Below are 72,089 nucleotides of genomic sequence, written 5' to 3' on the forward strand. Positions count from 1 at the left end.
CCGACTGTAATGGCTCGGGATCTATCAGGTAAATTATATGAATTCTTAGAATTGATATGCGCGCCCTACCGCCTGGGTGCCTGTCCCAACGTACCGCTGTGTAAAACAGGCACGCTGTATAGACCAAAATGCAGATTCTTGTCCAATCTCTGATAAGAATGATGTACTGCAGCTCGGGCAGTGGAGGTGTTTGTTACCATTCAGAAGTCTGATGGCACGATTTATCTTTCACCTTTAATTGACTACACGTTGATAAATATTCTGTATTACTTGCATCAACATAAACTCTGTTTTCCCTAAAAAGAAGTTATTTTTGACCCAAACTATATTTAAAATATCCTGATTACACAATTTCGTGGTAGGTTGATGCATAATAATTGATTTATGCGTGATGTTTATCAGCAAACATCTACTGTACATATTTACAATTTCTGTTCTCCTCGGTGATCTGAAAATAGACTCCCCGAAAGCAGGGCCTCCGCTGGGCGTAACAAAGATGCTCGAATCTCTCCAGCAGGTGGAGGTAGACCGCAAGAAGCTCCGGGAGAAACAACCAAAAAATATTTTTTCCCCCAGCAAGCACTGACGCTTAGGGGAAAACAAAATACCTACAAAAGAGGGAAATTAAATGAACAGTTTCCGACAGGAATGGTGGTGTGACATAGTTTTACCTAATAAAGAATCCAGAGCAAAGCTATTTCAGAGACCCTCCCTGCTATAAACATTCTTCTCTCTTGGCTTTGCTTTCTGTTACAGTTGGAAATTTTTCCAGGAGAAAAGCCTAGTGAATTATTTAATAAACAGAATCCTCTAAGACAACCACATTCAAAGATATCTTCTCAAATTTCCTCCAAATTAGTGCAGCAGTGAAGTGTGCCACAGGCAGGGGGCGCACACACGCGTGTGTACACGTGCTGGCACACGTGCTCACGATGAGAAACTCTAGGCTCGCTCTTACCTTGTTTCATTCACTGCAAGCGTGGATAGTCTATTCTTTTGGCTAAAACAGCGATCTCGCTGGTTCTTTTGTGTTGGTGCGCGTGTGCCTGCCTGTGCACGGAAACAGTAAAAAAAAATTTTTAAGCACAGACTAACTAGAAATTCTCTGCCTGAACATTGGGCTTTTCTTAAGGTAGACAGATTTCTTTCAAAGAGCACTCAGTGTGTGTCATCCATTATGGACACATGACAAGGCCCAAAAGGTACATGCACGTATTAGAGTGGTCTACCCGGAAGGATCAGGGCATTTTGGGTCCATGGTATGAGGACACAGTACGGAAGTTGTAGGTTTCACCTCACTTAGCCCAGAGCCGAGAGCAAGTGGAAATGTCTCGGTCCCCACCCCCACTCCTTTCCCAGTGTCTGTTTCCTGTGAGTATCTCGCATCTGCAATATTGACTGGTTTATCAGCAAGAAGGTACCCCTATCAGTTTATCTTGAATTGTCATCCAACAGAAGGTTAAAAGCCGCCTGCCTCCTTCTTGTGATTCTCGGTGTTCGTGTCACAAAGTTTTCAATCAAATTTCAGCAGTGTGCATTTAGCTTACAGAACCCCAAACACTTACCTTCCCAAAGCAGGGGATTTAGACCCTGTGTACCTCGCACAGTTTCAAGATATCTCCCTGCAAACCTGTCCACAGTTAGGGTGTCGGATGGTTCCCAAGTCTGGCACGTGCTGTCTCTCTCTCTCTCTCTCATTCCCATACTACTAGGCTCCTGGCTGAACGATGACCAATGAAAAACACAAATGGTGGACGAGTGCCAATTTCCCAAGGAGTGATTCCAGCGCAGCAACCCTGTGTTTTAGTTCTCAAGATGAAAGAACCATAACTGTGGGCAGCATTGTTCTAAACGGCTGTCTCATGAACGGTCTCCAGGAGGCCCCGATCTCCTTGGCTTTCAGCTTACGCACCAGCCGGAACCGAAGGGGGATGTCAGCTGCGCGCCAGCGGAGGCCTGCGAGGAACTGTGGTCTGGGAGGGATCCTCAGACATCAACGTTGTCCCCATTGATGAGGAACTGGGCACAAACAAGTCGACACCAGACCAACATTGATCTGCCGTGGAGCCACACTGATGGTTTGGATTCCTGAGAAACAGACCGAGGAGATGTTGGATAAACAACAGCCGAAGTGAGGGACACGTGCCTTCTCCCCAGGACGCCCGCAAGGAGATGTGTCCACGGTGAAGTGATGGGAGCTGGGGAGCCAGCCCTCCCGCTCTGCACAGGCCCAGTCCCGCTGATGAAGGCCATTGACAATCATCCCACCCCTACTGATTTTTGTCATTCAATATTGGCGAATGACACCTGTACAGTGGGGACGGGCGTGTGTGCCGAAGAACTGAGGTTCCGGAACGCGACACTTGTTCAAGAGGGCACTGGGAACACACGCCCTGGACGGTACTTTCCAGCTTCTGACGTGCTCTCTCTCCTCGTGTGTGACTCTCATTCAGTGTCTTATAGACGTGGGCAGAGGAACTCGCGTGCCTGAAAAGCCAAACGTCCTCCCCTGCCAACCCGTTGGAATTTTAAAAACCTACATTATTGCTCAGACATGTGCCGGTGGAATCCTGAGTTGAGGCCGGAGGCCTAGCGCCATCGCTCTGTCGGTGACCTGGAGATCGGGCTGCGGTTTTCCCTGTTACCTGCAGCCTGTCATCCGTCTGCTGCTGTGCTCCCCCCTTGGAAATGGGCTCCGTTCTTTCAGGGGCGCTGGGGCTGGGGCTGCGCCCAGGCGCTCACAGCTCACTCGAAGCACATGGGTTACGGGTTGAAGATGAGGAGATGAGGTGAGGACCTTTTACTCTCTAGCTGGGGATCATGACTCTTCGCTGGCTCACATTTTTTCCTTCCGTGCATCAGAACGTAGTAGGGGAGAGCCTGAGACTGGGGGAGTCCCATCCATGCCTGGGCCTTGGGTGCCCTGGGCCAGAACTAGGACTTTTGTTGACAATGTGATACACAATGTCCCCAGGGCAAGCGTGACATCCTCTAAAGAGCAACCTTCCCACCGTGTGTCCATGAAAACGCAGAGTTTTGCAAAAGTTTCTAGGTGCTTTCTGAACCCCCAAATCCATTGCCTACACAAATCATCTCACTGGGATTAAGTTGCCTGACCTGTGATACTCAGTGACTGAAACAGCTTGTTTTTAATATTCACCGCCCACAAAAGCCTAGCACTTAAAGGGAAAAAAAATCATCAATCTTCAGCCCCTTGCTGTTTATGGCAAACTTTGGGAAGGCTGAACCATATACAGTCACCAGAATAACATCATTAATTCCATCGAGTTTACACCCTTTAAAATTACCAGAGGTGTGAGGAATTAACAGCTCGGCGGAACAAATAGACCCGTATGGGGTTGCGCACAGAGTGAAGGAAAACTCCCCCCGCGCGTTCTCCTGTGAGTGTTAACGCCTTCAACTCCAGGAAACGCCGCTCGTGCAGCCACGGGAGGAAACTGAGTTTGAAGAGTGGATTCACGTCTCACTTCCAGATTCTGTGCAGAATTTCTTGCGTCTAAATTGCAGAAGCTCCCGTATGAACTGGTTTTCTAGAGGTAAATATCTTAATACAGTCTCTCAATTGCAGGAAAGGGACCCTATTACGAGGAACAGGGTGGCGGTAAACGGCAGGCCCGTGCGTCCCAGTGCCTCTCTCAACTAGATGCGAAAATCAATATTTGTTGAATTGATTTGAATATATATCGATTTAATAATTTTTCTACCTGCATGGTGCATAGCTAGGGAGGTCATTTGCAAGGGGGGCGTGGGTAATATTTTGTTTTGGAAGGCTGCTGTAATATTTGTTCACTTAATAAGTTTTCGTGTGCTAATAACTGGAGATTTGAAAATTATAGCACACCATCCCTGCCCGGTAGGATTTTACAGACTGAATTTTGGGAGTGGAGAGGCTGGGAAATTGGCATGAACACAGGAATGAGTTAATTGAATTAAGTGTCATAGTTTAATGTGTTTGGTGAAAATGGATGCATAAAAAAGTTAATAATTATAAGTTTTATCTGGAAGAGCTAATACAACAGACGGCATTTGGCTAACGTCTCACAGGATGAGTCGAAGTGTTGGCGGTGGCTGAGGAGAAAGTGGAAATTAGGCATTTTAGACAGAAGAGCACTTGTTTCAAATTTGTTAAATGTGCGTTTTTGTACTGGCAAACGGAAGAACTATGCCTGCCATTTTCCACTGATGAGAACAATTTTGTTATGTTTGCTGTACATTTTTCTCTATCAGCAAACCAGAGAGGTTTCCTGGCCAACACACACAGGGCAGCACAGTTTGAGACTTGACTTAAAAAATCCTTCCCACCGCATCCTAACGCACAGAGACAGTATATGACACAAAGCTCTCTGGTGTGGGCCTTTCTAAGTGTTCAGTTACTTGCTCGTAGCCCGCACACTGATGGTTCAGGTTAGCTAGTTCTCGGACCAAAAAATAAAGCAAAGCCTCGAGGATCTAGAAATTCATTTTAGCAACAATTGCCAAGAGTAGCGTGCAAAGTCCGTAAGAACTGTCTTCTCTACAGCGTGCTTTTTGACACGATGGGGTTTTTAACTTGTAATTTTGTATTAGTCATACATGTACATGAAGAGCCAACTAGTCCCGCAGCATCAAGACAAACGGCAGCCCCTCCCATTAACGACGCTTGCCTTCAACACACATGCAGTGTCCCCGAGCGTTTCCTTCCCGTAAATTTAAGCCAATAATAAACTGATCATCCTGGAGTTTTTTGTGCCATACGTGGTATCAATAATGATTACTATTATTTGAAATTTCAGGAATGTCAATCAGAAGTATTTCTTAATTACGCATGCCAAAACAGGGGAGATCTCCTCTTCTGTCAAAGTCCTAGATTGGATTTACTTTATAAAAGTTATCCATTTACCCATGTATGAATGCAGCTACGCCTTTACACGTTGTAAATAGAGAGACTGTAAAATCAAATATGCATATTTTAGACTTTTAAATTTGCAGGGTGTTAGATTTCGAATTTCTCTCTCCAAAGCGGCATATGGGGAGGAGATGTTTCGATATGAAAAATAACCTGCGGTCTTGAGAATGTTTGGTGTAACAACGCTAATTCCCTACTCAGTTGATCGGGATGCAATGATTTCATGAAAATGTCAGAGCAGGTGTATGGAAAAGACATTACGGTGTCAAAATGAGATGAAACAATGTTAATTTGTCTGCGGAAAGTCCGCGCCTCTGCCAAGACGGGACCGAACGCGTACTCAGCCATGTTGAATCTTGGCACTCCAGTGCCCAGAGACCTTGAGAGGAAGGCCCCAGCACGCCGGGCTATGTGACAACCCACAGGGAGCAAGATTTATCTCCCTCTTCCTGCCCCGGGGCTGAACATAAAGAAGGCGGCAGTGTCGGAGGGCTTGGAGTACTGTAGGAAGGCGTCCAGCCCTCCAGCAGCCCTAATGCAGAGCGTAGGGCAAGCACAAGGAATGCCCAAGCCTGGGAGAGAGGGGAGGGGGCGGGAGGGAAATCCCTTCCTAGCAGCCAACATGGATTAGGGTTTAAGAGCTCGAGGGTCCCACCTTTTGGTAAATTGGGGTGTTTTTCTGGTGTGAAATGTTCTTGAGTGTTAAAATGTGCTCAACACCTCAGTGACGTCCGGGAGTCTGCGTGTGCCGAACAAAGGTGAGCATTAATTCCACTTTGGACGTTAATTTGGCCTCCATAAAGCATCCCAGTAAAACTAACATTTGAACAGGACCCAGAATTCAAGAAGCAGACAAGGATATGAAAGGAAAATAATAATTCTAAGTGCTTTGAAATCTGTAGCAGCTTGTTGATTTTTTTTTTCAAAAAAGGCCCCTTTTCCCCTCTACCCGTAGATTTTTCGCAGCCCTGTTCCCACGTCATCATTTAATACGGCTTGTCTGGAGTTGACCAGCACTCTTAAAGAATGTCAAGTGTTCACTTTCCATTCAAGAAATAAGGCCCTCCCAGGACCTTCTAAACATTTCTGTTTTCCATCGAACGAGAATTACCATCTGGTCTAGTAGAACAAGGACCTGGCTGGCTTAGGAGACCTTGGCTGATGGGCTGGCTTTGACAGAGGCTGCCGTGAGAAGTCCTTTCTCTGGATCTTGGCTTGTCACCTACAGATTTGAGGCAGACTGGGTGTTGGTGTAGACGACCCCTAAGGATGTCTCCTATGATACTCGTCAGTTTTATAGGACTTTTCCAAGGCCGGGCATCCACAGGTGATGTGTGAAGGGATGGTTGTGTCATTAGTGAATTTGTGATAAGCAACATGGCTGGATTATTCATGCCAAAAGAAAGAGAGAGAGAGAGAGAGAATGAATTACTGAAAAAAAGGTGTTCGTTTGTGGAGTTTGTTCCCAATTGTCAGGGTGTGTACCAAACGTGCTTCTCGGGGCTGGGCTTCCATTATGGGAGAGGTGGTTACCAAGCGGACTGCCAGACTGCCTGTTTTCACGCACTGTTGGAGGGGCTGCTTGGCGCCTCGCATGTGGGACCGTGACAGTAGTCTTTCCACCCAGCACTGTGGGTCTCTAATTTCCCTGTTTACCTGTGGTGTGTTTTCTGGGGGGAGAGCTTTCTCATCCATGTGTTGAGACATATTTATTCTGGTACCCCTACTACATCTCATCTTCTCCCTCCAGCTTGAGTTTTAAATGTGCTCCCAAGAGACTTGGGTCCAATGGATTTCCTTCTTATGGTCTCATTCTCCTTTCCTCTGCAGGTGGAGAGAGTTGATGTGGTGGAGAAATGCCTTTCCATATTTTTAAGTGCAATATTAACTCACGTCGGATATAACAAGTAACAGTGCAATGAAATGAAGTCAGGAACAGCAACGCCATTAAGAAAACGTGCCATTAGGGAGAGGCCGCGTGTTTCCTATGGAAGAGATGCACCAGGTACACACCGCTCACATTCAAGGAGATGATTAAAATGTTTATAGCCCTTCTACTTTTGCTCCTTGTAGGAAGTAGAGACTCTTGGAGCCAGAAACATTTTCTTAATTCACTTTATTGGTAATGAGATCTGTTTTTTTTTTTTTTTTCATTTTGACGTGACGGAATCTCAGTTCATATATACGTATGTCACACGTGGACATAACTCTAATCTATACAGAGGGAAAAGCTTCTGAGGGAGCCATTGGCCTGATGGGATGTTGGTTCTGTTTTATTCATTCTTCTTTTTTTGGGATTGATGAAAGCTCAAGCTTTAGGTTTTATTCAAACCTGGAAAGCACATATCAAATATTTCCTTGTTTCTTTTTATGCTATCATGGGACAGGGTGCTTTATCCCTTTTTCCTGAAACTCAACATAAATGGAAGTCGTCAGTCTACGACTGACAGGTATTTGTTCATCAGCAATGAGGTGCACGCATCGTAGGTCATCTGCCAACGTGGGCAGTGTCACAACGGCCGGGAAACTTGCTAAACTGTAGTGAGAAATACGGTCCCTTGGAGGGTGTGAGTAGGATGTGAAAGGCATCTGGTGTTTGCTGAAGGACAGCCTCTGCCACCAGACTCCGCCCCTCCTGCGGGAGGGCCCCATGGTCCGAGGCACAGGGGTCCGGACACTGGTCTACAGGCAGTGACAATCCTCAGCCATCCCTGGGACAGGGTGTGGGGTTTCCTCATGAGCTTTACCACCATGCTGTCAGGTAGGGCTTACGACCGACAGGACGGGTCATTGAGGAGATCTCCTTTGCTCGACAAAGACACGGGATATGAGATCGAGGGACTCGCTTGCCCACCGAGGCAGGCTGTGTGCTGGACCTTTACTTGAAGTCTGCAGTGCGTGTACTAGAGGCCGCCACCGTGGCTGGGGTTCCTGCGTGAACACACCTTTCCTTCAGCGTCCCTCTTGGCCATAGTACTGAGCACCTGTACTGCTGTATGGAGTTTCTTTTTTTTTTTTTTTTAAAGATTTTATTTATTTATTCGACAGAGATAGAGACAGCCAGTGAGAGAGGGAACACAGGCAGGGGGAGTGGGAGAGAAAGAAGCAGGCTCCCAGCAGAGGAGCCTGATGTGGGGCTCAATCCCATAACACCGAGATCACGCCCTGAGCCGAAGGCAGACGCTTAACCGCTGTGCCACCCAGGCACCCCTGCTGTTTGGAGTTTCTTAAAAGGTATTTCCCTTTCTCATTACAAAGTAAACAGATACCAATAAAAATACCAACTACAATCTGCAGAAAATATTTGCAACATATTTGACAGTCCAAGGGTTAATTTCTTAATATATAACAATGCTTCAACATATCAAGAGAAAAATGGTCAGTCCATAGGAAAAAAAGAAATAAAAATGGTGCTCTGTAAATGTCGGAAAAAAGGATCAAGCTCATTATAACAAAAAAAAATGCGAACAAAAAGTGACATTTTATTTTCATTCACTTCTTTGTCTTACAACTCCATACCTCCCCTGTGCTAGTTGTCAGGCACGTGAATGTTAATAAAACAGACATTATACATCCTGGTTGAGAGCTGAGATTCTAGAGCCCTCCTGTCCAGAACACAAGAGCCATTAGCCATAGGTGGCTATTTAAATTTAAACTGAAATTTAAAATAATATAAATTGAATAAAGTGAAACAGTTCCTCAGTGGCACTAGACACGTCTTAAAAAGCGCAGTGGCCTCCTATGGCGTGGGGGCCGTGTTGGAGGGCACAGTTCCGGAGCGTGTCCGTCCTCACAGACAGGTCTCATGGTCAGTGCTGCTCCAGACAGAGCTAGACTTAGGTCAGTACCAAAGCCACATCATAACCTCGCGGTAGAATCAGGTCCAGGTCAGAAACCAACAGGAGGCAGGGACAGAACATAGCAGGGGAGGCTTCTTTGCTTAGCACAGGCAAGGGGACACGGGAAAGAAGAGAAGGAGCTAGCCACCCGGAGATGGGGAGTTCCAGAAGGACAGAGGATCTTTAAAGAGGCTGCATGGACAGGGCTGGGTGCCTTATTTAAGGACTTTGGGACTTGCCTGCCTCAGGGTGGGTTTGACTTCCTTGGAAGCTGATGCAATGGCGCTCTGCAAGGAGCTGTGTGGAGAGGAAGGAGGACCCAGGACTCAGCCCCTGCGAATCTCAAGTGTTCGCATCAGAGTCAAGTAGCGGGAGCTACATTGCACAGGGGTGCAGAGACCAGCACAGGAGAGCCGGGAAAAAGCAGCGGGGTGTGGTGGAAGTCAAAGATGAGACTCTGTCAAGAAAGACAAAGAAATTTTTCAAATATCCTAATGTCAAACATTTTTAAAGTTTGATAAAAACCAGTGTTGGCTAGACTCCTGTGAAATGGGTCTCATACCACTGCTAGGCAGAGCTCCTGTGTGTGGTGCTCGTTTATTCATGGTAGCATTGTTGATAATGCTAAAATGCAACAAAGAAAAATTCTTCGGGAAGCTGGAGCAGCTCTGACACCCACGGGGAAGGGATCGGAGAAGTCAAGCCTGATCTCCCCACGATGAAGTAAGATGCAGCCTTGAAAGAAAAGGCTGAGGGGATTAAAAGGAAAGGTCTTTGAGAAAGATCGGTATGAAAACAACAACAAGGTGTAAACAATATGCATAGTACGCTCTCATTTGTATTAGCAAGTGTGTATTTCACGTGCGTACAATTTCTCTGGGAGAAAGTGGAAGAGACGTGGTGGAAAAGGACATTTTCGTTTTATACCTTCACGTCCTATTTAATCATGACAGGTGCATGGGAATTTGCAAAGATGGAGCAGAGACGTCCCATGAACCCTTCACCCAGGTTCCTCCCGTGGTTACCTTGGACATAACTGTAACACAAAATCAAAATTATCAAGCGGACACTGGTAGAATGCGTGTGTGTGGTTTTATACCATTTTATCACACGCATACATTCATGCAACCATCACTCCAGCCAAGCAACAGAACTATTCTCTCCACAAAGACAGTCCTCATGTTTCCTCTTTTCAGGGTATCTGTCCTCCTGCCCTCACCATCCCTGAGCCCTGGTAACCACTCATCTCTTTTGTGTCTCTATAATTTTGTCATTTGGGGAATGTTACAAACGTGGCACCATACAGCATGTGACCTTTAGGAATTGGTTTTTGTTCACTCAGCATAATGCCCTTGAGAGCCGTCAAGGTGGTTGTGTGTGTCCACTGTCTGTTCCTGGTTATTGCTGAGTTGGCTGCCATGGTGTGGCTCTCTGACAATTTGTTCACCTGCTGAGACATTCACCTGCTGAGACATTCTGCTTGTTTCCAGTTCCTGGTTAGGGCCAATAAAGCTGCTGTCCCCGGTCGGGTGCGGGTTTTGTGTGGATACAAGTTTTCATTTCTCTGGGATAAATGCCCAGGAGTGCAATGGACTACAGGTTAAGTATATGTTTAGCTTTTTAAGAAACTGCCAAACCCTTTTCCAGAGTATCGGCACCATTTTTCATTCCCCTCAATGTATGAGGGGTCCAGTTTCTCCCCATCCTCCCCAGCGTTCAGTGTTGTCACTAATTTTCATGTTGGCTATTGTAACAGGTACACAGTAACATCTCAGTATGGTCTTGGTTTGCACTTGTTATTAGTTATTGATGTGGGACAGATTTCATGTGCTGGTTCCCATCTGTATATCCTATTTGGGGTCATGCCTCTTATTATCTTCTGCTTATTTTCTATTTGAATTTTTCTTTCTAGTGTTGAGTTTTCAGAGCTTTTTTTTTTTTTTTAATAATTCTAGATGTGTGTCCCTTCTCAGATATGTGGTCCACAAGTATTTTCTCCCAGTCTGTAGCTTGTCTTTTCATCCTCTTAACAGAGTCGTTTGCAGAGAAAAGTTTTTAATTTTGATGAAGTTCAACTCGTAGAAAATTTTCTTTTATGGTGAGGGTATCATGTCTAAGAACTTGTGAAACCCTAAATCCTGAAGATTTTGTCCTGTTTTCTTCCAAAAGTTTTATAGCTTCACATTTACCTTTCTTTCTTTCTTTCTTTCTTTCTTTCTTTCTTTCTTTCTTTCTTTCTTTCTTTCTTTCTTTCTTTTTTGAAGATCATTTATTTTTTTATTTGAGAGAGAGAGAGAGAGCAGGAGCTGGGGAGAGGGAGAAGCAGACTCCTTGCTGAGGAGGGAGCTGAGACACAGGGTTGATCCCAGGACCCTGAGGTCATGGCTTGAGCCTAGGGCAGAAGTTCAACTGACTGAGCCACCCGGGGCCCCTCCATTTACATTTCAATCAATTATTTACTTGAATGAATTTTTGCCTAAGAAGTGAAGTTTAGGTTGAATTGCTTTTTCCTTTTTTGCCTGTGGATGTCAAATTGCACCTTTTGCTGTAAAGACTATTCCTCCACTAAACTGCTTTTGCACCTTTGTTAAAAATCAGTTTGCATACTTGTGATGGGTAATTCTGGGTTCTCTATTCTGTTTGATTGATCTGTATGTCTGTCCCTCTACCAATACCACCCAGTCTTGATTACTGTAGCTAGATAGTAGGTCTTGGTACCATGTAGTATGATTTATCCTACTTTATTTTTCAAGATTGCTTTACTTATTATGCGGCCTTTAGACTTTTCACATAAAGCACTGGGTGTTATACACAACTGATAAATTATTGAACACTACATCTGAAACTAATGATGTACTATATGTTGGCTAATTGAATTTAAATAAAAAAAGTCTTAAAAAGAAAGAAAATATATAAAAATTAAAGTTTAGAATAATCTTAAATATTTGCAAAAAATGTTGCTAGGATTTTGATAAGAATGGTGTTAAATGTGTATATCAATAAGAGGAGAACTGATATCTTTACTGCTGAGTCTTCCAATCCATGAATATGGTATGTCTCTCTTTCATTTAAATGTTTTTTGAATTCTTACATCCGTGTTTCCTAGTTTTCAGCACACGAGTTCTATATGTGTTTTGTTAGACTTACATCTAAATATTTTTTGAAAGACTATAAATGTTATTTCATTTTTAATTTGCTCCTCCGTGCTGATTGGTACTACATAGAAATATAGTTGATTTTTGTATGCTGTTCTCCTATGTTGAGAACTTGCTGAACTTACTTGTTAGTTTCAGCAGTTCTTTTTGTAAATTCCAGGAGATTTCTACATAGAAAATCTGCAAATAGGGATAGTGTTATTTCTTATTTTCCAGTCGGCATGCCTGTTATTTATTTTTTTTCTTGCCTTACTGTGTAGCTAGAATTTATAGTACTCTGTTGAACAGCAATGGTATGAGCAGACATCCTTGCCCTGTTTCCAATCTTATGTGAGAAAGCATTCAGTAGCATCTCGCTGTTAAATATGAGGTTAGCCGTAGGGTAATCTAAATTCTCCATTGACTGGCAGGGATGAGGTGGGCCATAGTTCTTTCTGTAGTGTATGGCTGGAGTAGAATGAGTTTTGTCCAAACTTTTCACTCTTATTAAACTCTTATTAAACTTTGTTTACTGAGAACAGGCTTTTTCTGTCACTCATTTTTTGTCTGTGCCAATACTCTGGTTTCTTTTCAGATTGCATAAATCTTTCACCTTTTACTAATTTTTTGTCTGTGCCAATTGGTATTGCTGGGTTCCTGGCTTCTCTAGTCTAATACCCAGTCTAGTAGATATGAGACAAAAGATGATGATGATGATGATGATGATGATGATGACTATGATGATACCACCTGTGTTTCCTTGGGTCCCAAGGTCCTGCTGGTCTGCTTGCTCCTCTCCAGCCTTTACTCTCCTTGTGTTTATTGTATAGGTAATGTGCAGTTTGTTTTATGGGTGATTAGCTGTCCTTAGTGAGAGAAACAAGGAAAAGCATGTCTACTACATTTTTCTGAAAGTGTATGTCTCTAGACTAAAGTTTAAGAGTGATATATGGCATCGTATTATCTGCTGGACTTATCAGTGCTTCTAGGTCCGCTCAATGCTGTCCTTACAGCTCTAGAAGAAAATCCCTTCCTCCCTTTTGTCCTCACCTTTGTTACTTCTCCCTTACTGTCCCTCAATTTCCTTTGAGTTTTTTCTTCAAAAAGAATTTAAAATAAGCAATAACAAAAGACACTAATACAACTGTTAAAACATTTTTTGGAAGTTAAAGATGTTTGCATTTTTCTAAATTCTGTGAAAGTTCTCATCCCAGGTACTTCCCTTGTTTTGGAAGAAATCCGGATCTACAATACACTTTTTTTTTTTTTTTTAAAGATTTTATTTATTTATGTGACAGAGAGACAGCCAGCGAGAGAGGGAACACAGCAGGGGGAGTGGGAGAGGAAGAAGCAGGCTCATAGCAGAAGAGCCTGATGTGGGACTCGATCCCAGATCGCCAGGATCACGCCCTGAGCCAAAGGCAGACGCTTTAACGACTGCGCTACCCAGGCGCCCCTACAATACACTTTCTTGATGTGAGGCAGAGAGCTTTAAATAAAAGAAGAGAGAAAAGGTGTGACAAAATGATCACCTTCTAACTCAGAGAGACTTTCATTGCTGTTTTTGATGATGGTTGATGGCCTGTGACTATTTTTGTGTTCACAGTCTTGGCAGCTTTCCTGCTCAGTATTTTCTCGATCATCTCCCCATTCTTGGTAAAGTATAGAGTTGCCCTCTGTGTCACGTTTTCCTTCTTATGAGGCAATGAGCTGCTTTTAGATGTAGAATTCACACTTGTTTTGTCCCTGGGATAAGATCAGCTGAGTGCGAAAGGAAGTTATGCTGGTACTGGGTTTATCCCCGGTCATCAGGAAGGCTAGGCAAGGGGGATTTTGAGAGGTGTGCTCTGTGTTTCCTTCTCCATTCCACAGATTTTCATTCCTTCGATTGCCTGGTCACTTTATCATTGCTTTCTTGGGTTTTTGTTCAAGCTATGTCAGCGTATCCTCTCTGCCTATGTGTGTTCCCCTTGCAAGGTGTACGAGCAGGTGGGGAGATGCCCACGTTCTTTTCGAATATAAATTCCTTCCTCACTCTGGTCGTGCCATGTCACAACCATGACCTGGGGACAGCTTGTCCTCCGCCTGTGCATGGGACCTGTCCTGCATACACAGTGAAGGCCATGTATTTAGGGACTATTGTGTATCGTGAACTAACTCATACTCTGAACGGAGCACCTTGTCACCTGCATCCCAGTTTAAGGGATAGTGCTACAACAAGGCCGTGACCGAGGACAAAGAGCTGCATGCGAGTGCTTGTCCTCAGAGAAACTGCCCTTGAATTCAACCCAAACAGAAGCACACGTGTGGGATCAGTCTGCTTCAGAACGGAGTGTTCTCTTTCAGGCCACCATCCACGGATCCATCGTCCACCCAGTTCACAATCGCAAGCCACGTGAAAGTGAGAGGACCAAGACCGTCCCCGTTGCAGAAATGTTTGTCAACACAAGGAAAACAATCCTTTTCCAGGTTGTTTTCATATTAAGTCAGGAGCTGCATGATTTTTCATAAATCACAAAAAAGGGGACAAAACGTAGACCTACTGATTCCTACTGATGGGCCTTCGGGTGTTCAAGGTGAATGAAGTGCATGTTCTGGGTCCGGGGCAGCCCCATGCTGGGAAGAGACCCTTCTGAAGAGGACGGGGGACATCGTGGAGATGGGACGCCGGCCACCTGCATGAGGCGAGCCTGGCGCACAAAGCTGGCTCGGGGAGAACGCATCGTCCATGAAAGGAGCCAGCCATGGAGCGCAGAAAGCCGCAAGCGAGGCAGATGCAACCCATCTCCCGTAAATGGCAAGGCCTCAGCAAAATAGTCAATGAGCCCGGTCCCTTTTTGTTTGGCTTTGCTGCCATTGACTGGTTGTCTCAAAGTACCCGATTGTGTGGAGCGGAGGGGTGGGAAGCAGGCCAACGCCCCGAGCCAAGAGCTCCCGGCAACTTATCAAGCAAAGCTTTTCTTTTCTTCTCCGCCCTCCCCCTTTGGTTCTTTTTCTTCTCTTTTAAATTCAAGAACATTTTATTTAAAATGAAATTCCCCGTTAAGTTGTACATTGCCTTTTATTTAAAGATGTGGTATCTCTGAGAATAAAGGAAGGAAGAGAGGAAATTAAAAAAGCAATGAGGGAAGACGTCTGGCGGCTTGGCCTCTCACCAAGTGACCCTTTGATAGACCACATGGGACTCAGAACTGTATGAGCTGACCAGGGAAGTGAGCGATTTATGGGCCTTGTTTGGGCATTTGATAAGTATCTCTGTAAAGTGATGCAGGAAAAGCAACCCTCGGCCCACTATCATCGCAGGATTCCTGTAAATTATTTTAAGATGAGAGAGGCCATCAAGATTAGAGAGAAATAACCCCCAGGCTCAGGATATTTATGTGTGTTTCATTTTAAAAATCGGTGCCACAATGTCCCAACGATCATTAAGCAACCTGTCTGGGTGTCCTTCGAAAGCCAGAGGATTTGTTCCCTGGGGAGGATGAAACAGTTCGTCATAAGGCGGAAGGTGAGCACCACTGGGCCACATCCCATGCATGAAACATGAGAAACCCAGGGACCGTTGGGATCACCTGGTTCATCCGGAAGAGCGGAAGGGATTATCCTTCCCATCCCCAAAGCTGAAGTGTAATAGCGGTGAACGTGCTGGTTCATTTAGTCAGCGGACAGGCAATGAGTGGACTCTGATGTCACAAACGAAGGAGACCTTCTTGTTAACTTAGGGCAGGGGTTCGCAACAGAAGGCACATTTTGTCCCCCCGCCCTCCACCCCGAGGACATTGGGCAATCACGATGGACAGTTTTGATTGTCACAACCAGGGGGCGCTACCCGTGTGTAACGGGCAGAAACCTGGGACGCTGACAAGCCTCCTACCACGCACTGGACAGCCATCACAACCAGGAGTTATCCCCTCAAAACGTCAATAGTGCCAAGGTTGAGAAATCCTGATTTAGGGGCTCCTTTGCAGGTCATTGATCTTACTGTCAAGGACTTAATCTTCCAGGACCACTGAGAACATTCTGTCTTCAGAATATCTGTGTTGGCTCTTTTGAAAGGTCCTGGTTAGCTCTGGTGGTTAAGGAGAACTCCCATGAGTTGTTTTAGCATAAAATTACTTTTGCTCCATGGCTAAAGGCTTTTCCCGCAGAAAGCTACATCACAAGTTGATACTGTTTTCCCTGATGGGGCTTCAGAAAATCCATCACCACTTTTTATCTCAAGTACGATGGGATATTACTACAATTGACCACCTATTGTGAGCCGTGTCATTGCTGGGAAGAAAATTTCTTCCTATTTTAAAATATTAATGCTTCCGACTTCTGGAGATCATTATAAAATAACGATGTCATAATCCGGGAAGAGCTGCCAAAAATCCTACCCAAACGGCGTCACGCCTAAAGCGGCCTTTCTCCTGCCATAACCCTGGAGCTCACCTGCGTGCTCCCCTCCCTCGTTGTCTTCGCGGTGTCGCTGCGTGGACGGCCCGGGACACCGGTGGCTCCTTCCATTTTGTGCTGCAGCTTTACAAGTGATTTCTGGCTGCTTCTGGAAAATATCAGTGCCGGGGGTTTTCTGCTAAAGCAGAACTGAGGTCGAGGAGCTGCCTGTTCTTGTTCAACTTGTATCGACGGAGAACTCTGGGCGCTGTCTTGTCAATCTCGGCACAGGCTCGGCTCATTAGAAGCGCTCTGTGGCTGGTTCCCGTGTTCCTGCGGGTTTGATCTTCTGAGATAAGTAGAACCAGTCTTGCTGACTGGCTCTGGGGTGCGGCGTTCTTCCTGGCAACGGTGTCTTCTGAGGCTGATGTAATTCTTTCAAGATTGATGTTTCCATTATGACACGGGAGCGCGGCGTGCTGGGGGTGCGCTGAACTCCGTGAACTGCTCCCACCCTCGCTCTCTGGTCTCTCTCCCTCTTTTTCACTTTCAGGTACGTTGTATGTTGAGACGGGTCGTTATTGGCAAACAACGCGGTGTTCACTGATTAGAGGTGGTAAACAGGACTATCACGCAGGATTTAAACTGTAAGTTCCCCTAACTTTCTTAGAATAGTAAGTGGATCGAGCAGCCAAGGGGACCCCCTACTCAGGTGTGCTCTGCCGTGAGCATGTGAGCAGCCCCGGGGAGCGCACGTATCAAGGCCTATTGAGCGTTTTCGGAATGTCTGGGTCCCCAGAGCTGGCTGCCCACAGCTTACCTGACATGCCCTCTTCTGGGCACACTGGGATGCTCGGCATCCCTCCGGGGGTTTCCAGCGTTCATAACTCCAGCTGCTCAGTGGTAGACGAAGCGTCATGGCAGGTACCGTGGTGCTTACGAAGAAATGCAGCATGGGGTGCCCTCGGTAATCCCGTTAGAGGGATGGCCTCACACGTTAGGTACCCTAAGAATGCCATAAATGGTATTGGAAGAGCGTATGTGTTTGTGTCTCAAACAAGAGGAGCATACAGTTGATGCTGTAAGTTCCTAAGAGAGGGAGATTACCATGGATGGCATTTGTCATGGAAGACTTCCTGGAGGTCATGGATGTGGGCTGGTGTTTGAAGGAAGTAAAAATGAGATCATAATACTAACAGTAAAGCTATCATTGATCCAGGCACTGTTTTAAATGCTCAATATGAATAGTTTTATTCGAGCTTTGTCATTTTCAAGGTGGGTGCTATGATGATACCCATTTCACAGGTGAGGAAGCTGAGGCAGAGCACCCGCAGGGCAACACTGAGGTGGGGACTACGCAGAAGCAGGGGGAGGGTGCACAGCTCTGGAAGGAAAGAGGTCCTAGAAAACATCTGGTCTTAATGGTACCGAGGCCCGTCGGGGATACGCACTTGCCTCAAGCCACGAGGCATCCCAGGAGAGCTACAGGGCAGGTGTTGTTCAGCCCCCGGCTTTCTCGGTGTGCGAGAGGAGAGCGTGGTGACCAGTCAGGTTGGAGCAGAGAATTTATGAAGGAACAGAGGAGCTCTCTCTATAGACAGTGTGATCTGAGTGACAGGATGCAGGCAGCGACTTGAGAAGATGGACCTGGTGGTTGACCGCAGAGCAGGAGGTGCTGAGGTGGGGCTGGAGCACAGGTCTGAGACAGTGGCCACCTCGCTTCTTCAGGCAGCGCTGGGCATGGGGGGTGTAAGCAGGTGTAGGAAGACCACTCACCGGTCCCTGATGGGCCAACCAGAAGGAAACGAGTCTTCACTTCTGATCAATTCGATGCAGCTAATTATCATTGCGGGAGGAAATGAACAGGAAATGAACCTGAAGGATAGCAGTGAACATGAAAACAAGAATACAGCATCCACCAAATCAATCCGAGTGCGCTGGCTTCGTGACTAGTCTGAGTCATTTTCTGGAGAACGCGCTGGTGAGGACCGGTGGCTCTGTGCTGAGTTTTGGCATGACTTCCTGGAGGTTTCCATGATATCGTGCTTCCCCCACCCAGCGCTTGGGGGATACCTCGTGTGCTGCTCTCTGAAGGCAGCATGAGAGGGTCTCAGTGTACAGATTAAGAGATCACACCGGCCTGGAGCTCCCAATCCCTACCTGGGGGTGGCCCCACCATCCATCACCCGGGAAGCCCATCCTCAGGAAGGCTCTGCTTCCCAGCTGGAACAGACTGGTGCCTTTGGAGGAGACAAAAGCTGCCCTTTCTGGCTCCAAGAATTCTTGGCTTGGAAAGGAGATCTTTGGGAAGCTGTCCTTCCCCGGAGATCTCTCGGTGACATTGTTTAATCCTCCAGTTAAGTCCCAGAGGTAACTATTAATAAAACCATTTGTGAGGGGAAAATGAACACTAAAGAGGATTAAAGCAGGCCTCGGAGGGAAGCCAGTGCTCTGACGCAGGTGTGACCCCTGCCCTCCGTGGCTGCACTTCCTGCTCTGGCGACTCCCCCCACAATATGCATGAGTAACAAATAACGGCTGTCGGTCGGCAGCAGGACATTCTGGTCCGCGAGCACTGGCGCTGTCAGCCAAGGCGTACTTTAATGTGGGGATTGTTGTGTCCAGAGATGAAAAGGTGAGGCTCATTTGTGACAGTGAGAGGCAGCAGCTTGAATACTGTTGAGTGCCATTTAGGGGAGGTACAACTCTTGGTTCTCAAACTCTTGTGCAAGAAGTATAAGAATATTTAGTTTTTGGTAACCTGATTTAATTTTCAATTCAAGTCACCCTGTGTCTGAGAGTGGCAGAAACTTAATAAGAGTCAATCAGCCCCTCGAATGCCCCATCCCCATCCCATCCAGCAGTGTGGGGATGCTGAGGAAAGCCTGTGGTCCTCACTGCCCTCTTGTCTCGGGCCACCTGCCCAGTCCAGAGAAGCTGCTCTCGCCATTGTCCCGTCTGATGCTCACACTGGTCTCTATGGGGAGCTTAGAAGCATCTAGCACATGCTTCCTGTTGGCTCTGTTGTTACTTCCATGCACTCTATGGTTCACTTTGCCATATGCGAGAGGATGGAAGTCTCTGGAGGCCTGTCATGGGGTTGCTGACCCAGACTGCAGATCTCCATCTACAGACACCCTCTTGCCCGGCACCCCATCCCAGGCTCTGGGGAGCTCCGGCTCTCACAAATGCCTTCCTGGCCATGCGGGCTCCCAGGAGCCAACCTGAACTGTGCTCTCGACACTTTTCTCCTCCACCTTTCTTTCTTCTCTCTCCCTGCAAGCTATGAGGTTTTTACCTAGTGTGAGGATATGTTAGGGCAGACGGCTGGGGAGAGAAGCCCACCTAGCCTCCAAACCTCCTACACGTCTTGGCTTACTGGTTTGTTCCTTCAAGGGAATACAGTTCTGGAACACATGGACAAGAAGACACTCACAGATTCTGTCTTTCGAGAATTCTTTCCCTGAGAACGTGGTAAACACAGAACAGCACAGGTGCTTGAATGGGGTAAGAACAAAGGAAGGAAAGGAATTACCAGAAAAAAGAAGAAGGACAATATTTAAAAAAATACTATCCTGCAATTGCCAAATATGATATTTGGGCCTATGATGTATGAGCGAGTGAAAGATGCGTGAAGGCAATGTGAAGTCGAGCTCTTTGGCCTTCCGGTCCATATGAAATTGATGCAGCGCATTGATTAGCTCAATTCCAAAAGAAATAGTTTCAGAAGGTGTACCAACCGCGAATTTGTCCTTCCCTAGAGCTCTTGTTTCAAAGCAATACCCACAGGGAGGGCCAGATTTTATTTTGTATTTTTAGTAAAATATTTGTTTATCTGAAATCTTTGAGGTTTGTGTATCCATGAAACTCTGGGCCTGTACTAATTTGCATGCATTTCTATGTGGAAGGTGAGCTGAGTCTTTGGTTAGAATTATAAATTAGGTTTTGTATATATTTAAGTTTTATATATATATTACATGTGGTGGTTCTTTTATTTTAAGAAGAATAATTAAGGGCATGCCAAAGTCAGAGACAAAGTACAGAAGTCATTCTGGTGGGACAGGAGATCTCTGCTGTTTGGGCGGACTTCCCTTACACAGCTTTACAAACTCTTTTTAAGAAACTTGGTCATTTTCACAGAGAGGAGACGGAGCTCTGGTCTAGCACTATAATAATCGAGTCCAGAAGAACCACAGGCTCTTTTTGGAAAATCGTATGCATCAACCTATCAGAACTGAGCCAGATTTAACAAAATCCTAACACAAACTTGTCTTCCTTTTCGGATCCTCTTTCTGCAAACTTTCTGCAGCTTGCTGTATCTGCTCAGTTTATTGTTAATTGTGGATGAAATACACCCAACCTAAAATTTACCATTTCGCCCTTTTAGAGTGAACGATCCAATGGCATTTACTTTCTTGGTTGTGCTGGACCCATTTCAACTGCTCGAGAGCCACCTGTGGCCGGGGTCTGCTGTGCCCGACGGGGCGGACGGGGGCTCTGTGCGCAGTGCTGCGCTGGGCGACTCTGGGAGGACTTCTCCTTCTTAGAATTGACGGAAGCCCTGGGCAGGTGGTTGATACTGGAGAGAGACAGGGTGAAGGGTTTGGCAACACCCCTTCTTCTAATTTTCTAGGCTCATTGAGAAGCAAAGTCTCGATGACAGTATCTTTAATGAGCTTAAACAAAATTCTGTCTTCGAAAAGAACTACTTTTTATTCACTTCTGCGGTATAAGAATCTTTTACAATAACGTATTAATTTTGCAATTTACAAAAACAATGAAATTAGGCCTTTGATTTTAGCTTAAAGGAGATGCTCAAATAATCCACATTTTTCTTATGTTCTAATATACGTTGTTAAAGACTATTAATGATGTTATTCAATGTCTTTTATGTTTAAGTATTTGCTTCATAAATTAAGTGTAGAACTTCACATTAGGAAAAATGTTTGCTTTTTTGATGACTCTAATGTCCTTAGAAAATAATAGGTTTCATTTTTTGCCGGGAAGCTCATATTCAGAATTCAGTTACGTATCCAACCCCTGGCTGCTTGTATAATTAATTTACTCACTTTACATTTTTCAGTTACCTGACTTCTTTCTTAAATGCTTTTTTCAAAATTTTTCATGTGTGGGGCACCTGGGTGACTCAGTCAGTGAAGCATCTATCTGCCTTTGGCTTAGGTCATGATTTTGGGGTTCTGGGATGGGGCCTTGCATCGGGCTTCCTGCTCAGCGGGGAGTCTGCTTCTCCCTCTGCCCCCAACTCGTGTTATCTCTCTCTCTCTCTAATAAATAAATAAAATCTTCAAAAAATTCACATGTATACATATTTTGCGATTGTAAGCTCCCTGAAAATATTTTTGGAAGTAGACAAATTATGTTTAATAATGATGCATTAGTATTATTCCAGAATTATCTGTGCATTCTCAGAATTTTATCATCTATGTGATGAGCTTGCTGTGATTCATTAAAAGGAATCATTTGCATAGTTTTTGTATCATTTGGAAACTCAACACGTATGAACTTCTAGGATGTGATACAGTCTTGGTCCAAGACGCAAATGCAGTTACCATCAACCTTTCCTACCTTCGTCCCACCTGTCGGGGGCGCTGGCATTGAGGCTACATGGCTGTGCTAGAGCGGCCAGGGACCGTACTAAGCTCGCGGGCTTTATTTCTCCATAGGCAAGTCTTCTGTTATCTTCTGTGCTTCTGTGGCTTTGGTTATCTTGAAATACTTTTCCTAAAAGTTTATGCGAGCCCCGCAGAGCTCCCTGTAACTTCGGGTTAGCCGGGAGTGTGTGCGTATGAGGTCCCATGCGGGGGCAAGGCAAACACGCGGCACCTGGGTGTGAAAAACAGTAACAGCGATTTCGTGACGCTGGACATACACGAGCCAACAAAATACATCAGTAAAGTCCACCCTTTTTTGGGTGTCTATTAAACCCAAGAACTATGACAAAAATGCTCTTCGGTACAGTAAGATCCCTGTCCTCAAAAACTTGCTTTGCTGGAGGAAACAGACCTTGTAATCTAATTCAATCATTGATTCATGTGAGCAATGTTTAGGGAACACCTATTAGGTGCCAGGTGCTGTGACGGACCCTGAGAAAACACACACTTTGACCCTCAGGGAGGCCGGCGTAGACCGGGGAGCCACACGGAGTCCTGCCCCATGCACGGTGTGCACAGTGCCCTGCAGGGTCACCCAGGGATAGGTACCAGCCTCGCCATCACCCACCCGTTGATTGGGATGCTGCCACTTGGGGCTTGTTTTCTTCCATTTCCTGGTCCTGATACGAGCTGTTTTCTGAAGATGTCCTTTGTGATGAGGTTTCCAGACAAATGGAGATGGGGGAAAGTTGGCGGCCACCACGGCTCTGGGGACCTCAGGTTGGAACCCAGCTCCTCCTGTGGGCTGGGATTCTAGGAAATCTTTCCAGGTTGGGACTGCAGCAGTATTTTCACACTAACAGAAGATAAATCTGTTTGAGGAAAGGAAATCTTTCGTTCAACAGAACCCACGAAGCCAACCCCTGTTCAGTGTGGTGCTGGGCTGCGTGTTGATGGAGCCAAGCCAGTGCCCAGACTGGTCACCTTGAAGAAATGGCTGGAACTTGTTTGCAGCTGACCCACCATATTCACAGTCCCCCCCGCCCTTATAATGGGGTGCTCCCGGTGCTGTGGACTCCTGGGGGAGACTCGTCAGAGCCTGAGTGTTTCTGCGGTTTCCTCCACCAACTTCTCTTAACACTGCTGATTTGAAGAGAGGGTCGCCCTGCCTCGCTGGGTAGGGGCAGAGTCCATGGCGTGGGGGCCTGCGCCCCCTACCCCCACCCCAGGATGGGCCTGTGGGGCGGGCTGCTGGGCTTGGCCACCGCTTGAGCAGCTCGAGGACCGGCCAGCTGGGCGGTGTCAGGGGTCCTGAAGGAGATATGAACACCCGTCTGCTGCTTTTACGAGTTCTGCCGCTGCTATTTGTGTTTGGTGAAAATATTGTAATATTGGGCTTTTTATGCAATGTATGCTGAGGCTTTTATAATTATTTTGCAAAGAACGTCTGTAGCTGCAAACATGAAACAAAGGCAGCAAAGGCGGGCTGACTGCTCAGCATGGGCGCGGCTGCCCTTCTTCCTGCACCTGGACCTGCACCTGCGGGGCTCCTGTCCCGCAGCTGGCGGGAAGCTCCTGGAAACCCGAGTGCCCCTGTGCCCGGGTTCCCGAGGCTTCCAGCCACTTGTCTCTGGATTTTTGTTGGTTGCAGAGCAATTTTCTTAGCAGATGGAGTTAAAGAAGAGAAGCAATATGTCCGTGGCTGCTCCCGCTAGAAACGACCGGCACAAGGTGCGGTCGGTGCTCGCTGGGGCAAGCGGGCCGTGTTCCCACTGACTTAGCTGGAAACATCTCATTTAAACCCCTTCAGAGCCTGGCTTGATTCTTCCACCTGACTCTGTCTCCTTCCTTGGGAGGTCAGAACTCGGGTGAGTGGACGCATGTTTTATAAGTTGTTAACACTGTTGAGCCACCGGCTTGGGCGTTTGGAAGGGAATATTTGGTTCTCTCCCCATCTGCTCCTCCTCCACTGCTCGGCCTCCTAGAAGCCCCTGCCCATGAAAGAACCAGCAGTCTCCCCTCCTCAAAGTGTCTGCCTTGCACCTCTCTGGGAATGAGACGGTGAGATCTGGAAATCCTGGCCTCTCTGCATGCTGGGGCGCTGCGTTCTGTGATTTGCACACGGGTCCTGAAACACCAAACCCGTATGAGGACCACATTGCATTTGCACTCAACTGTGCGGAAATTGGGCTGCACTGGGCAAGAGGCAGGGCAACTTGCTTACTTCCTGCCAAGGTGAGAACACTGACCTTGAGTTAGGTTTATTGGTTATTATTTCCAAAACTTTTCTGTCGAGAAGAATCGCCCGGGTGCCCGTGAGACCTACAGAGTCCTGCTCCCTGGCTAGGACAACAACCTCCAGGGATGGCACCTGATGATCTGGGGTTTGGCGAGCAGCCCCGGAATTCCTGTCATCAGGGAAGCTTGGGAAGCCTGGGGCAAGCTTGCGGGGGACCCAAGCGAGCTTCTCTGACCCTTGTCCCTCAATTCCCAGGCTGAGCATGGAGAGCCAGGGGCACTTTTCTAATGGCCTCTGCCTTGGAAATTGTTGAGCTGGGGTGCATGTGTTCTGGCTGGAAGACCTAGAACTCCTCGAGCTGTCCTTTGGGACACGAGGCTGTAGGTATCGTAGACCCGGCATCACTACGGATGTTGGCTCAGCCTGACTGGAAAAGACCGTGACTCCCTGTCTCATTGGGTGTCTCCTGAGTAGTTTGACTGTGATAACAGGCTCAGAGCAGGGGGAGGGCTTCTGAAGGCAACGGGGATGGTGGGATCAGCAGTTGAGCACGTGGGACAAAGCTTCCCAGGATATTACAGGTGACATCTTTTCTGACAACAGCTCTCGTACTGATGTTTCAGGCTCTGGGCTGATGGGAGTAATGTCTACACAGCACAGACTTTAGGACGAAGGTCGGATGGTGGGGAACGCAACAAGGGATTATGAACCCCTCTCTCGGTCATGTGATCAATTGCCCATGATCTTTCCAGGCTCCCTGCTCATTCTTGGTTTCTCCATTTGTAAAATGCCCACCTACCTCCGGGGTAATTGAGAGGAGCCATTCACAGAATGATTTTAGAGCACTTTTCAAGGAGAGACTGCTGGGGAATTGCTTCATAATAGTGAAAGTTTTCACTTGACTGGGTACTGAAAACAAAGGATTGACCTTCCAGAAAAGGAAAACACTCCTAATTTACTACAAATAGAAACAAATACATTGCTCGTTTGCAGCCGTCGGGTCATTGCTCGCAGCGGGTGGAGATTGGCACCGTGACATGACCGCAGACTCATCTCGCCAACTGCTCAAGCTGGAGCAAGTTTGGACACACTCCACCCAGGTCTCTTGAGGCCATCACCCTACACGCTGAACCGCGGACTTGGTTTACAACGGGCACAGCCGTGAACACCCCTGAGTTAACCTGGGGGGAACAAGCCCTTCAGTGGCCATATTTTGCCATCGCCCTTCCTGGAGCTCTCACTCAGGATGGTGATAATCATTCCACCATTTTGGAGGGATGTGCCCAAACGCCATAGAAAGGCCAGTGGTTTTTGTGTTGGAATTAATTACTATGCTCCTCTTTGGATAGAAAGGAGTACAGTCATGCCTCCCCTGTGAGTACCGTCGCCTGGTCAAGACCTCTTAGTAACTCAGTAAACTGGGGGGGGGGGTATTGTCACTCTCATTTTATGGCCAATAAAACTGAGGCCAAAATATCCAATAATTACATAGGTGACACAGGATTATCAACACAGGAGCATGACTAGAGGCTGAATGCCAGCTGACGTGCTCCCCACCGAATTACGCTGCCTTAAGTAACTGCTTCTCCACGTCGTCTGGCCAAGTGTTTTTCTGGCCAAAAAAATAAATTAAATTTAGTCCCTAAGAGAGAGGCCAATGGGAAAGAACAAGTGGTCTCGTCTGGCTTTTTGGGTTGAATCTTACATTAGAGAGGATATGCTTTCTTACTTGTTACTGTCAACGTGATAAATAAAAATAGCCTATTGGCCACGAGCATCAGTAACTGGAATTGACATTTTATAATTATGAAAATTTAAAAATGGTCTGGTGGTAAGAGTGACACTGATAATATTGATGTGTCACGGTCTGAAGGCACTCACTTTAATGTTTATGTATCTCTAATACATGATAAAGTAAGTGGGCAAGCACGGGGTTCTAAGTATTTTTCTAATTTATATGATTAATAAACAAGTACTTCATTAAATGGGACAAAGTATTAGTTTATGGTGTTGCAGGGCTTTTTCTGTAAGCCCTTGCAGAGACCTCTTTAGTAAAATTGTGATCTTTATTTCTAGATGACTTTCATTTTTCAGAAAATGGGAACATATCTCTAGTATGCTGCAAAAAAAAAAAAAAAGTCTACCTAGCCCTTAGATTTTTTAGAAGAAGTTTTGCAAATAGATCACTCATCTATTATAACTACTGGCGTGTGTCATGCACACCTACTTGTGCCTTCGTCCTGGCTGGCTGAGGAGCGTGTTGCCTTCCCCGCATCGCCCCACGGCCCCTCTCCGGTTCCGCTGCAGCCAACACTGGTCTCGGTTCACACGGTGAGCCCTGGGCTGTTAGCAGGCTCGCTAAGGAGGCGGTCCACACAGTGCCATCCTGTAGTTTTTAGTGATTTTTTTTTTCAAAATACTGATTGAAATGCTGCTCCCCCTTTTTGGGGTAGCCAGCATCCTTGCTCTTGGGGTGTGCAGAGTAAAGCACATCCCCGAACGGGGCTGCTGAGCTTCATTCTCGGCCAGAGTTAATCTAGACACGGACTCTCCCCCCTAAACAGACCTGGGCCCATATACAAGTCAAATCTGCTATTTTTCCTTGGGCAATGATTTATTCCCCTCTTAAATTGGCTGGACCAGTTAGTTTTTTATTTTTATTAAGTCACACTATTCTTAAATGAAACTATTGATTTAAAGTCAGCTTAGTGAGGATTTAATTTGTTTTCACGGGATTAGAGCAGGTAGCATGGGATAATTTTACAATAAAGAGGGACAGAACCGTTCCTTCACACAACCTTTGCCTTTTTTTTCTTGCCAGGCTGCACAGACATTACAAATTTTCAAGTAAATTGTGGGAATACATTCATAAATCAGTCCTAATTCCTCTGCCTACTTAAGAGTGAGTCAGAGGAGTGTTTTCCCGTGACCTTGTCCTGTTGTCCTCTCAGTGATGGTCCAGGGCTTGGTGCTGCGGCCACACGTGTGCCCATGTGCTCCTGCGGACACGTGGCGTTGTCTCTCCATTCCTGCTATCCTGCGCCGTCCTCCCTGCGTGCCGCCTCTCTCTGTGCTCCTTCGAGGTCTTTTGTCTGTTGCACATGAAGGGGGTAGAGGAAGATGGGCTTGGTGGGGGCTCCCTAGCACTCCCTCTTCCCCGCTCCGTCCTTCTCCATTCCTCTGCTCTTGGCTCCCAGCAAGGTCTGCACATCTGTGAGTTCTGATGGCGGGAGGGCAAGGAGGGAAGGGCGATGTGAGCAGCCCTGGTGATAACCTTAAAAACCAACTGACCAAAACTATCCAAACAGAGCCAGCAAGGCTTTCTGTTGTTTGTTTTAAGAAGTACAGCCTTGTCACTGCCAGTCTGTTATCTCTGAACTTGGCTGTCACTATCCATTTCAAAAGGAGTCTTTTCTTTCTATTGAAATCAAATAGACTCAGAGCCATTTTCAGATTAATGGCCCTTGGTCTAGAGATTGCTAACCCATTTTGGTCAATCATTCTGAACATTTCCAGTTGTCCCCAGCCCCCTCCCACTGGCGTAGCTGGGATGAGTCTTGGCCTGCGGGAGATGACTAGGTCCATCTGCTGAACCCCTCACTGCCACGTCGGGTTGTCCGCTTTGTCCCCCCACCACACACACACACAGAGTGGCAGTGCACGCTTAACGCCCTTTCCTTGACCATGGTCTCGACTTCCCTGGGAAGCAGGAAGCCAGGGTGGCTTTTCTCTGGAAGCACGGGGGTCCAGGGGAGCACTGCATGCAGATCGGAGCTGTGGCTTTCAGGGATGGGGCGAAGGGAGATGGCAGGCTGACCCAGCAGACAGAGGCACTGGGGGCTTCAGGGGCTTTATGGGTTGTGGCGTTCTGTTGGACCGCAAGAGCAAATGAGCGCCTGAGTCACGAGACCGGAGAAACCGGAGATTCGGTGATGCCCAGAACCCGGGAGTGCAGCTGCGGATACACGCGGCCAAGTCAGCCTATAGGACAGGAGGAGGGCCTGTCCCTGCTGGAAACAAGCGACTGGAAGGCTGGCGCAGAGAAAGCTAAGGACCCAGCCCCCAGGAGACAACACAAGGGTACAGAGCACAGCGGTCACTGTGGCGAGAGGAATCTGAGCTGGGCAAGGATTTATGTGGGGGCTGAAGATGCGGAATAGCTAATGGATTCAAATAAGACCAGTTGTTTTCTGAGTCGTCCGAGGCAAGTGTCTGCTTACAGGTGTCACAGAAGCAGAAAGAAGCGACAGGAAATGCCCAGAGCTACAGTGTGGGGACAGCAGGAGTGGCGACAGAGATGGGAAAGTGCAAGGCCCAGGACTCTTTCCACCAGCATGGTTCCAAAGCATTCCAGCATCAGAAGGGGACCCCAAGCAATGGAAGTTGTTCAAGAGAACACGCATGAGGGAGGTCTCACGTGGAGACTGGGGATCCGCCTGACTGTGCTTCAGAGAGGATGCCGACATCTTGTCAAGGAGAACATTATAATCCACACCTCCCTCCCCCCAAAGGAGCAGTTCGACAAATAAAGAGAAACGGTCTCTCTGCACATATTAAGGAGTTGATCTGTACACGAGTTAACGGTTCTTTAAACTATTGGTTATACGTAGGGCTTTCTTTGTAATTCTTCATAATCAGTTGATTCATTTTTGAAGTCCATAAACAGAAGTGAGTCAAGAACTGGGAGAGCAGAGGGGCACCTGGGTGGCTCAGTTGGTTAAGTGTCCAACTCTCGGTTTCAGCTCAGGTCATGATCTCAGGGTTGTGGGATTGAGCCCTGTGTTGGGCTCCGAGCAGCATGTTGAGACTGCTTAAGATTCTCTCTCTCTCATTCTCCCTCTGCCTCTCCTCTAACCTCTAAAAAGAAAAAAAAGAAAACTGAGAAAGCAGAGCAAGCAACTAAATTGTCTATAGTAATTTTACCATCAAATTCACCAAATGCCAAACACTTGACTTAATGACTAGGTAAGGGTCACCCTCATCCTCTTTATTAATCTCAGCCCTGAGCCCCTAGTTATCCAACCTGAGCCAGAACAGACCGTGTTCCTTGTGTGGACTTTGGAATTTCACACATGTTCATGAAGGGAAGAGAGACTGTTGTATTGAGGAATTCTCCTGACCAATGCTGTCTGTTTGAGGAGGGCCCTGCAATTGGTCAATGAGTCTTTCTAATTAATTTACACACTAGAAAAATTTTAATACTCATGAGTCAGAGCAAAAAAATCGAGGGATTGATCTTCAAAATTAAAAGCTTTTTTTTTTTTTTTTCTCTTCAGAAGACACTGTTGAGAGGAGACGAGCCACACACTGGGAGAGAGTATCTTTAACACAAATATCTGATGGAATATTAGTATCTAGACTAGATTAGTCTCTCGTGGCTTCACAAGAAGAGAAACATCTCGATAGAAAACATGAGCAGATTTGAAGGAGCCTTCCTCAGACAAGATATACAGATAGCAAGTCAGCCCATGGCATCATCCGTCATTAAGGAAATACACATTAAAATCATGGTGAGGCGTGAGTACGCACCTGTTAAAACGGCCAGCAAAACGACAGCATCAGGTGCTGGCGAGGACGCGGAGCAACTGGAATTCTCATACGTCGCTGCCAGGAATGCAAAATGGCGCCACTGCTCCAGAAAGTGATTTACTAGATCCTTATAAAGTGAGACATACACTTATCCTCTTACCCACCCTCCCATCCCACGCCTACGTATTTATCTAAGAGAGATGGAAATATACGCCCACACAAAAATCTGTATATGTTGAGTTGGAGAGGACAGAATACCCAACTTTGAGCAATGAATGGTCAGGGATTGTATGCACGTGCATGTGGTTTTGTTCATAACTGCCCAAATCTAGAAACAAACCAAGTATTCATCAACTGGTTAATACACAACTGGGGAATACCTGCCTAATAGCCCCAGAGATGAAAAGAACGCACTGCTCACGTGTACATGAGTCCATGGAAGCCTCTCCAATGGGCTATTCTAAGTGAAAGAAGCCAAGTTCAAGAGGCAACATACTCTGTGATTCTGCTTATTTGAAGCCTTGGGAAAGACAGACCGGTAGAGACATGAGCATGCCGGTGGTTGCTAGAGACCATGGTGGGGGGAGTTTGGCTCCAAATGGGATTGAGGGGGATGGAAATGCTTCATGTCCTGGTTCTGGTGCATGCATTTATTGAGATTGATACTTGTCAAATGATACCTCAACCAATCTGACTTAGAACCTGAAACAAGAGGAAACAAAGGGATCTTTTAATCTACCTCAGTAATCTTGTTAGTTCCACTATTTTTGTGCGGTTAAGAAATGGCTGATTTTGTGATAAATTTATACAGCTTCTTCCGAAATACATCTCTTCTAGTCAGAAGCGTGTTTCCTATTACCAATAAAACAATAGCCAACTCATTGAATGACTTCCATTAGACAGTACTCGCTGCTGTAAGTCTCGAGGGATATTTTCACCATTACTTTGCAAATTAAAAGAAGGAAGTCAATGTAATGGTTTTGACAAGACGCAGCCTTAAATAACTGGGAATTTTATAGAACATAGACTTGGTAAGGCCCGACACATTACAGTCTGTGGGTTTATTGGCTTTTTTCCCCCTTTTTCATCATTAAGTTTTTGAGATTGAACACGACTTTGTTCTGTGATTATTTTTGAAATTTCCTTTTACCTATATAAATGGCTTTAAACATGTTTGTAAAAAGAAGTGACACTGGGTGTAGAGTTTGCCATTTACAGAGTGCTTTCATATCCACTTGGTTTTCTCCAGCCGCTCCAGTGTTAGGCCTAGAATCTTCCTACACTAACTTTAAAGAAGAGGAAGCAGAAGCTCGAAGATACTAAGACTGTTCCCAGTTAATGAGCAGCAGGGCAAATGCTTGAACTCAGGCCCCTTCAGACCAAATCCCACGCGCTCATCCCTCATTCTGTGTCCTCAAGGTTTTTAGTGAGTACAGACTCTCGGTGCAGGAGGTCTGAGGGGAAGGAGAAATGACCCTTGCCCTGGATTATTTCACATGGAAATGACCGTTTAGAGTAGTCTTACTCTGAGGTAGGCAAATGGAAGACCATCTTATTTGAATTTAAAGGTTAACTGGAGTTTATATGTCCGAGAAGAGATATAATGGAGGGTTGGTAATTAGATGAGTGAACAAAAGCAAAACCTGTGTGTGTCTGGTTCTTGGGGAGGTCATCAGACCACAAAGTGCTCATTGTCATCACGCGCGCCACCAAAACTGTTACTGCCATCAGGGGAAGAAGAAAGAAATCAAATAACCCAAGGCACTTTGTCCAGCTCTTTCAACAGAAGAGCTTTATAATACAGAGTGGCTATTATACCCCTTTCAGCTTCTCTGCACTGCTTTTATAAATAGGATGTGCTTCCCCATAAAGAGTATAAAGGCAACACACTGCATAGGCCTTTGTGAAGCCAGGTTTAGCGAGGGCAGTGCGGGACGCCAGGCAGACCCCCTCCCTTGGTCACGGCGTCGTCCCAGCCGAGGCACCTGCCAGGGGGACACCTGGGGATGGCCACCTTGGCCGTCCTGAAGAAAGGAAATAGATGCAGGTTGACTGGACCCAGAAATCGGGCAGAGGAACACGAGGAAACCAACTCGGATAAGATGAGCGATCAGAAATGATTCTCTGGCTTGTATCTGGGTCACGGGGTTTCCTGCATCTTCCAGTCCTGCGTTTTAGCTGGCCTACAGTTCTCTCTCTCTCTCTCCCGCTCTCATTCTTAAGCAACAAAAGACGTTTTCTGTAAACCGAAGGACGAAGTGCAGTTGGCCCACTCTCTGGCTGATGTACCCATGTGTAACTGTAGGGTTTAATTTTGCTTTACATTAATCAAATAACAATAAAAGCCATAAAAACCCCACTAAGAGGCATTTTAACTTAAGACCCAGTGCTACCCACCCAGGGACTTTCCCTATTGTCTTCTCCAGAGCCCCTGTAAAAGCAAGTAGATAGCAACAGAAAGAAAGAAAAATTGAACCACTTTTTTTTTTTTTGCATAAAAAGGGAGAAAACATGTAATAAATTAAGGGTAGTGGGAGTGAAATCAGGCCAGAGGTAAACGACGTTTAATTGTGTGAGCGGCTCTCCCTTCTGGTCCCTGCCAGCTGCTGCTGTTGCTGCTACCTTCCTGTTTTAAGATGGAAGCAATGATGGTAGACACGTGCAGACACACAAAAGAACCTATTTGGACTGGCATGTCAGCTCATCTTTATCAAATGTTGCACAGGTATATTTTGTTGCCATGCTTCATTACCCCAGAATGGCATGCCTGAAATGTTTGTCTCTTCTATAAACCCAATAGCTTTCCCAGCCAGGCACATCTGACAGCAATAGACGGGTGTTTCTTTCGCAGGCATGGGTTTGTAAAGGCCGGGCAATTAAGGAGAGAGAGAGGGGGAGAAGGAGGGGGGAGGAAGAGAGGGAGGAAGGGAGAGGGAGAGAGGGGAAGAGAGAGAGAGAGTCGAAGGGGGGAAGAGAAAGAAGGAGAGGAATTTATGTAAAAAATTAAATGTCTGTTCTGTGCACCTTTTCCACGTCCGGAATAAATAAAGAGCACATAGAGAGCTGCGTAATGAATCTGGACTGCGTTTTAGAAAGGGTCGTTCCCGGGGATTGGGAAAAAATCTTATGTAGACATCCAGGTGGCTGATTTAAAAGACAAAGTTTTGAAAATAATTTACGTGGAGCAAAAGGAGATAGGGCAAGTGTCGGGGAGAAGGGCCACGATGGTCAGCACGACGACCCTCACCAGAAGTGAAATTTGGCCTCTTGCACACGTAAGACTCCTGCACCAAAATCCACCAGCTGCCTTCCAGTAGCCTACTGGAAAATCAATATTTTAATCCTGTGTGATATAGATTAAGTTCTTGGGAATTAGAACTGGGTAGGCCTATATTTTATGTTTTCCCCCTTAGAGCAACTGTGGTAATGGCTTTTGCAAATCAGAGAAGGAGGCATGAAGATCTGGCGAAGTGGCGGGGCATTCGATTTCCAGCCTTTCTTCTGGGAGACGGTGCCCGTTGGATCCCACAGGCTCATGCGCAGCCCCACGGACGGGCCCCAGGGCTGTGTCACTGGGCACTAACTCTGCGCTCCTGGCAGAACTGTTATTAACCAGGACCATCACTTGCTCTGCGGAAAGAAAGAAAAACAGTAGCGGGTGGGCAATTTCAGCATGGGGGTTCCCAGAGAAGCCATAATGAGCCCCGTGTTCTTTTTGTAGTTGTTTTGTCTTCTCCAGGAATGACGGGATGCAGGCTGATGTCTGGACAGAAATTCGCAGAACCCTTCACAGCTGAGGGGGTGTTAAGCTCCATAAGGTCTGACCCAAGGCCATCCAGCCAGGTGTGTTTCAGGTAAGTTCAGAATCTTTTCGATTTGAGAAAGGCGCCAGGGGGCGTGCGTGTTTGGTACCCAGCAGCCTCTCGAGGAGTCAGGCCAGTGCTCCAGAATCAAGGGCGTGAGTCAAATGCAGGAATCTTCCATCTAAATGGGATAAATAGGTCAGCCGGTGGAGGGGAGGTCAGATTTTGTCGCCAAAGGAGCTATGAGTCTTTGCAGTGTTCAAACACTTCTGGATTGTAGTTGCGCGTAAGGGGTTGTAGCCTGTACTCTTAGTAGAGAAACCCCTCCGACGTTGCTGAAGTGCCTTGGCCTTTCGGCACTGCTAACCCCAAAGAACGCGGCAGGCTCCCCGCGCAGGGGACAGCGCACCGCAGTGGAGCAAAGCTGCCCTGCGAGGGACGTTTTCCCCACGAGCCTACGTGCCGTCACGCTAACTGCACCCGAGTTCCGGGGCAGGAGGAGGGCGTTGCTCCGTGGCGTGCGGAGGCGACCCTAAAGGAACGTTTTCTGTAGTCTCCAGACACGGTAAGCTTGCTTCCCCTGCTGCTTTGATTTGTCCTTGGCTTGCCCTTCCCCAGGAGAGACACCTGCACTCGTCCGTCCTCTGGCCCCGGGCATTCAGGGCTCAAGAGTGCGGACACCCCTTTCCTCCAGGTTCCTGAGGCCGGTCAGCCCCGCGCTTGTAAGTGACAGTGCCCGAGCCGACAACCCGAGGGCCACTACCCACGTTTGCCATCGACGTGTTTTATGTTCCATCGTGCCCGAGGCACAGTTTCCCGTGGGTCTACCGTCCTTCCCGAGCAGTGCGCCCCCGAGGCCTGGTTCCTGTGGCCTCACATAGGTCGCATCGCCACTCTGGGCCACGGCTTTCTCGTCCGTGAGCCCCCTCTGAGCTGTAGCGGCTTTTGGCTACTTTTCCACTCCGGCAAAAAAGGTATGTTATATTTTCCTTTTTCAAGAATTGAAAAAGGCCGAGTGTGTGAGTGTGTGTGTGTTGAACCCCCTGCGGTGGAAGAGAAACACATTTTTGTAATTTATGAACAGTTCCGGATGGTGGCCTAAGTTTAAATCCTGGGCTTTCCATTAAAACTTTGTAAAAGACTCTATTTACAGCCCATCAAAGAAACACACATCCCAGATCCTGGGACCGCACAGGCCATGAATGCTGTATCGCAGCAAGTGCCTGACAGTCTCCTTTTGGGAACATCACTAAATGTGGCTTCACACAGAAGTGTCTCCAGAACTCTCTCTGTGGTCAGTTTCAGGGCTTCCTTAGGCTGCGTTAATTAAATGCTCACCAGAGGCAGAACAGTACCAGGAAAAACACAGGTAGTGAGTAGAGGGCTTGGTGCTAGATTCCAACGCTCCGAAAACCAACCCTGTTTGCTGACTTCATTTTCAAGTTGTCTGTATTCACAGGAAACGACGTGGGAAACCAGTGTGAGATCTTAAGAAGCCTTCGGAGGACGGTGGGGGAGATGGCGTGCCTGGGACCGAGCCCTCCAGCCCCAACTCGCACGTCCCCGCCCCGGCTTGCATGTGCGGGCTCTGCTCTCAGGTGACCGGTGCAGTGACCCCGACCGCAAGCACCCTGAGACACCTTCTTTGCTCTCCTGGCGGCGTCCGCCCCCGCCCGGTCCCGCCCAGCGCCGACCACTTCTTCCCTCTCCCAGCAAGCCAGCCGCGTGAACTCCAAGGGGAGAAGAGGGGAAATAGAGTGCCTGTTATTTCATCCAGCAGAAAAAAGAAACTCCTCGGAGGTGAATGATCGATATTATTATAAGCGAGGTGTAGCTCAGGGCAGGTGAGCGGTGTGTTAATGAGACGCCCCCTCCTGCTTCCTGACAGATGACTGTCATTGTTCAGGCGCGCGCCGGCGTGATTGATGGCTGGGTCATCCTGCCCTGCAGTTGGAGCGCACGGTCTTCTTTCTTCTGTTGGTGTCTCTAATCCGCTGACCTGAGAATGACCCAGCCGAGGTGGAGCTGAAATTAACATGCCATTTTCTCTGGTTAAATTAAAAAAAGGGGGAGTGGGGGCAGAGGAAGGGAGGAAGAGAAAATCTGAAACAGAGACAATGTGCATCGCTCAACAGCAAAAACACGAATCCTGCAGCAAGTCCCCACGGTGTCTTAGGCTAATACGTTCCTAATAAAGATTGAAAACATATGTGAATGCTCACTTATGTCATGTCAGTTTAGGCCGTGCGAAGAGACACTCTATGTCTTCTCTGAATGCAGGAGGGACGGTGACACGGCGGCTCGGTAGCCGCCGTGTGCCCACGTCGCTGGGGTCCCCTTCTGGTCCGCTCCCTTCTGCAGTCAATGCTGTTTATTTACTGAGCACCCATCCTTTGCCAGTCACTATTCTGCCTTCCCAAAAGTCTGTTTTAAAAAGTATTTTCATGCTGCACGTTGACTTCAAAACGTAGCAAATCGTAAAATATTGGAGCTGGAACGTCCCAATAATTTCATTTTGCGTAGGAGTCTAACATCCCAACCCTGTGAGGTTGTCTGACTTAGGCAGCTAGTTAATAACAAGTTTGCAGCAAAGCCTTCTAAATACTTCCTCTTGATTTTCTCTGGAAGATGGTCTCGAAATGGTCTCCCCCTCCCTCCCCAATTAGAGAGGCTCTTTCGCTCACTTTCGGACAATAGTAACTGGTTTTTATTTATTTATTTTTGATATATATACCCTTTTTGGGCTATATAGTTTAACACGGTAATAATTGGCTGATTTGTATACTTCAGAAGTAAGGAGAATGTCATGATTTCATTAAACATCCTGAGACTTTTTATACCACTGTGATAGAATCCCGACTGCGGGATCTGTCTAACGTTGTGAAGGTGTTACCTGGCCTTTTTATGTGTCCCACCTCAGTATTACTAGCAGAACAGGACACGTGATTTTAGGAGGTGTGAAGGTGGCAGCGATGTCTATCGGAAAAACCACACTGTCTTTGTGCACTCAGGCAGCTTGCAAGATAAACACTCCGAATGGATCCACTGGCTGCAAACTAGTAACGAGAACGGAGGAAGCAGTGTTACTACGATTCTGGATGAGCCTGTGTCCCCCCACTTGTAAGAGAAAGATGATGTTAGTGGCACGTTATGGTAGGCTTACCATAATCTTTTAATCATTGACCTTCCTCTAAGCTGACCCATATGGGCAGTTACCCATTACATGGTAAATTTGGCGACAGTGCAGTTTACAGATCCTGCGCCTTTGGAGATGAGAATTACTCAAAGCGAACACCGCGGAGTCCGCGTCGTGGGTCCGTGTGTGAATGGATCTGTAGATCTTGCCGTACATTTATTTTGGATTTTCTGAGACAGTTCTGAATTCAAGTAATTTAAAATTTTTCTGGTAAAGTGATTCACTGACTGTATAATGAAATGATGAATATTTATAAATTAGTGCATCAATCAGAAAAAAGTCCGCTGTTAGAAGTAGTATTCCAAGATTTGGTTCAGAAATGGTCATGTTAATTCTGTAACAAATTGCCAAAGTGTATTATCCTCAGTAGGGAAGTTGTCAAGATTCTACTGGTATCTGAGAATCATTTATGATTGGGACTTCCGGTGAGATCCAAGGAGGTTCTCGTTTGCCTCGATTTCAGGAAGCATTTAACACATGTTTGTTGGTATCTCCTGTGTCTCGGGCACGGTTTACCCACATCTACAATTAGCTACGTGGGAAGTCTACCCGACCTAAGCAAAGACAGGTAAGAGCCGGCCAGGATGAGGTGCTTGCATTTCTGTGCGTTGCAGCTAATGAGCGGTGGGCCCCAGGCCGGAAAACTTGGATGTGTAGGCCCCCTTTCTTCCTGATCTGCGGGCCCCTTATCTGTAATATTGGGGAGTGGAGGAAGATCTGTCGAATCTCTCCCACATTCCATAATTCTGCCCCGCGCACCACTCTGCCCTACATCAAAAGGCCGTAAGAAAGAATTTGTAATTAATGAGCTACTGAGGGATATTTTGTCCCTTCTGGATTAGAAATACAATCAAAGTTACCAACATTCAAATTTGTAGTGAATATTGGGCACGAGATTGAAACTCACAGGGTATGTAATCTATTTATGTTTGGGCTGGAAGCTGACTTTTTTCATTTCTGGGACAAGCCACTTAATCACATTTGGGTTAAAAAGCGCGGACCAGTGAGGAGAGGACCCACTCGGTAACAATGAGCGCACAGGCTGTCTTCCTGACGGCATGGCCTTGCGTGTGCCCGCTGATCCTTGATGCACAGACTCAGAGGAGAAACCTCAGATATGAGAGAATGAATCTGTCAGATCCATTTTTCTTCTTTTTCTTGAGGGTGAATTTATTTTTCATGTTTTGAAAGGAGTGTGTGACCATGTTGCGACAAAGTCCTTTTTCCCCTGGAATCATATTTCCATTTTCATTTCTAACGAAGCACATATCTGGGTCTCAGTATCTCATTGGTTCATCTCTCTCTGTCCTAACAATCCTTTGCATTTCAGACTTGATGCCAAAGGAAGAAATGTTGTGAATGCAGCTCATAATGATGATGGATTACAACGTGAGGAATCATGGCCAGCGAGTTGGCCAAATTACCCGAGCCTGCTGTGGTGCTGACTTGGGTCTGAATTATGGAGAAGATGAATTTTGGAATCTTTTCTGCTCCTAGGACAATGAATAAGCTTTGTTGGTAGACTATAGAAGCATTGTAGGAAACAGTGGTTCTGTAGAATTAGAAATATAGCAAAGTGGGGGCTGGCGAGATTTGGGCTGGCGTCCAAGAGACCAGAAGCACGCACAGACACAGGAGGGAGGTGGGGGAGGCAGGCGGCGCTTGTGGGGCCCATCCCGCAGACTCTGCCAGGCACTCAGCCCCCCGTCCTCCGTGCCAGCATCCTTGACCTCTGCCTGAGGGGATGCCTGGCCCTGCAGAGACCACAGACTACCATCGGCTCAGCTCTCAGGGACACCAGACAACTCTGTTTTCCCTCCCGGATAACAGCCTTTTTCATGACGCTCCTTGCACCTTTAAACCCGGTCAATCTGCTGAAGACTGTGCGTCCCTTACAACTGCTCTTTCAACAAACAACTGCTTACACAGAGACAGTCGGACGCCCTGAAGTGCACCTTTGAATATTTGAGCTGCGTCCATCTTGTCTCTGACCACCTTGCCATGGAGACCGCCCTTCTACGTGTGCCCTACACCAGCTCCCCTCACTCCTGGGGGTCCTTCCACGAGCTGTCCTCTCCAACTGTGCTTCTGTTTTTCTCTCTCCCTTAGATGGCTCCTTCCTCTCGCCATTTTCTCAAATTCTTTCCTCCTATCAAACCCTGTGTTGGCCACACTTTTGCCCTGTTCTCTCCCCTCATTCCTCAACTCACTGCCTATGGGCCCTCGCCACCCCCGCCCCAACCCCAAACCATAAGGGACATGACTTTCCAATGACTCTTTCCCAACAGGACATCTCTGAAGAGCCTGCTGCTGTTGACCGCCTCAGGTGGGCTTCCTGGGGATCTAGCCAGTGTTTACCCAACGTGATCTACGTGCCAGGCATTGGGCTAGGTCCAGAAAACAAGAGCGAGGAACTCACAGTCCCATCCTCAAGCGGTTTATTGTTTAGCAGCTGGATTCTGACAACAAGTCGAGAAATCATAACACAGTCTCATGGGGCTGTGGTGGTGGCGACGACCGCGTGTGACAGAAGAGCCATTCATCATGGGGACTGTGCTGAGCGTGGCTCCCCCTCGCTTGGTCTTCACTGATTTCTTTCAACTGTGTTTTAAAGTTGTTCAGTTTATGGGTCCTGTATATGTTTTGTGAAGTTTATATCTAAGCATTTCATGTTTTTTGGATTGATTGTGAATGGTATTGTGTTTCCGACTTCGATTTCCCCTCACCGGGAATATATCCAAATGTATCCACTTCCCTGTGTTGATCTTCCTGCAAACTTGCTGAATTCAACTTTTACAATATTTCCTATGGATTCTTTGGGATGTTGTAGAAATAATGAAGGAAATACTGTCATCTGCAAGTAGGGATAGTTTTGTTTCTTCCTTTCTATTCTAGATGTTTTATATTGGTGGTTTTCTGGCCTTACTGAAGTTGCTAGAACTTCCAGGAGGATGTGTGGTCATCCCAGGCTTGTCTCCAACTTTAAAGGAGTATCACCGAGTCTTTCATCATCAAGTATAATGTTAGTGCAGATTTTTTGGAGATGTTCTTTATCAAATTGAGGACGTATCCTTGTATTCCTAGTTTTCTGGAGGTTTCTCTTTTGTTTCATTTTGCTTTTTGAATCATGAATGGATTCCACATGGTCAGAGAACATACTATGTATTATTTCAGTTTTTTAAGGTTTGTTTTCTATTCCAGCATATCAAGATACGCTTCCCCCCCTCCCTTGGTAACTCCCCCAGGAATGTTTGGGGAAAAAATCCTAAAAATGGATATTCTGCTGTTGGGTGGAGTGTTCTCTATATGTTCTGTTGGTTGGTTTTTTGCTCAGAACTGTATCCACGCTGACTTTCTGTCTAGTAGTCCTATCATTTGTACAGAGTGTGGTCCTGAGGTCCTTAACTATAATCGTAGATTGGTCTGTTTCTCCGTTTAGCTCTATCAGGCTTGGCTTCATATATTTTGAGGCTTTGTTGTTTGGTCCATTCCCATGTAAGATTATTTACCTTCCTGTCAGATGGGTCCTTTTATCCTTATGTAATGTCCTCCTTGTTTCTTTCTTCTCTGCTAATTTTCTTTGCTCTCAAGTCTACTTTTTCTGATGTTAATATTGCTACTCCTGCTCTTTGGAGATAAATGTTCGCATGATATCTTTCTCCATCCTTGTACTTTCAATCTATCTATGTGTTTGAATTTGGAATGAATTTCTTTAAGTAGCATATGGTTGGGTCCTGATTTTTTACGCACCGTGTCAATCTCTGCCTTTTACTTTATGTATTTAGACAATTTACCGTTAAACCTGTATTGATACAGTAAGGGTTAGATCTTGTTTTCTGTTTCTTTCCTTTGGTTTTTGGTCCTCTGTTCCTATTTTCTTGCCATCCGGTGGGTTACTTAGGACTCCATCTTGATTTATTTATAGTGTTTTTGAACGTATGTCTTTGTATAGTTTTCTTGGTATTTACTCTGAGCGTTACGATATACATACGTGACTTATCACAGTCTACTGGCGTCAACATTTTACCACTTCGAATGAAGTGTGGACACTTGACTTCGATGTAGGTCCCTTTACTTCTATAAGTTTCAGTGAAATTTTCTTGAGTGTCTGATTATCTTATAAGCTTTGTTTCAATCATCACATATTATTTAGAAAATTCACAAGGAAAAGGATAGTCTATGTTCTCATACTTCTACTCTTTCCATTGTTCTTTTATCCTTTCTGATGCTCCAAAATTATTTCCCCTTCTTCTTCCTCTTCTCCTTCTTCCTCTGCATCTTCTTTGCCTTCTTCCCCTTCCCTTTCTCCTTCCCCTCCCCCTTCTTCTTCTTCTTTGTTTCATTTTCTTGATGCTTGAAGGATTAACTTTAGTCATGCTTTCAGAGTTGATCTCTAGTGAGGAATTCTTTTTTTTTCCCCTTTCATCTAAGAATGTTTTTATTTCTCCTTCATCTTGAAGAATAGTTTTACTGGTTGACAATTCTTTCAGCACTTGAAAAACATTGTGCTGCTTCCTTCTGGCCTCCATGATTTCCACAGAGAAAAATCTCTTGTCACTTGAATTCATGTTCCCCTCTAGGTAATGTATCATTTCTCCTTAGTTTTCAGGGGTTTAATTATGATGTGACTCAGTGTAAATTTCTTTGGAGTTACCGTATTTGGGTTTTATACAGTTTCTTGAATCTGTAGGTTTGGGCATTCACCAAATTCGAGAAGTTTTCATACACTATTTCCTCAAATATTCTCTTAGCCTTGCAGTTTTTCTCCCCATTTCTCCCTGAAATGATATGATGTGAATGGTCTTTTATTGGCCCCATCTGCAGTGTCAGTTCACTTATTCATAGTGTATCTTCTCTCTGTTGTTCAAACTGGGTATGTTTCATTGATCTGTCCTTCTGTTCACTGATTCTATCCTCAGTCTTCTCCAGTCTACTGTTGAACACCCTACTATTTAAAAACATTCTGTTCTTGTATCTTTCAGTTCTATTATTTCCATTTCGTTCTTCTGTATGACTTCTGTTTTTCTGCTGACATTCCTCTCCTTTTTCATTTGTTTCAAAATATATTGTAATTGCTTTTTGGAGTATTTTTTTTGTATTTGTTTATTTATTTATTTTTAAATTTTTATTTAAAATTTTTTTTATTATTATGTTTTTATTATTATGTTCAATTAGCCAACATATAGTACATCATCAGTCCTTGATGCAGTGTTCAATGATTCATTAGCTGTGTATTTTTATGATGGGTACTTTAAAATTCTTGTGGCGTCTGGGTGGCTCAGTCGGTTAAGTGTCTGCCTTCGGCTCAGGGCATGATCCTGGGGTCCTGGAATTGAGCCCTGTGTTGGGTTCCCTGCTCAGCAGGAGTCTGCCTCTCCCTCTCCATCTGCCTCTTCCCCAGCTCCTGCTCTCTCTCTCTTGCTCTTTATCTCTAAGAAAAATAAATAAATAAAATCTTTAAAAAATTATTGTGAGATAATTCTAACATCTGATTCATCTTAGTGTTAAAATCAATTGGTTGACTTCTCATTCAACTTGTGATTTTCTGATTTTTGGTATGATGGGCTTTTTTTTTTTTTTGTATCTTGGATATTTTCACTATTATGTTAGGAGTCTTTGAGACTCTTTAAAATATTTTACATTAGAAGAGAGTCCTCTTATTTAGGCTTTACATGTAGGTTCTGGTCTGTCGTTGTAGGCTGTGGTTCCAGTGACGATTTAATTTTCATCTCTGTGGTGTCTTTTTGGTCTGCTAAGTTTATTTTGTGTTGCTAGAGGTCAGGTTGTTTCCTATCAGTGCTGCCTGAGGGGGCAGAGGACAATTCCCCAGGCTGGGCCACCTGGGATTTCTAGGTAGAGGAAGAGAGTCTGACCTGTGGGGATAAAGACATTTCCCATGTCTGGCCACTTGTTATGGTAGGATGCCCCTTACTCATGCTGCCCCATGTCACAGTGAGGGTGAAAGAGGTGAATGAGAGTGACTTTCATAAAAAAAAATGAAAGAAGGAAATAAATAAAGGCAACGTAATCATGATGGAGAAGGTAGGTCAGAAACCAGATAGATGAGCAAGAACCAAGAGACAAAGAAAGAGGAAGTTAGGTGAATGGTCAGTCTTCCATTAAGTAGGCTGGTCAGCACTAAAGAAATAGCAGAGAGTGGGGCAGCCAGATATAAAATGATCAGTCTCATATTAGACAAATTAAGTTTAAATATCTTTAGAATATTTTTCTTGAATTTCTTGAAGTTAAGAATTCTAAGTAGCTACCTCAGGTTCGTGTGGACAAGGCCATGTTGGCATCGAGTGAGCCTAGAAATAGCACCAGGGAGAAGAAGTTGAGGATTCAAGATTGTGCGTCCCAAGTCGGTCAAGTTCTGAGGAAGCCATAGCTGCAGGGACCCACCAACTATAAACAGCACGGAGTCATCAATAACAGATGAAGTTGATTCAATGAGATTGGCTTACTCAGGGGAGTGCAAATATTGGAATAGAGGAAACTTTAACGCATCAAGATATATTCACGATTAAATGTAGTTTTCATGTAATTAACTCTTTGGTTCATTTTGTTTTTAGCAGTGCCCGGATTATGTATTGTCTTTTATGTGAGCTTTATGAAAATACCTCTACATGTAAACCACCCAGTACATAAAGCTGTTCAAGTCTTTCAAGGGTATGAGTTCCTTGGATTGAGCTTGAAGTCAATCCATGCTAGACCATATTTAATTTCAGCAAATCCTATATTCACTAAGATATCCCTCATGAGATTGGGAATCATTACATTAATTTTCCTGGAAGTTATTTTGGATTAAATTAACACACAAAATTCAGATCTTGAGGAACAATGACTTTCTAAAAAAAAAAATTGCATTTAAATATGCCTTTAAATATAATGACCTAAGGCCTCAACGTTGAAATACTGTTAATAACCACATTGGCAAAGATGAAACACAATGATAGGACTGTAAATAGGTACGTAGGGAAATATACCAACATAACATAAACAAACAAAACAAAACAAAAAAATAAAACAAACAAAATAATCCAAGATACAAAATAAGCCTTAAAAGTCCTCGTGTAGCATGATAATACCTTAAGAGCTTATTCTAAAGCAAGGTTGAGAGATCATTTTTGAAAAAAAATGACTGGTATGTTATTGATAAATTGGAAATTCTGTCCATAAGTGTTTGAGGAAATGTCGAATTCAGCAGAGAGGACCCATTCCTCCCGTTTCTATCTGAGTGGGACAGCAGAGTGAGTCCTCAGTGTACGTGGTTCCAAAAGCAAGCACTCAATATGGGGCTGTGGGGGGCAGTTTGGGGCACCTCCAGCTGCCCCTCCTTCCTTCTCTTGTTCCTGTATTCTCTTCGTCCACTCATTTCTTTTGTCTTTTTAGTCCTCCTTCCTAAATGGTTTTAAACCTGAGCACAGCAAAAATGTAACAATACTTCTTGATTTTGAGAAGACTGCAGGGTGAACTAGTGGTCTTACCGTAATTAGGCCCCACTCTAGGGCCCTAAATACAGTAGCATGCACGTTTCTGCAGTCACAGGAGTTGAGTAAAGGAGCACTTAAAGCTGGGTCAGCCATGGCCTTCCCGTGGACAGTCTCTTACGCTCACATGCCGAGTGTTTCAGGAGGGAAGCGTGTCTTAGGTGCCCGGGTCACCCCCAGGGAAATGTGCTACTAGGATGTTCGCTGCGTCAGAAGCATCCCACCGACCGGCCAGTGACGGGCTAGAGCACACGACAAGGGTCCCCAGGGCTGGGTTCCTCTGCAGAGATACCCAGGGCTTCGATGTCAGCACGCGGGAGTCGCTGCGTGAACAAGGGAGCGCCATATGTGTGCCATTGGGTGGTGGGCCGGTGGGCGAAGAATTTGGGCTGCACCCATGGTTAAGGAGGGAGGTCTCTCTCAATCTCTCTCTCGTTTTTTTTGTTTTGTTTTATTTTGTTTTTTCCTGAAAGTAGCTGTCAGTTGTGACAACTTATTTTTAAGCAAAGAGAGGCAACATTTGAAATGAACTAAAAAAAGCCGGAGAGGTGACGGCGAAATCAGGCGTGAGTTCCAGCCTCTGCAGGTGGAGCCGTGTCGGGAAGGGGTGGTGCGCGCGGCGGGCGCCCGAACGCTTCTCGGACTTTGTAAGGGCGGTTCTGATCTTGGCTGCTTTAGGAAACTGTGAGTTAAACCGCCCAAGGCAACATGGTGAAGGACTGTTGTGCTGTCTACACTGAAGGCACAGGGAACACTATCTGCATGCAGATGGGGAAGCTACCATGACATTAGTCCTGGCACACGTGTGTGCATGCCCACACACATTACACACATGTGCATACACCACACGCACACACATACATGTACAGAGATGCATACTCACACGCACGTACGTTCATGTACACACATCCACCGACATGTAAATATACACATGCACACACACATATACACACACACACACATACACACGTGCACACGCACACACGCATGCACACAGTTACACACAAGTGCACGGACACACACACACACACGCACACACGAGAGGGAGGACACCACGCGCACAGTAGGCCTGCAAGCGGGGAACTTAGCGTCGCATCCTGCAGTCTGGGGGAGCGCTTGACCAGCACCCTGATCAGCTACGGTATAAAATCGAACATTCTCTCACTGATCTTCCAACAGCGCCTGCGGACGGCTCGCAGAGGAGCCAGTGTGGGCACGTGCTGGCTCCGCTTCCCACTCCCTCAGCTGCGGAGTGTGGCCCCGGATTAGGGGATTAGGACGCCGTTGGGTTCACAGCGGTTCTGGGGGGTGAGCAGGGGTCGCGGATGCGGGGTTTCAGAATGACGGGCGTGTGGGATGCGCACGGTGGCCGGCTGGCCGTCGCTGTCAGCCCTGATGCGGCCTCGTTTGCTGTGACACAGAGCGTGAGACCACGTCGGAAGTATCGGGAATAGCTTAGTAATGGTCCTCATTAATGCCTTCAGAAATGTGGATAAGCAAACTTTCCACATAATTTTTAAGCCTAGAAAATGCCTTTGGAAACATTTAGGTGGGAGTTAAGGCACTTTCTCTTCCCACAGGCCAAGTGTGTGGCCTCCTCCAGCATGTCCCTGCCCCCGGCCCGCACCACCTCCCCGCCCCCCCCCCCCCCTTCCGGGGATGCTTCCAGAAGGATGTCATGGGAGACCGGCCCTCAGGGAGGGCCTCGGTGCCACGTCTAGGCTCAAGGCAATTCTGTGCTTATCTTGGACGTTTATTTTAGTATTTGAATGTTTGCTGGGTTCTGGGGACCACATACTTGCCTGTACAGATTGCAGTGCCTCTTCCAGGACCTGCTCCAGCCGGATGCCCTCATGCAGACACCTCTTCTTACAAGCCGGCCCCATGTCTTCCTTCTGAACCTGCTCTCCTCGTCAGCCTTGGGGATTCCAGGTACTTCTGGAATGTTCCAGCCGAGAAGCCGTCTGCTCAGTCCACCCCTTGTGCTCTGGGACTTGTGCTGACTGCCTACGGGAATTTCTCCAGCACGGGCCTGCCTTCCAGACACGCCTCCCTGCCAGTTAGAGATGCGCCCATGGCAGGGGTCTGCTCGCTGGTGCCTGGTCCCCTTGGATCACTCCTCAGTCTTCCATGCCTCTCAGCCGCTGACTTCGCGGAGTGTGTGTGTGTGTGTGTGTGTGAGAGTGACTTGTGTGAGCGAGTGTGTGAGTGTGTGTGTGGGGGCACAGCTCCGCACCGAGGGGCGCCATTGACTCATCGGTAAACTGGGGATAAGAGCAGCTGTCCTATACGAGTTCGAGGAAGAATGAATGAGTTCATCCCTGAAAACTGCTTAGCGTAATCCCTGGCACCCAGCGGTGTTGAGTAACTGCCATTCTCTGTCAAGGAGGTCCAACAGAACCGGCGAGCCGCAGAGAAATGGAGCTCAGTGGGCTGGTGGCGTGTGAGGTCCTTCTTAGCTCTCCGTGCGTGGGTCTACGAAACAGCTCATTCCATCCGCGCAGCCCTGCTCATCGGGGGCTGGTTACTGCAAGTGCTCGAGCCGTAACACGGACTGAAGCAAAGGGAGTCCGGCCTTCACAAGCCTCCAGTCTGACGTCAGCGGTTTCAGAGACACTGGAGCCAACAGAGCGAGCTTCTGTGCCATCTTTCTCTGTGCATGACAAGATAAGAGAGAAAATATGAAACTACATATATTGTTTTGCATCCCCCACCTCCCTGTAATCTGGTGGGTTGACGTGTAGGCTAGAACGACATTCTCTTCTCTGGGTTTCGCGCTGACCCCCTGCTTGTGTGCACTGGAGCACGGCTCGGGCTTGTGACGTAAGCCACCACCGACGCCCTGCGTTTGTCCATGTTCTCCCGGGATAAACATTGGCAAGTGTTTCTAGTACCAAACCCAGGACCACAGAGGAACAGTTTTGTGAAATTAGGCGGTCATTTCTCTGGCTTGACTTTAAAGGCTTCCTGTCAACTCCATCTAGATGGATGAGTGATTTATGTAAAGCTGCTAGAACACGGGCTCGGGAAGGAGAGAGGTGGCGAAGTACTTATAACATTTCCCAGGAAGTCACACTTGGCCAATATGGGAGCAGAATATCTTTTCTTTATAAAATGCTCATTCGTCACAGCTAAAGCAATAGTTACGGTTGACCGAGGGCCGCTCTATGCCAAATGCTTACGTCCAGGCTCTCATCGCGTTCTCACCACAATGTGGGGAGAGGATATTATTTCCTCACGATGGAGAAAAGCAAGGTTCCAAAAAAGTTAAATGACTTCCCCCAAGTCAAAGAGGGAAGAAGTGGCAGAACTGGGATGGGTGGAATATTCCATTGGAATCCAATCACTGTTTCTGAGGGAAGAACAGGACAGGCCGGGGTCCGTAGGATGTTCAGTAGGAACTCTTAATCCTTCACTTTAGTTTGTTATATACGACAAGTGCTGAGAAGAAACAGAGGCCAAGATGCTTCCTTAAACAAAACCCGGGTAAATACACAGTGAAATCCAGCGTACTTATTGTACCTCAGAGAGTTTACAACTACAGAAAGTAACCAAATTCAGGCAACAGGGACAAAAGTTACTGAGATTTTGTAACTTCTTTAGATTGCATTTAGTTCCCCTACTTGCTTAAATACTGTCCTTGTTCGTGTCTGTTGAAGGTGTTCCAATAAGATATTTGGTATTAAGTTATGGTCACTGGCCAAGCGAGGACATGCTTTGTTTTCTTCTTGGTTGAAATTTCTCTAGAATTCATTCCTTACCTGGAAATACGGAAGGAGGATGTGCTCTAGCTGCTCACGCTGTAAGGACTGCTGAGACAAGCCTTCCAGATGGAGTTGGAGGGGACCCGAGTCCTGGAAGGGGGTCCCCGAGCCACAGGGTTAGTGGCAGTGAGGCGACGCTGGGACACCAAGTGCAAATGAACCACTGGTGGCAGGAAAAGGTGGGAATATTTCCAAAACGACAAATCAGGCAACATTTCATGTGATCTCCGGGTGGTGAAAAGCGTGAAGAGAAGTGGCCACTTCCCACCTTTGGGAACTGTATGTTCTCTCCTATCGAGACCCTTCCCGTAATCATTCATTCTTCTCGGCACTCAGGTTGGATACGTGGGATCAGTTTTTCTTAGAGCTGCTAATGAGAGTCAGCACACGCCATGGACCCGAAGGGATGTCCTCTGATCTCATTTATCTTGGTATTTAAACTCATACAGGGCCTGCTTGTGGGTTGCCCAGTATTAGCCAAAATGGCTAGTTACTTTTGGGGGGGGCATGCACCTTTGCAGATTAAAAATTTTGACTGTCACAAGGCCAAGGAAAGATACTGTGTTCTGAAAGAGCACACACATAGAGTTTTGTGGCAAATGCTTGCTCTGTTGAACCAGATGAGGGCGTCTGCTTTGATAAGAAGTAGCAAAATCTCCTGCATTTTAATTTTAATTTTGGTAGCTGATTAGTTGCCTTCCTTGGAAAATCCTATACGAATCTCCATAGAATGAGATTTATTTTTTTCGGAAAAGGGGTTGGTGTTTCAATCCCAAGACAACAAGATGGTTTATTTTGCAGGAATTTCGCTAAGAATACTTTTCTCATAGTCACAAGTATAAAACAGCAAAACATTAATATCACCGAATAAGTAGATTCTAAGTAAAATCCCTGCTCAAAATGAAAGCACTTATTTTTCCTAATTCTTAGCGGCAACTGCTTTTTGCAGCTCTTCCCCTTTTCCGAACTATGCACCCAACGTCTGTGGTGTTTCTCACTCTGACACATCCAGCCCCTCTTCACGCTCCAACAAAGCCCCACGTAAGATTGCTGCCTCGTCCTGTCTGGGCTCCAGATAGGGTCCCTCCTAATCAATGAAGGTCTGCAGTAATTCAGATTGTATCCTCTCATTATTAGATCAATTATACCCAATTTGTGTGATGAAAGCCCGTGTTGCAAGAGGAATGGCCATCTTCAGAGGCATAAGCCTGACACTGGCACATTCTTAACATTCTTAACATTTTAAATGTCACCCCAGAAATCTTACTAATAAATCTTAACTGTTGTCTTTTGATGCAGCTGTAAATCTGGGAAAATCATATGACCTTACACAGAAAATGAAATGCCCATTTACAACGGGAATGTAAAGTTTAAATCACTTTAGTCTATTCCTAGTAGAATTTAAAGTAGCCTGTTCCGAACACGCTTACCGTGCGGGTTGGTGCTTCTGAAGATCTTTATTACACACACCCGTCCCTGGGGAGAAGGAGCGTTGACGACAAGCTTTAATTTATTTTTTAGGCATTGTTTGTTTCCGTAAGCAGTCGCAGCCTCTCCTTTCTCTTTACTCTTCCTGATTTACTTTTTCTTAACGTCTTGATTTCCGGGATTCATCTATTTTGTTCCACATCTCAGCGTGGAGAAGCCAACCCCTGCGTCGTCAAGACTCTCTTTAGGGAGTGGTGTCCACGAGGCTTGCAGGCCTCCTTTACCGCTCCTGCTAGTCATGAATCCAAAAGGGTCTAACTGGCTCTTAAGCGGCAGAAAGGATGTGAGCTAATCCTGTCATACTGTGTCATTAATAATTTTTTACATTAAAGCCTACAAAAACTATTGCGGCACCTCGGGAAGCATTTGGAAGGGTAGCGTTTGAGTCTCTTGGAGAAAAATGATGTATCATTTAACACAATAATCTCTACACTTTTGATAACAACTCAGCACCAATCCAACGCCATGAAGATCTATTGAGCACAGCTCTGGTAGCTGCGCAGAGAAAACCAGCAAACAAAACCCCACAAAAATACCCCACCAGGTGTGAAATTGTGTCTCTCTTCCAAGGAATGTGCTGGTCCAGCCCGGAGAGCAAAGGCAGCATGGTAAGGGGGAAATTTCAGCTGTTGTTTGATGCCAATGTCAGGATTCGATACACATTATCTCACTTAACCCCCAAGATTCTGTGATGCAAGAACCAGTCCCGTTTCACAGACAGGAGACCAAAGCCTGGCTTGAAAGCCCTGCTTTCAAAATCACAGAGCTGGCGCCCAGCGGCGCTGTCCCCATGCGTGTGAGGGGCCCCGCGCGGTGGCACAGGGCAGAGGGGGTGGCCACGTGAGCTCTGCCAGACGCAGCCTGTGCGACTCTAAGCCCGGCGTTCTCTGCAGCGGGAAATGCGGGGAGAAGCCAGGCAGTCATTTCATTAGACCATAATTTCTCCACATCTATATAGTTACCAAAGCTATTAAGTAGTATTTATTCATTTCCTTATTAGGAATCAATTTTATGTGATGCTTATTGGCTGAGTTAAGTTATTGAAGAAGCGAAGTTTTGAAATTCATAGCTTTTGTTCTTGAATCGTAATGAAGTCAGTCTACTCACAGGCAAGGTACTTGGCCAGTTTTAGGTGTGGGAGGTTTGTGGTGACGGAGGAAGGAAATGGTCTTGGAGTTCATCGCCTGTGACTTTTCCTACAAATCCGTTACAGTCCTCAGCAGTCTTTTTGGGAAACCAGATTTTAGAATGCTAGGCAAGGTTGAATGGCACGGGGCAGAGGGAGTGACTGCATACTCCCCGTGACTTTGCTACACGGAACGCATGTGACGTAAATGCGGCTTAATCCAACTGGCCTTCCTCTTACTCTTCCTCATCAGCGAGGTCTCTGTGGTTTGCACTTTCGATGTGCAGAGCCGTGAGCCCGTGACTGTGGGCTCACGGCTGGCACCAAACAACCAAACTAGAGGCGAGTGAGACTTGAGTTGGCATTTTCACTTTTCCAGGACGTTCTGATGCCCTATTCAAGCCAGTCGAAATGAGGGACGAGGAGCACACTGGTTTGCTATGGGGATGCATGCCAGAATCATCTGGAAGGCTTGAAAAGGTGCAGGTATTCTGCTTTAATTAGCCTGCTCAGACGATTCTAACATGCAGCAGAATTTGAGAAAACAGGGTCTTGGCTTTAAGAAGCTCTTCATTTTAATGCTTTTTATTTGAAAAGTATTTTTCTTTTTTTTTTTTTAAGATTTTATTTATTCATATGAAAGAGAGAGACAAAGAGAGCACAAGCAGGGGCAGAGGCAGAGGGAGAGGGAGAAGCAGACTCCCCGCTGAGCTGGGAGCCCGACGTGGGGCCCGATCCCAGGACCTGGAGATCATTACCCCAGCTGAAGGCAGACACTTAAGCATCTGAGCCACGCAGATGCCCCGTTCATTGTTTTGTTTGCTTTTTAAAACAGAAATAGTTATTTTTTTAATGAAAATTGTTTCTGTTTACAGCCCAGTGGATATCTGCAGAGTTTATGCACTTGATCTGGGCCACAAAGATATCAAAAAACCTGCAGAAACAATTGAAACCAAATGCATGAGAACTTTAAAATCATTTTTGTATAATGCACTTGTGCACAAATTAGAAACCCTTACTGGCCATGTCTACACAACGTTCTTCTTCCCCGGAGCTCCCTGGAGAGGCTGTCTGCGGGCACGTTCTGTCCCTGCTTTGGGCCAATATCATGTAGCGCCCCCCGACTTGTAAGCCGGTGTGGGGACTGGAACTGGGCACCCTTTCCTCTGGGCACATGCCGCCCGCTGCCGGGCTCAGGCTTGGGAACCAGACGACATGCTCGGCCCACGAGGGTTCGGCACACTTGGCCCTCACATTAGATGTGGCGGCTTGTGCCAGGTCTCCTCCGCTAAGCTAGGACGGCTTTGCCTGTGGGTCCCTTCAGTTGTAGTTCGGGGGAATGGGGGCCACAACGGGCAGTTGCACGCTATTTGAGGGCACAAGGGAGGTGGTGGCCACTAGGCCTTGGCTGTGACCTGCTGGCTCGCCGTGGTCCTGGGGGAGCAGCCAGGCTTCTGGTTCTCTAACCCCAAGGGGCTCCTTGTGCCGCTTCTCCGGCTGCTCAGCTAGGTGCACCCCCGGTCTGGGGGCAGAGGCCCCCGCCACTGCAGGCCACCACTCCAGTGAGGCCCAGTCCATCCCTGTGGGCTCCCACTGCCCTTGCCTTCCCACCTGAGGTCAGGACCAGCACAAACTGCGCCAACATGTAAGCGGCTCACACCTGCCCCAAATCCTGACTCTAACGGGCAGGCTCCTGCTGCGGGGCCTGTAGGAAGGGCAAGCGGCCTGTCTGCCCTGTCCCGTGGTGCCCCGTCTGTCTCAGGGGTCCTAGCTGCCCCCGATGGAGGCAGGAGCTGTTCGTTGTCCCTGCTGTTCAGTTGTTTGTTTTGGTTTGGTTTTTCGGGGAAGGGGGTCTTCTTATCCCCATACGTAGAAATGACAACTGATGAACGTTCAGCAAGCGAATGAACATATGTTTATTTTGTAAGACTCAAGATTTACCATGATTGATCTCATATCCTGATATTACCTTTTTCAAACAGTATTTTGCTCTTACGTGCTTTATCTTCATTGCACTGAACATTCGGGACGGTCTCTGCATTGCTTACGTCTCGTACGGGGGTCTCCCCTTGACTGCAGGGAGCTTCCTGAAGCAGAATCTGCATCTCGCACACCTGACCATCCCTTGTTCCCATCCGGGGCCGTATTCCATCCTCAACAATGCTTTCCTCAGCGAATCAGTGTCTCTGCTTGTCACCCAAGTCACAGCAGAGAGCGACGGGGGCATGCCTCTGACAGTCGCTCGGATCCGCAGCTCTTCTGAGGTGGGTGACGTTTTAACCTCCTCTCAAGCATTCTGGTTCCAAGGTCAAAGCTGTCGTTCTCCTCTGACCTCAAAAATGACTCCTCTTTCCACTCCCCACATCGACGGGAGGAAGAAGATCAAGTAAACATCCCTGGAGGGCCCTCTCTTGTCTGCTGATGCTCTTTCAAGGCAGGTGCTCAGAACCCAGGCCCCCTTGCCCAGCAGTCCCGACCACCCTTTTTCCCCCTCAGGGCTACTCCTCCATTCAGTCATGTCTGTTCTGTTTGGAAGATGTCCAGGACGTGGACACTTAACAGGGGCTCTTTGAAGAGGAACACCATATGTCCATTTTCTTATTGACGAGCATGAAAGTCATTTCTGATTTTTTTTTTTAAAAGTAGGCTCCACGCCCAGCATGGAGCCCAGCTCGGGGCTTGAACTCATGACCCTGAGACAAAGACCTGAGCTGAGATCAAGAGCCGGACGTTTAACTGACTGAGCCACCCAGGAGCCCCCTGAGGAGGACGCCATGTACATCTCAGAAAAGAAACATAAGATGCAGCCCCCTCACCAGTGAAAGAAGCCAAACTCGGCAGTCGATTTCCTCCCAGATTATTCTCCAACTGTGGCTTCCTCCCGCTCTTCTCCCACCAAACTCCATTTAAACCAGTTGGTGCAAACGTACACTGAAAATAGAGGAATGTTTCTTGTAATGAAGCCGCGGCGTGCTAGTGAGCTGCGCTTTTATTAGGGGCCATATTACAGAAGTAGAAATCACATAGGAAGCCCAGGCCCAAACGTGTTGGGTAAGGGGTAGAGACCAGGGTGCCCCCAGTAATGCAGGGCACGTGTGCTGGAGAGTATCGGTATGTATGCAGTGGGCGCTCGGGTGGAGAGGCTCCCACCTGTGTGCAGGTGGGCAGGGAGAGGGCGTGGAGAGGGTGCAGCTGCGACCGTCTTGCCGGGAGCCTGTGTTTGCATTTGGGTAAGCTTTGAACGCGGAGCTCACCGACTCTTCCGTCACCTGGCACGCCTGGACATAGCCTTCCTGGGCACTTCTCCCCACTCAGCTGACCCGCAGAGCTGTTCCTTGTCATGCCTTCCCCCACAGTCACTGTGAAATATTTATTTCAGGACTGGTGTCCTCTGAGTTTGGCCAGGAGGGCAAATAACACTCAGGCACTTTCTGGAGCCCCAGGCCTATTATCTCATTTAACTTTCTCAACAATCGTGGAAGTTGGGTTTTACCCACAATTTTATATGAGGAGAAGCAGACTCCAGAGGTTCAGTGATTTGCCTAAGGACACACCCCTAATTAGAGACAGGGCGGGGAACAGCGCCTAGATCTGCCTGGCCCTGAAACATGCCTTTCTTCCCACTGTTCTGTGTGTAAAACCTAACGTTATTTCAAGAATTCCATCCCCAACAACTAATTATCCACCTGCCTACAGAAACCTGAATTTGTTTTAAGATTTTATTTATTTATTGGAGAGAGAGAAAGAGACTGCGGGTTGGGGAGGAGCAGAGGGAGAGGGACAAGCAGACACTGCGCTGAGCGTGGAGCCCAAGACCAAGCTCCATCTCAGGACCCTGAGATCGTGACCTGAGCCAAAACCAAGGGTGCGAAGCTTAACCGACTGAGCCGCCCAGGGGCCCGTGAACTTTCTAATTGACAAGGTATTCCATCTCACAGAGATGAAAGGTTGCAAATTAAAATACTGATTAAGTTAAAAGAGTGAATAAAACCAAAATTTGTTTCTGCAAGAAGTGCCAAGGCTCCTAGAGATAAATGACTGGGTTGGGAGACTTGCTGACTTCCACCGGGCGTGGTGCCTCTGTAAAGACGAGGGACACGGCGTTTCAGAAGGGAGAAGGGCACAGGAAATAGAGGACGAACTCAGACTTCTTTGATGGGCTATGCTCAATAGAAGCTCTGCTCCAGGTCGTGTTTTCTTGCCAATTGTCCTAAATAGTGGAACCTCACAATACTTACGTACATGTATTATTATTAATTATTATTATTATATAGGACTCATCAATGAAGTTGGATACTGTAAGTTAGCTTTATGCGTTTCCACTGTTCTTGTCCTGTTCCTTGCCCTTTCTAGATGATGTAATGCTTTACGTAATTCACACTATGTCTGAAAAATACAGCTTCAGACCTAAGATTGTAATTGACCTAAGTAGATAGAGTATAGACCTAAGAAACAGGGTATTGAAACCTTTTTTATGTAGGGGAAACCAAACTTTTTGACCCTGGAGTCCAGTGTGAGTACAAGTCGGGGAGACTGGGTGCATGGCCCACCCCAACCCTATGTCAGGAAAGAGAGACTCAGACCCACGCATTTGGTCCATGTCGTTGGACAGAAGAGATTGAGTGTAGAAGAGTGTTTGTAACTTGCACTAACCTGTGATGTTCCACACACTTGTTTCTGAGCTTGAAGTGGGAGTGCACGTCCTCCAATAAAATCCAATAAGGTGACTTACATGAAAACACTTTTTAGGCATAAGTATATGAAGAATTTCCTGACGGAAAGAACTCTTTGATACCCTTATTACATATGGGGAGAGGCATTCTCCTGACTCCTATAGGCAACCTGGCCTGGCTTTACCCACTGAGAGCCCTGGCAGACCCAGTGTCTTCCTGGTGGCTTAGATCCCCCAGGGCTCCCATGGTGAGGGGCCCGAGTGGGGCCCAGAGAGAGCAGAGCTGCGGGAGGGCAAAGCTGTGTCTCCGTGCGCATTCCAGTAACCCATGGGGGACAGGTTCCCAGCAGCTCTCGGACGGCATGGCGAGATGCCGCCACACCCTGCACAGCTGCACGACTCTCGGGATTGAGTGTTGAAAACACTTGCTGCTGAGGACATACAGCCTGGGACCCTCTCAGAGAGCAAGTGCGAGAAATCTTGCCAGGGCTGTCCTTTTATTCTTATGGAGCACGTATGTTTGACCCTAGGATTACATGGTCTGTGAAACAGTAAGACAAGATGGGCTGAGGAACACCCCACGATTGTGTTCCATCCCTAGAGGTGAGGCTTCTGGAAAGCACATAACCACTTTCCAGACAGACACTTTCTAGCTTTCCCATTGGTAGCTTGTTCCACTGACCTTCATGCAAGTGGATGCACTACTGACCTGAGGTCAGTGTGCAGGGGTGCTCATGTGCCAGCTCGCTCTCCTTGGTAAGGATGGGTCCTTTAACAAGAAAACCGCAGTCGGTGAAACTCACTCTCAGATGCTTGTGGTACACACCTGGACTCAGCTTCACTCGGGAGTCTCAATGAGTGTTATCTGTAACTTGGCTGTTCGGGTGTATTGAAGGTTGACGTTAGTTAACCTATTTCCTGACTAGATATGTGCTCAGTGGCTCTTGTCATACCTTGACATGTTGGCAGAAATATGCCAGGCCATTGACTGACTGTGTGACCCAGGAGATGCTGCACTGTGGCCTGAACGATGCATGAGCTTGGGACTCTTGAAGGTACATTCGCCCTAGCGAAGCAAGTGTTCCCATATTTAAATTTCTCAAGTAAGAAAACTGCATTGCTGAAGGCTTTGCTGGTGGCTTTGCAGAGTTGGGCCAAAGCTTCTGGGGGCCCTGAGTTCTTTCAGAACACAAAGCACAGAAAGGAGAAGCTGTGGACACTGCTTTCATGTGAGCTTAGTTCGCCTCCTGGGCCCCATGGGGAACCCACACACAAGTCTCTTCAGAGTAGACTCAGAGCCCCAGGCAGGCATATCATCAGGGGAGGAAATCGTCCACAGGTTTGCCCAAAGTATTCCATCAGCCACTTCAACATCACATAAAAGAAGGGTGCCATTGCACTTGAAGCTGAAAATGGGCTTTTACTCAAAGGAAAACAAATGAAGAACTTCAGATCTAATGAAAGAAGGGAGCCTTGATCCAATTATACATACGCAGAACCTTCAGCAAGGCTTCTGGTAGGGAAGGCTTCGCGGGTCTGTTTAAATGATGACTAGCTTCCGTCGCCAGGGCCTCAGACACTAGTAATGGCTCTGGCAGTCATTTGTCAGCCTCCCTTGGTGCTGCTTTCTGCTCAAATGCACCGAAGTCTTCTCAGTCTCTAGTGCAACCCAGCTTGATCTCATTTCTGACCTGCCACCCAAGACCTTTCTTCTTCTTAGAACAGCTTTCCTTCCATCCTAGCCTCACTAAAGCTTCTTTATGTTTTGGGACTCCGGGTGGATCTCTCTTCTTGCAGGAAGCCCTCCTGAGCTCTCAGACTCTGGTATAGTTGCCCCAAACACCAACTGCCTTTCTCATAAGAGCTTTTATTATGCTGCCTGCCACTGCTTGACTTCCCCATAGATTAGAAATACTGAATGTGGGGACCATAACGTTCCCAGTTATGCTACAGTCAAACAGCAGACACTCATCACAAAGAGGAACTCTATGTTTACCAATTACACACCCTCCCCCTGAGCACGTGGAAGGTCGTATTTTCTAGCTGCATTTGGAGTTAGGTTGGGACCAGGTTACTGTTTTTATTCAATAGAGTGTGGGCGAAAGTTACAGAAGCCCCTTCCAGACTGACCACAAAGACATCTGTTCCTTTGTCCTCCTCCATTCACCTTTCTGTAGTGATCACAGAGGCCAGATATGTCAGATGCCAGCATTAAGATGAAGGGGATTGGAGGTGAGCTGCCAGAGAGAACTGTGTGATTCACGCTGGATTGTGACACAAGCAAAATCAAAGCTTCACTTTTTTTTAAACCTCTGAGGGTTTGGTGGAGCTTGCTTATCTCTGCACAATATAGCCCATCCTGGTCAATACAGCACTTAGAGTGTTATCTGTTACGTAGAGGGGTAAGGGCATGCTTAGCACCCTGTTCTTAACAGTGGGTCTGTTTGACCCTCAGGCAGTGTAACCTATTGTACCGGAGTGTGGGGCACCTCCTTAAGCCATGCGCTGGTGGGTGCAGGGCAACCAAGGAAGGCTCCTTGGAAGGGCACACACAGATGGAGAAATGTCCACAAACAGTCCTCTTGCATTACTGTGATGTATTCTACAGACCACTGTCCATACCTCCTCCTAGAGGAGTTCCGGCGCTCTGTCTTGACAACAATACAAGATCTAGAAAGCACATAGGGACCATAAATGGTGCCATTTTGAAGTCAGGATCGTGTTTAAAGAACACTGCTGCCTACAGAACTGCGTGGTCCTGGGCAAGTCACACAGCCTCCCCAAGGCTCGAGAAGGGAAGAAAAGTGTTGAACAGAGGAATGTATGAATCTGCAAGATGGGAGTAATAGTAGCCTCCCCACAGAGATGATGCAAAGACCAAATCAGAAAACAACTGTACAGATGCTTGGCACGCATCATGTATGGTCAACAAATACTCCATGTTTGTGAAGCAAAGATCCGTAATAATGTGTTTGTTGTCTGAAGCCCCATTGTGCTGAGTTAGGGCAGAACTTGCAGATTTGACTTTGTTAAGTGTTATCTATGACTGGATCTCTGCCCGTTATACTGGCACTCGAACCCAATATCCAGGGCAGGAAACGGAAGGATGCTTGTAATCTCTTGAGGGAAGCTTCAAGCAAATCTGGCTTATGGTATGAGACCATGTTAATTTTAATTCAGTATAAAGGTCAGTGCCAAAGAAGGCAATCCCATAAATGGTTTGTGAAAATGCCGTGTTCTCCAATTCTGTATGTGTGACTCCTTTCCAGTGGCCCGCCTACGGGTAATCGTGCCATTCATTCCTGTGTAACATCAGACACAGGTGAGACAAATCACTGCTACCCAAAAAAGGAAGCTTCTGACTATATTATGTCTAAAGTTCACATAAAAAGATTCTTATAAAAACAAAACTTATATGTAATAAAAAGAACAATGGGTTCTAGAGCCCTGATTGTTTTAGATGCTACATAGGTGAATTCTGACTTATTTTTGAAGCTACTTAGTGATATAATTCAGCAAATAGTTTTGTGAGGTAGAGTATATTATTAATTGCTTTGTCAAGGAGAAAGTCTCTGTCTGCCTTCCACTATCCGACGGCAGAACCTATTCTGTGCCTGGTCTGGAGTCCGAGATAATTGAAACAAGAGCTGCCGGCGTGTAGATCTCAGCGCAGGTGTGCAGACAACGCCGCCCCGGCTGAGACGGTTTCTGGCTGAATGTCATGAAGTGGTCAGAGGTAGGACATGGGAGCAAATGGCCCGAGTTCAAATCCCTTCCCCATCACTTCCTTGCTGTGCAAGCTCGAGCAAGTCACGTCTGTTCTGTTCCCACCATCTGTATAACGGGAACAGGAAGAGCGCTGAGCTCATGTGCGTCTTCCGAGGATTTCATATTTTGGACCCGTGCGCGGCCCAGCGTGAGGACTGCAGCCCGGTCGTTGGTAGCTATTCCTCCTCTTCTTTCACGAGCGTTGAAATAAACAAGTCACTTTGTTCTGCTCATAACTTCTAATAAAAGAGCACATGGATAAACTTAATGTAGTTCTACATTTTATTTTGAACTGTGTTTTCGCAGCACCCATAAAAATACCGTCACGTATTGTACGATAACACAAGACAAATGCCAATCAGATCTCAACAGTCAATAGACCATAACGTTTACTATTATGCATCTTTTTCTTCAAATAAACATATATTTTTATTATTGCTTTATAATTAAACCTAAATAAAATATTCAGTTGACAATGAGACTTCTGTTCTGCTTTTATGAGGCAGTAACTTCCATCTCGATTTGATAAACTTTAAGGACTTCTTCCTTTTTTTTTCCTCTTAGAGGGAGACAGTGCGTCGGGGGAAGGGCAGAGGAAGAGGGGAGGGAGAGAATCCCAAGCAGACTCCCCGCTCAGCACGGAGCCTGACACAGGGCTGGATCCCATGAGCCTGAGATCATGACCCGAGTCGAAATCAAGAGTCAGACGCTCGAGTGACAGAGCCACCCCTGTGCCCGCTTTTTCTTTTTTAGAGACATTTTTTTTAGGGCAATTTTAAGTTCACAGTGAAGCTGAGAGGAAGGTACAGAGACTTCCTGTAGACGCCCTGCCCACACATCAGCCTCCCCCAGTACCGACAGCCCCCAGCGCAGTGGGACATTCTTCCAAGGATGAACCTACATTGAAACACCGAAATCACCGAAGTCCATAGTTGACCTTCTCAGTTCATTCTTGATGTACATTCAGTGGGTGTGGACAAATGTCCAATGACTTCTACTCATCATTATAATATCATACAGAGTAGTTTCCCTGCCCTAAAAAGCCTTAGCCCTCTGTTCATTCTCCCCCCCCCACTCCCAGACCCAACCTTCGCAACCTGACCTTCTTACCGTCTCCATAGTTCTACCTTTTCCAGAATGTCATGTAGCTGGAATCCCATAATATGTAGGCTTTCTCAGATTGGCTTTTTCCACTTAGTTAACATGCATTGAAGGTTCCTCCATGTCTTCCCGTGGTTTGATAGCTCATTCATTTCCTTTTAGGGCTGAGTAATATTCATGGTCTGCATGGACCCCCATTTATTTATCTGGTTACCTCCTGCAGGGCATCTTATGGCTTCCAAGTTTTGACGTTATGAAAAAGCTGCTGTAAACATAGTGTGCATACAGGTTTTTGTCTGGACGTGCATCTTCAACTCCTTTGGGCAAATACCGAAGAACACAATTACTAGATGGGCCGCACCTCAGCAGCACTTGGTGTGGTCGGTGTTCTGGGTTTCGGCCGTTCTGATAGGTGTGCCGTGGTGTCTCGTTGTCTGGATTTGCACTTCCCCACTGATGTAGGACACGGAGAGTCTGTTCGTGTGCTCACGTGCCATCCGCATGTCTTCTTTGCTGAGGGGTCTGGTAAGGTCTCTGGCCCTTTTTAAATCAGGTTGTTTCTTATTGTTGAGTTTTAAGGGTTTATTTATTTTTCTTAAAGATTTTATTTATTTATTTATTTATTTATTTATTTATTTATTTGACAGAGAGACAGCCAGCGAGAGAGGGAACACAAGCAGGGGGAGTGGGAGAGGAAGAAGCAGGCTGTCAGCGGAGGAGCCTGATGTGGGGCTCGATCCCAGGACGCCAGGATCACGCCCTGAGCCGAAGGCAGACGCTTAAGGACTAAGCCACCCAGGCTCCCCTGAGGGTTTATTTTGGATGACATTTCTTTATCCTATTTCTTTGACATATCTTGATCATTGCAAACATTTTCTCCCAGCCCGTGGCTTGTCTTCTCATTCCCTTGACCTTGTGTTTCACAGAGCAGAGTTTTTAATTTTAACGAACTCCAGTGTATGGTTTTCTTCTTTCCTGGGTTGCATCTTTGGTGCCATCCCTAAAAGGGCATTGTTACACCCAGGCTAGGTTTTCTCCATGAGATCTCTAGGAGTTTTATAGTTTCGCATTTCACACTTAGGTCTGTGCTGCACCCTGAGCCAGGTTTTTCGAGGCGTGTAAGGTCTGTGTCTAGCACATGCGCTCTGCGTGTGGACATTCAGTTGTTCCAGCAGTGCTCGCTGACGAGGCAGTCCTCACTCCATTGTGCTGCCTTTGCCCCTTGGTCACAGGTCAGGCGAGCACACTCGTGGGGTCTACTTCTGGGCGCTCTGCTCTGTTCCATTGATCTGCTTGTCTGTTCCTTCACCAGTCAGCAGTGCTTCTCAATCATCGTTCCAAATGTTCCTCCACTTCCTTGCTCTTTCTTCTCCATCTGGTGTTTCCAGACAAGCCTGGTACACCTGTGGGGGTTAGCCCCCAATTCTTGCACACGACATTCCACTCTTTCAGGTTTGTTTTCTTTGCTTTTTGGGTTTGAAGGATTCTATTCGCATATCCTCCAGCTGAGAGATTCCAAGCTCGGCCAGGTCCAGATGACCAGTAGGCCCATTAAAGGGGTTCCTTATTTCCATCACAGGATTTGTGATCTCTAGCTCCTGTCTCGGGTTCTTCCTAAGGATTCCCATCTCCCCGATCACATGCCCGTCTGGCCTTGCGTGCTGTCTGCTCCAGCCCCTGCAGCCCTCAACCTTTTCATTAGAGTCGCTTTAAACTCCCTACCTGATAACTCCAACATCGTGACCACGTCGGTTCCGGTGCTTGTTCTGTCTCTTCAAAATTGTTTTTTGCCCTTCGGTGTGCCTTGTCATTTTGTTGTTGTTGTTGGCTGAGCACGATGTGCGGGTAGATGAACTGCTGTAACTAGGCCTCCCGTGCTGAGGTGGTGAGTAAGTGAGGGGAGCTTCTCTGGTTAGTTCTAGAATCAGGGCTAGTCTTCAGTGAGCCTGCGCCTCTGGACTGCGGACTTCACACACGATTCTATGATTTTCTCTCCCCGAAGGCTATAGAGAGATGCACGTGGGTATTTCACTTCCCCAGGTCAGTTAGGGGCTGGTAATTCCCTAGGGGGTCAGGCTCTGGGTAACTCGTTTCCCCTGTGCTAAGGCCTGGTTAAGAAGAGGAGAGGCTCTGGTGCATGTCGGCATGACTCCCTTCTCCCCCCGCCTCTGCTGTAGGAAGCGCCAAGAGACTTCTCTGATGTTAATGTGGGAACCTGGTGGTAACTCTCACGGTGTTGAGGAGGCCCATCGTAACTGGATCCCCTTGGAGTTTTCACTTCTGAGACGTGTCCACACAGGGCCCTCGGAGCCACTCCCAGTGCAGGGGTCCCTAATTGGGCACTTGTTCCCATGGCGGTTTCACTGAGTCCCTGCTCCTGATAAGGTGTCACTCCCTTTCAGTGTCTCCAGTCGTGGGGTCTGTGGCCTGCTCTGCGTCCTCCCCTCACTTACGCATCCAAGAATACTTCTTGGTATTTCAGTCTGTTTGGGTCTCACATGTTGTTACCGTGGAGTGACAGCTGCAATGCTCCCTGCGTGCAGAACCGAAAACAGAAGTTGCCTTCGTCCCTTTTGGAGTGAACATTGGCCACCAGGACTACACAGTCTGGTGACAATCTAGGTGGCTTAGGAAAAGTGCCTAATACTTGTTGATAATGCTGGAGCCCATGTGGTTGGATAGAGAGGAGATAGGAAGATGGGATTTGAATTAAAGAAGAGGTACATTGCCAATGGAATCCAGTTTAAAAGAAAAATTAATTTAAGAGTCTAGCCGGGGATTTGCATGTTTTCCGGTGAATATGATTAAATATGTGTTGAATGAAAAAGGTGTTTCTAATCATCCTTGGACCATTAGTAAATATATATATATACATATATATATATATATATATATAAATTATTTATATCATATAAATTTATCCTACATATAAATATATGGTTTTTAATATATATTTAATAATTATATATATACACATATATATATGTAAGTATATATGTATTTATACTGACTGTATTGTGAAGACTGAAGGTGGTAAAAAAAAGCCCATAGAAAGGAACAGAAAGGGGCAGCATTATTTCATTTTTAAAGTAAGCATAACAATTAGTTGGGCCCATTCGAATTCTTCTGCAGGAAACCATAACTCGTTATGTACGGTAACTCTGCGTGAAATTTCCACAGAGGCACATAGCATGGGTGTAGTGGGGAGTCCTGCTGCCCTGACGATGAGATGTGAGATTAGGTGTCCACTCCTCACCGGATTCCAACTTCAAGAGATTTTCCCAGGATTTGGCAATTCCTATTGGCTGAATTAGTCTTGTCCATCTTTATCCCACCATGAAGCTTTGCTCATTTGTCATCAAGGCCCCTATTGCAATGCAAAACTACTGCTCTTCCCTGTGGTTTCCTTGTGTCTCTGCTGTCTCATATGGATGTTCTCCCCTCATGAGAGAAGCTTCGCCATACCCACATCAAATGGCCAGACAGCGTAGTGCTGTCTCAATAGGACCACGAACGGGGATGAATGGGACCTCTGCCCTAATCCACCCCGAGACCCCTCATCTGGAGGTGGGGCACTTTCAGCACCCCAGTGTGGTAGCCAGAAAACCAGTGTGGCTGCAGGACCATCGGCGGGAAGTCTGGCGCTGGGAGGAAACAAGCCCGGAGGCACAAACATGTGGGTGGGGGAGACAAGCATGTTGCCCCCTAACGAAGGACGCCTCTTATAAGGGACAGCGTTTGTGCTCTGTGTGTTGCACACGTAGGGGTGGAATTCTAGGCTCCTGATGGTGCAGAAGACAGCGCGGAGGGCGTCCTGGCCAACCCATCAGCTGTGGTGTGCTCATCCCGGGCGTGATGGCTCAACAGGGCCCCGAAGACCCAGCACGGAGCTACTAACGGCTCACACGCAGGTGCATTGGAATACAAAAGAGGAAACGAGGTTTATTTATAATTTGCATGAAGCATTTAATAGAAACTCCGTTTTGTTCAAAAAATAAAAATCTGTCAGAATCGCATTGCTTAAAAATGTAAACCCATATGCTATTTTAACAAATAACAGATGTACTTTAGATAGGCTTAACACAATACAGAATCGTGAAAGCTTACCGTCCCTATTTGAATGCTTGTGACACAGAATAGGACAACAGACCACGTGAAATCAGTGGGTGCCACCGAGCAATGGAGCAGAGAGAAAACTGTCTCGTTCCAAACGGTCTTTGACAACGTAGCTCTTAAACAGAGAAAAGTCTGCAGTGTTGGATTCCTTTGGAATTCTTCTAGTTTTCTTATAACATTTAAGCCAAGCCCAATATGATTCTACACTTTAAAGCTAAAACTAATCAGGAGATGAATTATTAGGTTTTTAAAATATTTGTAGGCTGCCTTGACATTTAGTTAATATTGCTTCCCACATCATGGGCTTGCCAGGCAGGGAGAATGCACGTATTGAGCCTTTAAGGAGGTTTTGTAGGAGGCCTCCTCCCAAAAGGCATAATTATTTATCTTTCTTTTCCTTTAAGGAAAATTCAGTCTCTCTCCCGTACTTTAAGACTCCGATAGCCCATCTTAATGTTGTGCTTTGGGTGTGACGCCATCTTTGCCGTAAAAGCACACCTGTGTTCTGAGCTGGTGCTGCACGTGGGCCTCAGCCCTACGCCTGTGCGCAGGAGACATTTTTGGTCTGTCCCATGGAACTTTCTCTGTTCTTAGAAAAAAAGGCAAATAGCCAAGAAAGAATGATGAGTGATTTTCATGTGAAGAACAATACATCAAGAATATCTAAATTAATTTAACAATTACAAGGAATATTCTTGGCCACATCAATTTAAGATATGCTGGCAAGCGGGAAATGATTTCCAATTTATATATGTCATTTCTGATATTTCTTCGGTAGCTAGGAAAAAAAGAGAGAGGGAATTTTGGATTTCTGTTAAATTGACCCATAATAATTTTTTTATGGCTTTTTGTGTTTGAATAGTTGGCAAGGGTCATATAAAGGTCAGAGATTTAACTCAAAAAATGTCCCGGGCTTTTCTGTGCATATAAATAAGCAGTGAAGGGAAGGGTAAATAAATAAATAAATAAATAATGAAAAATAAATTTCAGGAGTCAGTACAGTGTAAAATGTTGTCTAATGATTAATTAATTATGATGAGAAATTGCCATTTATGATAAATTCGTTTTATGGGAGAACAGATTATTGTAGCAAGTGGCCTGCTATAGGAGGAAAACAGCAGCGGTGGTTGGTATTTTGATTTGGGTTTAGAACGAACAGATGTCTTTTATCAGCAGGGATTTGTCTCCGTCTCACAACAATTTCACCAGAGAGGTGAAAGAGAACTCTCTGATTTCTGGGCCATCAGGTAGGTGTAGGTGGTTTCAGTTTCAAATCTCACGCTCTGGGGGTCAACGTGGTCATTGCTGAGGATTAGTTTGCTAGGACTGCCGTCACCAAGCCCTGGGTGACTCAAATACTACAGATTTATTTTCTCACAATTCTGGAGGCTTGAAGTCCAAGACTGGGGTGCTAGCGGGGCTGGTTGCTCTGGCCTCTCTCCTTGGCTTGCAGACAGCCCCTCTCCCTAAGTCCTCACGTGGTCTTTCCTCTGTGTCTGTGTCCTAATCCATCCCTCTTCTAAGGACACCAGTCATAGGCGTAGGGTCATGCTAGTAACCTCGTTTTAACTTCATCATCTCTTTGAAGATCGTTTTTCCCCCATAAGGTCCAGTTCTGAGGTGCTGGAGATTAGGACTTCAACATATGAATCGGGAGTGGGATTATCCCCTAACACAGTCCAATCCTCAAAAAGGAAGACCTACAGAACTCCACAGTAGTGCACTGTTCTATTTCCTGTTATCACCTCCATAGTGTTAAGAAGGAACTGGATGTTTGTCTAAAACCCATTGAAAATACTGCATTCCAGAAAGTGCAGCATAGGAAATAGAGTCCACAATATTGTGATAGTCTTGTACGGAGACAGATGGTGACTACCCTTGTACGGAGACAGATGGTGACTACTCAGTGCTGAGCACTGAGTCACGTATACAATTGCCAATTGCTATGTTGTATACCAGAAACTAATATAATATTATGTGTCAATGATGCTTCAATTAAAAATGAAATGTATGAATAATGCATTCCAGGCGATAGAAACAATGTGTGACTTTTGGTGTTCATTGGCAATAAGAGAATGGGAAGCAGAGCAAGGTCCTTGTCTTAGAGAAAAGAGGAGAGTGTCAAAGGCGGGCAGAGTGTGTGCGTGTTGGTTTCTCTGTTCATCTCTTTGCTTCTCAACCACGGACGGCTGCCTGTTCTGAAGTAGGAACCGTACCAAAGGCAGGGAACCCAGAAGAGGTTAACACATAAAGAATTAAAGGTATCAACTCATTCAAGAAGTAGCTGTTAAGCACCTACTATGTGTCAAGCCTCTTCAGGGTGCTTGGAGTGTGCCCATAAATGCAAAGAACAAAGACCCTTGTCTCATGGGGCCACTTCAGTTCTAGTGGAGGGAGACAGTCTGTGGATAACCACAAGACGTAAGTACGTGGTAGTGTGTTGGAAGACATTAAGCCTACGGAGAAGAGAAACAGAGCATGTAAACAACTGGCTGGGGACAGAGCGAGACTGGGGAGGGCATTCCAGGCAGCGGGAACAGCCCTACTGTGTTCAAAGACCCTACAGAGCCTGAAGAGGATGGCGCTCAGTGAATGAGGCAGGGAGAAATGGAAGATGGGCTGCAAGATAACATGAGTTCATACCAAGTAGAATTATGTTGACCATTGGAAGGATTTTGGCTTTTTTTTTTTTTTTAAGATCAGAGCACCTGGAAGGCTTTGAGCCAAGTGGAGATAGGGTGTGACTTAGGTATTAAAAAGCCCTTTACCTGTTGTGCTGGGTGTAGATTAAGAAGGTAGCAAGGGTGTGAGCGGAGAAGCCAGGTGAGAAGTGGTGGAACGTCCAGGGTGTTGACAGCAGACTTTGTAAGAGCAGGTTGGGTTCTGTTGAAGGCAGAGTGCACCTGATTGCTTATGGAAGGAAAGAGGGCCAAGAAAGACCAGAGCCAAAGATTATGCACAGGGTATTCTTTTCTCTTGAGCAACTTAAATAATTCCATTTCTTTCAGCTCAGATAGGGAAGTCTGTATGAAGAATAGGTTTGGTTTGGACTTGCTCACTCTGCAAAATCAGCCGACTTTCAGATGGCAGGTAGGCAACAGGGCCAATAGTCTGGAATTAAGGAGAGATGTCCGGCTGGAGATGTAGATGTCAGAACTGCTGGCGTTTAGATGGCATTTAAAGCAGCGAGGGGACAGATGCCCAAGGGTGTGGTGTAGACATGGGAGAAAGAAGGTCAAAGCTCCGGTGAATTTCAACACTAGGAATTCCAGGAGACAGGGAATCCACCACGGAGACTGCAGGGGAGGGGCCATGAGGGAGGAGATCGAGCTTGCATGGGAGAGGCTGAGAGAAGGCCAATTATGGGGAGCCAGTGCGCCCAGTGCTGCCCCCAAACTGAGGGAGATGTGGACTGAGAGAGACCGTTGGCTTCATCAACCGTCAGGCATTAGCGAGCCGCACAAGCAGTTTTGGTGGCATGTAAAGAGAAAGCGTGGTTGGAGTGACGTAGAGAGAGACCAGGAGCAAAGGAAGTACAGTGACAAATAGGGACCGTGCAGGGTGGGAGCCCAGAGTACAAACAAGCCACTTCCCTGGTGACTGAGAGCAAGGTGGCCTTTGGTCCAAGTCCTCAGAAACAGGTAGCAGGATACCCGGTAGACAAGAAGAAAAGAGAACATTGAGTAGGACAAACCACGTATGTGAGCACGTGGCCTGGTGACAGTGTGCACGCGGACCTGCAAACAGAAGGGTGTGTCTGATGCTCACGCCGGAGGGAGGGGTTGGCGGTCACTGAGCGTGAAGTGTGGGCAAGCGTTGCATCCTTTACAGAGGATGTTGGACTTTGTGCTCCCCTTTCTTTTCCCCTCTTGGATCTGTGACATCACAGAGTTCCAACATTGACTTCCAAATCTGAACTCTTAAAACTTTTCTAGAGGATCGAATGCATCAGTTGCTATTTAATTAATGAAGTAAAGAGCTCTCTGCTGAGCCCACTGGGATCTGGATTACATGGGGATTTGGAATTGCTCACCGCCATCTTGAATTTCAGTTCTAAGAGGCAAAGAAACGTGTGGAAAGTATACAGCTTGAGGAGTAACCTGTTGCCCTCAGATGCTCACGGGGGGCCTTCACGTGCCACTGTGGCCCCAACGTAACCGAGACACTGAAGACAGAGACAATTAAGGGAGGTCAGGATCAGAGAGAAAACTTCACTCTGAAGGGCTGGTTTCACAAAATGATTCCCCCAAGGGGCTGTCACGAATGTCAAGGAAAGGGTCTTCTCCAGGGGAGGGAATGCATTAGGAAAAAGCCTCACTAGAAATGGTGTCAACATGCTGACAGGTGCGCCTGGGTGAAATGCAGGAAGGGGCTACCGGGGAGATACCTTGTTCTCCGTGACAAAGCCCTTTTGTTGTGATTGCCAAAGAATGGCACCAAGGTGGGGACAGAAACATCCAAAGGGGTTTCTTAAGTTTTATGGCCTCCTAAGAAGGTGCCCACAGATTCTGCACCTGCTTTGTGCTTGTCTCCCACAGAGAAGGCTCGCCCGCCAATTTTTAGATTCTCCGATTCCCCATGAAAGAAGTTATTTTTGTCGGATAGGGAATTGTAAGCTGGTCCTTGAAGTCAAACACCATTGTCGGCCGCCTTGACCTGCCCCTGCCAGTCAACGTTACAAAGAGACACAATTGAGAAGGGCAGGAGATCCAAGAGCCGAAGCCTGCTTGTCTTAGAAGAAAGCTGTTGGTAATGATTTTCAATTAAAAAAGTTTTATTGGATGTACTTTGTCCTTCTTCACCCAGTTAAAAACTTCATGTGGTATGGGTAAAACCAAAAGGAAGGAAGAACACGAAAACTGCCTCCCCGCTGAAAACAAAATAACTTACCGTTTATCAACTTTCTGGAACTCAGAGTTATTTCACTGACTACTCTGTAACCCTAAGACTTGAACAGCAATTTGTATTTTCTTTGATGATCATTGTGAGATTTGTAAAGACACATTGAAGGGAGTTGCTTCTATGTTACACTTATTCCAGAGACTTATTCCAGACCTGGAGGATTGTTTGTGGCTGATTAAGAAATTGCTCAAATGCTTGAATTAATCTGTGTGACGTCTGCCACGGATGCAAGCTTTTATAAATCTTTGTAAGCCTGAGTCCTGGTGCCCAGGCCCCAGCCCAGTGGCTGGGCTGGCGCATCCTGGGAGCAGGGATCCTGACCGCAGGCGGATGGCAGGTTGCCCCTGCTCTGTGATCAGTGGTCAAACACTAGGCTGACCTTCTCCCTGGGGCTTACTCACATGCGTCTTCGGAGCTGAGTGGTGGGTCTCGTTTCTCGGTGTCTTTGTGCCTGGGTTGGCCACGTGCTGGTCCTTCTTTCCCTGGATGCCTCATCTTCCATCCCGATTCTGGATCTCTGCCTACGTTTCTACTGCCTGTCCTCTCCTTCTTCCTGCCTGGGACGGTATTAAGCTCCCCCTTCCCTCACCTGAGTGACAGCTCCAGCCACAGTTAGAGCCTACAGCACCCTCCGGAGCCTCGTGTAGGGCGTCTGCTGCCCACAACCGCCACAAGTAATATGGGAAGTCACGGTGGCCGGGTTTAACAGGAGTGGGCACGATGAGTCTAAAGGAGGCAGAGTCTGTGACTCCAGAACTTTTTCCCAAGTAAGAATGAAGTCTAACTTGCCAGGAAAAAAAAAAAAAAAAAAAGTTAACACAACGATAGCATGCCTAGGACATTTTTATGTTCGAGCTCCTATCCTATGTGCTTTATGTATATTCACTCAGTTAAGGCTCATGGCAACACTAGAAGGTATGTATTTTAATGATCTTCAATGCTATCCATAAAGAAAGCACAGAGAAGCTAAGGAACTCCCCTGAGACGGCACAGCGAGGTCAGGGCAGCAGTGGGATTGGAACGCAGGCACTCTGGCTCGGGAGCATGTGCTTCTAAGCCTGACACTCCCCCAAGCTCTCTTTTTTCTTTTTTCTTTTTTTTTAAGGTTTATTTATTTACTTTAGAGAGAGAGAGAGAGAGCATGAGGGCTTGCGAGGGGGAGGAGCAGAGGGAGAGGGAGAGAGAAAACCAGCGGGCTCCCTGTTGAGCGCAGAGCCCTAGGTGGGGCTCGACCCGGGCCTCTGTCTCATGACCTCGGGATCATGACCTGAGCCAAAACCAAGAGTCAGACGCTGCATGGACAGCCCTACCCAGGCACCCTCCCCCAAGCTTTCTAAAAGAAGTCGAGGAGAATCTCCTTTCTAAGAGAATATGTATGCATATTTATGAGAAATCTAACCAATTTTGAAAATTGTCTAATAATTCAAATTAAGAGGTGAAACAAAGCATGGCGGGCCGTGTGAAGACCCTGATCCCTGGGCTGCCGCCCTGGCCCCACATTATTAGTGTCGGACCGTGTGTGAGCCAGTGTCCCTGCCTGGGGCTGGCCTCACACGTGCGTGCAGAGGCTGGCCCTGTGCGCGTAAGGCTCCCCACTCTTCTGTCTTTGCTCAGTAAAACGAGAACGTGGAGAAGCCTGGGCCCTGCGTGAGCTTGAGGGCGACAGCAGGACAAGGCTCTTGGAGGGACGGGGTGGGAGAGGTTTGTCTGACCTGGGAGAAAAGGACTATTCTTCGGGGTGACTGTGTTCAGAGAAGGGGCCAGGCTTCTTCGGGGCTTGCTAGCAGGGGGTACCTCCACAGATATTTCACATATAGGACCTCGTGCCGGTGCTTTCCATAACACAGCAAGGCAGGCGGATTTTGCACATATTTTCTTTGAATCTCCATTTCCTCAGTGGATTTATAGAAGGCCACGTGGCAGAATGAATCGCGAAGTCAAGTTTCATAGCTAGGACAAGGGTGGTCCAAGACACTGAGGCATCTCTCAGCTTGACAGCAGTGACCAAAAGACTGCACAGATAGGATTTCCTTTCTGTCCTTGTGCTCGGGACCCCGAGTCAGAGCCTGAAACTTGGGGTTTTGGGGTCTGGGGTCCAGGGGTTTGTTCCCATGGCTAGAGTTGGTTCCTTCCTGAATGACAGAACGTGAACCTTCAAAAGGAAGGAAAGGGTTAGAAATGGGCCCCTGGGATGTCAGGAGTGGATGACAATAGCTAGAAGACAGAATGGTTATTTATTGGTGATCTTGAAAGGATTTGGGGCTTATCCAGTTCTTTTCTTCCAAGCCTTACTGGCTGTCACCAAGAGTATCCTTGAAGGGACAATAAGCGCTAAGTTCAGCCAGGTTGCTCCCCGCCTCCCCGCACGGTAGACAGACACGTGTGTGTAGAGCTCTGGTGTCAGAAGGGCCCCACGGAGGCCACAGGCATGAGACGTGGGAGCTGCCAGTACGGGCGCGTGCACCTGCTCGAAGAGCCGGCCACGCCTCAGACCTCCGAGGTGCGCTGGGCCGCCCAGGGCAGGGCCCGTTCCCCAGCAGCTTGTGTGTTAATGGTGGCGTGTGGGTTGGTGTGGACGGTCCTCAGAGCTCTTGGAGATGCAAGGAGGTGAGAAGAGCTGACACAGCTTTCTCTCAGCCCTGCCCATCCCCCCGGGCCAGGCCCTGAGGGGCTCCTGTCTGCGTGTGAGCAGACACGTCTATTTCAGAAGCAGCCCCAGGTTTGCTGCACACACACGAACACACACCCATGCGCGCACACGGATTTACCCGGACGGTGGGGGTTGAGGGGAAGTTGCTCTTTTGTGCTGGTCAGGGCTGGAGAGCTCACAGCGGTAAGGCGCACAGACCTGAATGTGACATGGTGTTGCTTTAAAAACAAAACAAAACCAAACCAATTCCTACCCAAGCTTTCTCAAAACCCTTTCCCTCTGCAGCGGCTGGCAACGCCCCCACGAAACCCCGGGGCTGTGAGGGAACTCACAGCCGGGTCCTTGGGCGCAGCCCAGCCTGGGCCCCTAATGACAGG

General features: G+C 46.8%; 1 long non-coding RNA gene across 2 annotated transcripts; it reads left to right on the forward strand.

The window, feature by feature from the left end:
* The first annotated feature begins 2,406 nt into the window (after positions 1–2,406).
* On the forward strand, positions 2,407–35,746 carry LOC103658417. Of its 2 annotated transcripts, XR_005835369.1 has the most exons (5): positions 2,407–3,557; positions 6,737–6,911; positions 33,376–33,490; positions 34,134–34,413; positions 34,899–35,740. It is a non-coding gene; the product is annotated as an uncharacterized LOC103658417 (long non-coding RNA). The 2 variants fall into 2 exon arrangements; XR_005835368.1 differs by having other exon boundaries at positions 33,376–34,413; positions 34,899–35,746.
* Positions 35,747–72,089: the final 36,343 nt, after the last annotated feature.

This window comes from Ursus maritimus, unplaced genomic scaffold, assembly GCF_017311325.1.
Source record: "Ursus maritimus isolate PB19 unplaced genomic scaffold, ASM1731132v1 scaffold_18, whole genome shotgun sequence".
NCBI lineage: Eukaryota > Metazoa > Chordata > Mammalia > Carnivora > Ursidae > Ursus > Ursus maritimus.